This window comes from Ranitomeya imitator, chromosome 2 (genome assembly GCF_032444005.1).
Source record: "Ranitomeya imitator isolate aRanImi1 chromosome 2, aRanImi1.pri, whole genome shotgun sequence".
NCBI lineage: Eukaryota > Metazoa > Chordata > Amphibia > Anura > Dendrobatidae > Ranitomeya > Ranitomeya imitator.
In genome coordinates this window covers 714,427,159-714,499,247 of record NC_091283.1, presented here as the reverse complement: position 1 = coordinate 714,499,247, position 72,089 = coordinate 714,427,159, and positions in this window count along the sequence as shown.

Sequence of the window (72,089 nt, the reverse complement as noted above, 5' to 3'; positions counted from 1 at the left end):
CTGCAAATATTGACTTGCTGCATTAACTCATTCTAACTGTCAATATAACCTATTGGTACTCATAATATGATTGCAATTATATTTCTGTATGTGATATAAACATCAGACAAACACTAATAAAAACCAGAGGGCAACAGATCATGTGAAAATATAATTTTGGTGTCATTCTCAAAACTTTTGGCCATGACTGTACATTGCAACCCCAAATCCTTTAAATTATTTTGTAATCTACAGATTTCATGATGCTTTGCACACAGTTAAAGCACCCAATGCCAGAGTAAGCAAAGTAACTCTAAACCATCTTTGAAACTCCACCAAAAATCTATATCATGGTCTCATCTGCTCACAAGATGCTTTCCCAAAAGGATTTTGGCTTAACCATTTACATTTTAGACAACTGCAGTCTAGCTTTTTTATGTCTCTGTGTCAGCAGTGGGGTCCTCCTGCCATAGAGTTTCATTTTATTTTAATGTTGTTGGATAGTTCTTGATCACACTGATGTACCTTGAGCCTGCACGATAGTTTCGCCTCTAGGAATTTCTAGGGCTGCCTCTAGGAATTTTGGGACCCCATACTGGCAAATTTTTCGGTGCCCCTTTGTGACTCCGCCCAGGCTCCACCTCAGCCCCATCTCCACCCCTCGAACTGTCTAAAGTAAAAAGATTTAGTAAGCCGCCACCACGACAAGGTAGACTCTTTTGGCCGGGCCCTACTCTAATCTATCCTATTAATCATTTGTTAAAATATCCAATACAATTTAGGTATATTTGTATTTTTCAATTTTTAAAATGACCAATAATATCACATACAAGGAACAAATACCGCTACACCATGTCCAGACCACATATTACCACCACAGTAACCGAATAATATCACATACAAGGGACAAGAAACAAGAAAAAGAGAACATGCTATAAACTGGGACCACAAAAATACACAAAAAAATATAAATTTATTGAAAGCCACAAAACACCCAAAATTTAAAAACATTTAAAAACTGAAAAACAGTACATCCCCATAATATGGTCAAACCGCCAGACAGGAACCCAAGTGACACCAATACACAGCATAAACAATATAACTTCAACAATCATATAGCAGAGCTGGCCCATGCATGGAAGAAGAGAAGAAGATACTCCACTTCCCAACCATCAAAGAGACGCAACGCTCACAATATCTTCTTCCATGCATGGGTGTTGCAGTTCGGTTTTGTCTACATTGAGTTTTAAGAAGCGAGAGTTGAAGGAGGATATGGCTGATAGACACTCCGGGACAGCAGAGAGGTGACATCTGGGCCAGAGAGGTAGATCTGAGTGTTATTCGCATACAGGTGGTACTGGAAGCTATGGTACTTTACTCCAATGAATAGATGGAAAAAAGTAGGGCCCCAGAACAGAGCCTTGAGGGACTCCAACAGAGAGAGAGGCCGAGATGAGGAGGTAGTGTGGGAGTGGGAAACGCTAAATGTGTGGTCGGAAAGGTATGAGGCAATCCAGGACGGGACAAGGTCTTTGATGCCAAAGGAAGAAAGAATCTGTAGCAGTAGGCATTGGTCGACTGTGTCGAAATCAGAGGACACGTCGAGAAGGAGGAGGATGGAGAACTGTCTGTTAGCTTTGGCTGTGAGTAAGTCATTAGTAGTGTTGAGCATTCCGATACCGCAAGTATCGGGTATCGGCCGATACTTGCGGTATCGGAATTCCGAGTTCCGATACTTTTGTGGTATCGGGAATCGGTATCGGATCCATATTAATGTGTAAAATAAAGAATTAAAATAAAAAATATTGATATGCTCACCTCTCCGGAGGCCCCTGGACATCACCGCTGGTAACCGGCAGCCTTCTTTGCTTAAAATGAGCCGCTCATGTGACCGCCACGCGACCAATCACAAGCCGCGACGTCATTCTCAGGCCCTAAACTCCTCATTCTAGGAATTTAGGACCTGCGAATGACGTCACGGCTTGTGATTGGTCGCGTGGCGGTCACATGAGCGTCATGGAAGGCCCTAAACGCGCTCATTTTAAGCAAAGAAGGCTGCCGGTTACCAGCGGTGATGTCCAGGGGCCTCCGGAGAGGTAAGTATATCAATATTTTTTATTTTAATTCTTTATTTTACACATTAATATGGATCCCAGGGCCTGAAGGAGAGTTTCCTCTCCTTCAGACCCTGGGAACCATCAGGATACCTTCCGATACTTGGTGTCCCATTGACTTGTATTGGTATTGGGTATCGGTATCGGCGATATCCAATACTTTTCGGGTATCGGCCGATACTATCCGATACCGATACTTTCAAGTATCGGACGGTATCGCTCAACACTAGTCATTAGTAATTTTAGTCACAGCAGTTTCAGTGGAGTGGTGAGGGAGGAAGCCTGATTGGAAGTTGTCAAGGAGAGAGTTAGATGAGAGGTGGGAGGAAAGTTGAGCATGGACATGCTGTTCAAGGAGTTTGGAAGCAAACGAGAGCAGTGATATGGGGCTATAACTGGGCATAGCAGTTGGGTCAAGGTTAGCTTTTTTGAGGATGGGTGTGATGGTGGCATGCTTGAAGGCAGAGGGGAAGGTACCAGAAGATAGCGATAGGTTGAAGAGATGGGTTAGGGCTGGAATGAGCATGTTAGTGAGATTGGGGAGCAGGTGTGAAGGGATGAGGTCAAGTGCACAGGTGGTGAGGTGTGATTTGGAAAGGAGGCGAGTAAGTTCTCCTTCAGTGATCTTGGAGAGGGAAGTAATTAGGGAAAGGCAGAGGTCTGGTATATGGAGTGGTTGGGGTGGTGGAACAGTAAAGGTTTGCCTTGTTTGGTCGATCTTGTTTTGAAGTATGTGGCAAATTCCTCGGAGGAGATGAGGGGCGCTGGAGGTGGCAATGATGGGCAGAGGAGAGAGTTAAATGTGCTGAACAGTTGTTTTGGCTTCTAGGATAATGAAGATACAAGATTTGTCGCACTTTGCCATGTATAAGAGGGGTGACTGAGTCTATGGCTGATGTGAGGGTGGAGTTATAGAAAGTGGTGGCACTGTCCGTGTCGTGGAGTGAAGATATGGAAGACAGAGGTAGAAGAGAGTCTGAGAGTCTGTGAATGTCTAGGTGTGTGAGGTTTCTGCGAGGATGTGGTTGTGGCTGGAATTAGGGGGTGGGTGAGGAGGACAAGGATGAGAAGGTGAGTAGATGGTGTTTGGATAGGGGGTTGTGAGATTAGATAAGGAACAGAGGCGGGTGAAGATGAGGTCAAGTGTATGTCCATCTGCGTGGGTGGCTGTGGAGGACCACTGAGTAAGTCCAAAGGATGAAGTAAGGGCCAGGAGTTTGGAGGCTGCTGGCTGCCAGGTGTCAGTAGGGATATTAAAGTCACCCATTATGATGGTGGGGATGTCAGCAGAGTGAAAGTGTAGAAGCCAGGTGGAGAATTGGTCAATGAAGGCAGTGGATGAGCCCAGTGGTTGGTATATGACAGCCATTTGGAGATTAGAGGGAGAGTAGATACGGACAGAGTGAACCTCGAAAGAAGGGAGACTAAGGGTGGGGGTTGGATAGGGTTGAAATAGCAGTTTTTTAGAATGAAAGAAACCCACTCCTCCACCATGTGTGTTGCCGGAACGAGGAGTGTGGGGAAATTGGAGGCCACCGTAACTCAGTGCAGCAGGGGAGGCCGTGTCAGTGGGCGTCAGCCAGGTCTCAGTGAGGGCCAGGAAGGAAAGGTTGCGGGAAGCAAAGAGATCATGGATCACGTGGAGCTTGTTGCAGATGGAGCAGGTATTCCAAAGTGCCCTAGAGAGACGAAGCAGGGTGGAGGGGGTCAGTGGCACAGATTTTAAGTGTGAGGGGTTGCTGTAGTTTCTCTTAGTGTGAGAAGCATAGGGGTGAGGATTAGTGGGATGTATGAGGCGGGGGAAGCTAGAATTGGGGGATATGTTGCCAGCAATGAGAATGAGAAGAGAAAGGGAAAGCAGGTGGGTGAAGTAGAGCAATCGGCTTATATTATATTTTAGTAGGTGAGGTCTGAAGTTAAAGAGCAGGTCTGGAGAAGAAGCGAGGTGGGGGTAAGATAGAGGGGGAATAGTTATTTGGTTCGAGGGCACGGGAAAGGGGTTAGTGAAGGAGAGTGAGGATTAGTGGAGCTAAAACAGTAGGGCAAATGTGAGCATGGTTAAAGGGAATCTGTCACTCCAAAAATGGCCTATAAACTAAGGCCACCGGCATCAGGAGCTTATCTACAGCATTCTGTATTGCTGTAGGTAAGCCCCCGATGTATCCTGAAAGATAAGAAAAACAGGTTATATTATACTCACCCAGGGGCGGTCCTGCTGCGGTCCGGTCCAATGGGCATTGCGGTCCAGGTCTGGCGCCTCCCATCTTCATACGATCACGTCCTCTTCTTCTCTTCTTGCCGCAGCTCCTGTGCAGGCGTACTTTGTCTGCCCTGTTGAGCCCCGTGAGCACGGCTGATCGCGGCCAATCACGGCCGGGTGTCAGCTGATTATCACAGCTGACATACGGCGCTATGTGCCAGGAGTGGTCACCCCCGGATCATCTGTAAAAATATATTTTTTTAAAAATTCCTAAATAAAATAAATAAATTAATATTGTTCCAATAAATACATTTCTTTACAGTATGTAAATAAAAAAAACAATAAAAGTACACATATGGGGTATCACCGCATCTGTAGCAACCCGACCTATAAAACTGTCCCACTAGTTATCCTCTTCAGTGAACACTGTACAAAAAGGGAACAAAGCAAAAAACAATTCTTTATCATCATACTGCCAAATAAAAAGTAGAATAACGCACAAAAAATACAGATATAAATAAAATTGATACAACTGAAAACGTCATCTTGTTCCGCAAAAAATTAGCCACCATACAGCATCATCAGTGAAAAAATAAAGAAGTTATATCTCTCAGAATAAAGCAATGCAAAAACAATTATTTTTTATATAAAATAGTTTTTATTGTATAAAAGCGCCAAAACATAAAAATAATGATATAAATGAGGTATCGCTGTAACATATTGACCCGAACATTATAACTGCCTCAGTAATTTTACCACACACGGAACGGTATAAACGCCTCACCCAAAAGAAATTCATGAATTGCTGGTTTTTGTTCATTCTGCCTCACATAAATCGTAATAAAAAGCGATCAAAAAACGTCATGTGTCCGAAAATGGTACGAATAAAAACGTCAACTCATCCTGCAAAAAACAAGACCTTACATGACTCTGTGGGCCAAAATATGAAAAAATTATAGCTCTCAAAATGTGGTGATGCAAAAACTAGTTTTTGCAATAAAAAGTATCTTTTAGCATGTGACAGCTGCCAAACATAAACACCCGATATAAAAACCCACTACAAAATAGTAAATCAAACCCCCCTTTAACACTCCCTTAGTTAGGGAAAGATAATAAAATAAAATAAAAATATTTATTTCCATTTTCCCATTAGGATAAGGGTTATCGTTGTGGCTAAAGTTAGGGTTAGGGCTAAAGATAGGGTTAGGGTTGGGGCTAAAGTTAGGGTTAGGGTGGGGGCTAAACTTAGGGTTGGGGCAAGAGTTGAAGTTAGGGTGTGGATTACGTTTACAGCTGGGGTTAGGGTTGGGATTACGGTTGGGATTAGGGTTAGGGGTGTGTCAAGGTTAGGGGTGTGTCAAGGTTAGGGGTGTAGTTAGGGTTATGGTTGGGATTGGGGTTAGGGGTGTGTTGGGGTTAGGGGTGTGTTGAAGTCAAGGTTGTGGTTAGTGTTGAGATTAGGGTTAGGGGTGTGTTGGGGCTAGGGGTGTGGTTATGGTGAGGGCTGGGATTAGGATTGGGGGTGTGTTGGGGTTAGAGTTGGAGTTAGAAATAGGAGGTTTCCATTGTTTAGGCACATCAGGGGCTCTCCAAAGGTGACATGGTGTCTGATCTCAATTCCAGCCAATTCTGCGTTGAAAAAGTAAAATGGTGCTCCTTCCCTTCTTAGCTCTTCCATGTGCCCAAACAGTGGTTCCCCCCACGTATGGGGTATCAGCGTACTCAGCACAAATTGGGAAACAACTTTTGCTGTCTAATTTCTCCTGTTACCCTTGGGAAAATAAAAATTTGGGGGCTAAAAAATAATTTTTGTCGGAAAAAAAGATTTTTTGTTTTCACGGCTCTGCGTTATAAACTTTAGTGAAACACTTTGGGATTCAAAGTTCTCACATCACATCTAAATAAGTTCCTTAGGGGGTATAGTTTCCAAAATAATGTCAATTATGTTTTATTTACTGTTTAGGCACATCAGGAGCTCTGTAAATGGAACATGATACCCGCAGACCATTCCATCAAAGTCTACATTCCAAAACATCACTACTTCCCTTCCGAGACCCGATGTGTGCCCAAACAGTAGTTTTCTCCCACATATGGGGTATCAGCATACTCGGGATAAATTGGACAACAACTTTTGGAACCAATGTCACCTGTTACCCTTGGAAAAATACAAAATTGGGGGCTAAAAGATCATTTTTGTGGAAAAAAAGATTTTTTATTTTTACAGCTCTGCATTATAAACTTTAGTGTAACACTTGGGGGTTCAAAGTTCTCAAAACACATCTAGATAAGTTGTTTGAGGGGTCTACTTTAGAATATGGGGTCACTTGTGGGGGGTTTCTACTGATTAGGTACATCAGGGGCTCTGCAAATGCAACAGGACGCCCGCAGACCATTCCATCAAAGCCTGCATTCCAAAACTGCGCTCCTTCCCTTCCGGACTCTGCCATGCACCCAAATGGTGGTTCCCCATAGTGGGGGCTTTCCACTGTTTAGGCACATCAGAGGCTCTCCAAATGCAACATGGCGTTCGATCCCAATTCCAGCCAATTTTGCATTGAAAAGTCAAACTGCACTTCTTCCTTTCTGAGCTCTGCCATGCGCCCAAACAGTGGTTTACCCCCACATATGGGGTATTAGTGTACTCAGGACAAATTGCACAACAACTTTTGCTGTCCCATTTCTTCTGTTACCCTTGGGAAAAAAAACTGGGACGAAAGTATCATTTTTGTGAAAAAAATATGTTTTTTATTTTTACGGCTCTACATTATAAACTTCTGTGAAGCACTTTGGGGTTCAAAGTGCTCACCACACATTGAGATAAGTTCCTTAGGGGATCTACTTTTCAAAATGGTGTCACTTGTGGGGATTTCCACTGTTTAGGCACATCAGGGGCTCTCCAAAAGCAACATTGTGTCCCATCTCAATTCCTGTCAATTTTGCATTGAAAAGTCAAATGGCGCTCCTTCGCTTCCGAGCTCTGTCATGCACCCAAACAGTGGTGTATCCCCACATACGGGGTATCAGCATACTTAGCACAAATTGCAAAACAACTATTGGGGTCCAATTTCTCCTGTTACCCTTGGGAAAATAAAAAATTGGGGGCAAAAAAATCATTTTTGTGAAAAAAATATAATTTTTCCACTTTATGTCTCTACATTATAAACTTCTGTGAAGCACTTTTGGGCACAAAGTGCTCAACACACATCTAGATAAGTTCCTTATGGGGTCTACTTTCCAAAATGGTGTCACTTGTGGGGGGTTCCACTGTTTAGGCACATCAGGGGCACTCCAAACACGACATGGCGTCCGATCTCAATTCCATCCAATTTTGCATGGAAAAGTTAAACGGCACTCCTTCCGTTCAAGGCTCTACCATGCACCTAAACAGTGGTTTACCCTCACATATGGGGTATCTGTGTACTCAGGACACATTTTTTAACAACTTTTGTGGCTTAATTTCTCCTGTTACCCTTGGTAAAATAAATTAACTTGGATCTGAATTAAATTGTGAAAAAAAAGATAAATGTTCATTTTTTTTAAACATTCCAAAAATTCCTGTGAAGCTCCTGAAGGGTTAATAAACTTCTTGAATGTGGTTTTGAGCACCTTGAGGGGTGAAGTTTTTAGAATGGTTTCACTTTTGGGTATTTTCTATTATATAGACCCCTCAAAGTGACTTCAAATGTAATGTGGTCCTTAACCCCTTAAGCCCCGAGGGTGGTTTGCACGTTAATGACCGGGCCAATTTTTACAATTCTGACCACTGTCCCTTTATGAGGTTATAACTCTGGAACGCTTTAACAGATCCCGGTGATTCTGACATTGTTTTCTCGTGACATATTGTACTTCATAGTAGTGGTAAAATTTATTCGATATAATTTGCGTTTATTTGTGAAAAAAACGGAAATTTGGCGAAAATTTAGAAAATTTTCCAACTTTAAATTTTTATGCCCTTAAATCACAGAGATATGTCACGCAAAATACTTAATAAGTAACATTTCCCACATGTCTACTTTACATCAGCACAATTTTGGAACCAAAATTTTTTTTTTGTTAGGGAGTTATAAGGGTTAAAAGTTGACCAGCAATTTCTCATTTTTACAACACCATTTTTTTTTTTAGGGACCACATCTCATTTGAAGTCATTTTGAGGGGTCTATATGATAGAAAATAACCAAGTGTGACACCATTCTAAAAAACTGCACCCTTCAAGGTGCTCAAAACCACATTCAAGAAGTTTATTAACCCTTCAGAGGTTTCACAGGAATTTTTGGAATGTTTAAATAAAAATGAATATTTAACTTTTTTTCACACAAAATTTATTTCAGCTCCAATTTGTTTTATTTTACCAAGGGTAAAAGGATAAAATGGATGCCAAACGTTGTTGTACAATCTGTCCTGAGTACGCTGATACCCCATATATGAGGGTAAACCACTGTTTGGGCGCATGGCAGAGCTCGGAAGGAAAGGAGCGCCATTTGACTTTTCAATGCAAAATTGACAGGAATTGAGATGGGACGCCATGTTGCGTTTGGAGAGCCCCTCATGTGCCTAAACATTGAAACCCCCCACAAGTGACACCATTTTGGAAAGTAGACACCCTAAGGAACTTATCTAGATGTGTGGTGACCACTTTGACCCACCAATTGCTTCACAGAAGTTTATAATGCAGAGCCGTAAAAATAAAAAATCATATTTTTTCACAAAAATGATATTTTTGCCCCCAATTTTTTATTTTCCCAAGAGTAAGAGAAGAAATTGGACCTCAAAAATTGTTGTCCAATTTGCCTTGAGTACGCTGATACCCCATATATGGGTGTAAACCATTGTTTGGGCGTATGGCAGAGCTCGGAAGGGAAGGAGCGCCATTTTACTTTTCAATGCAAAATTGACTGGAATTGAGATGGGATGCCATGTTGCGTTTGGAGAGCCCCTGATGTGCCTAAACATTGAAATCCCCACAAGTGACAGCATTTTGGAAAGTAGACCCCTTAAGGAACGTATCTAGATGTGTGGTGAGCACTTTGACCCAACAAGTGCTTCACAGAAGTTTATAATGCAGAGCCGTAAAAATAAAAAATCATATTTTTTCACAAAAATTATCTTTTCGCCCCCAATTTTTATTTTCCCAAGGGTAAGAGAAGAAATTCGACCACAAAAGTTGTTGTGCAATTTGTCCTGAGTGGGACGATACCCCATATGTGGGGGTAAACCACTGTTTGGACGCATGGCAGAGCTCGGAAGGAAAGGAGCGCCATTTGACTTTTCAATGCAAAATTGACTGGAATTGAGATGGGACGCCATGTTGCGCTTGGAGAGCCCCTGATGTGCCTAAACATTGGAACCCCTCACAAGTGACACAATTTTGGAAAGTAGACCCGTTAAGGAACTTATCTAGATGTGTGGTGAGCACTTTGACAAAACAAGTGCTTCACAGAAGTTTATAATGCAGAGCCGTAAAAATAAAAAATCTTATTTTTTCACAAAAATGATCTTTTTGCCCCCAATTTTTTATTTTCCCAAGGGTAAGAGAAGAAATTAGACCACAAAAGTTGTTGTGCAATTTGTCCTGAGTGCGACGATACCCCATATGTGGGGGTAAACCACTTTTTGGGCGCATAGCAGAGCTCGGAAGGGAAGGAGCGCCATTTGACTTTTCAATGCAAAATTGACTGGAATTAAGATGGGACGCCATGTTGGTTTGGAGAGCCCCTGATGTGCCTAAACATTAAAAAACCCCACAAGTGACACCATTTTGGAAACTAGACCCCCTAAGGAACTTATCTAGATGTGTTTTGAGAGCTTTGAACTCCCAAGTGTTTCAGTACAGTTTATAACGCAGAGCCGTGAAAATAATTTTTTTTTTTTTTCGCAAAAATTATTTTTTAGCCCCCAGTTTTGTATTTTCACAAGAGTAACAGAATAAATTGGACCCCAAAAGTTGTTGTCCAATTTGTCCTGAGTACGCTGATACCCAATATGTGGGTGGGAACCACTGTTTGGGCGCATGGCAGAGCTCGGAAGGGAAGGAGCGCCATTTGGAATGCAGACTTAGATGGATTGGTCTGCAGGAGTCACGTTGCATTTGCAGAGCCCCTGATATACCCAAACAGTACAAACCCCCCACAAGTGACCTCATATTGGAAACTAGACCTCCCAAGGAACTTATCTAGATGAGTTGTGAAAACTTTCCACCTCCAAGTGTTTCACTACAGTTTACAACGCAGAGCCGTGAAAATAAAAAATCCTTTTTTTCCCACAAAAATGATTTTTAGCCCCCCAAATTTTTATTTTCTCAAGGATAACAAGAGAACTTGGACCCAAAAAGTTGTTGTCCAATTTGTTTCTAGTACGCTGATACCCCATATGTTGGGGTAAACCCCTGTTTGTGGGCACGGGAGAGCTCGGAAGTGAAGGAGCACTGTTTTACTTTTTCAATGCCATGTCGCGTTTGGAGAGCCCCTGATGTGCCTAAACAGTGGAAACCCCCCAATTATAACTGAAACCCTAATCCAAACGCACCCCTAACCCTAATCTCAACTGTAACCCTAACCACACACCTAACCCTGACACACCCCTAATTCTAATCCCAACCCTAATCCCAACTAGAAAATGTAATCCAAACCCTAACCCTAGCCCTAACCCTAGCCCTAACCCTAGCCCTAACCCTAGCCCTAACCCTAATGGGAAAATGGAAATAAATACATTTTTTTTAATTTTATTATTTTTCCCTAAGGCTAGGTTCACATTGCGTTAGGGAAATCCGTTTAGCGCTAGCGCTAGCGGATTGCGCTAACGCAATGTCTTTTTAGGTGTCGCGTTTAGTGGTCGCTTTAACGTCCCCGCTCTGGAAGATCGGGGATCGGACCTCGGGCGCGCTGCGGACGCTGCAAGCAGCGTCCGAGGCGCGCCACAAAAGTACGGCACCTTGCTAGCGCGAGCCAAAAATGGCACGCTCTAGCGATGCGCTACACCCGAAAATCACATTGCTGTCAATGGGTGTGCTAACGGACCCATTGCACGGCGTTAATTGTGACATTTTCGCCGTGCAACGCTGTCCGTTAGCGTTAACCCATTAACGCAATGTGAACCTAGCCTAACTAAGGGGGTGATGAAGGGGGGTTTGATTTACTTTTATAGCGTTTTTTATATCGGATTTTTATGATTGGCAGCCGTCACACACTAAAAGACGCTTTTTATAGCAAAAAAGTTTTTGCATCTCCACATTTTGAGACCTATAATTTTTCCATATTTTGGTCCACAGAGTCATGTCAGGTCTTGTTTTTTTGCGGGACGAGTTGACGTTTTTATTGGTAACATTTTTGGACACGTGACAGTTTTTGATCGCTTTTTATTCCGATTTTTTGTGAGGCAGAATGACCAAAAACCAGCTATTCATGAATTTCTTTTGGGGGAGGCGTTTATACCGTTCCGCGTTTGGTAAAATTGATGAAGCAGTTTTATTCTTTGGGTCAGTACGATTACAGCGATATCTCATTTATATCATTTTTTTTATGTTTTGGCGCTTTTATACGATTTATAAGCTATTTTATAGAAAAAATAATTATTTTGGCATCGCTTTATTCTGAGGACTATAACTTTTTTATTTTTTTGGTTATGATGCTATATTGCGGCTCGTTTTTTGCGGGACAATATGTTGTTTTCAGAGGTACCACGGTTATTTATATCCGTCTTTTTGATCGCGTGTTATTCCACTTTTTGTTCAGCGTTATGATAATAAAGCGTTGTTTTTTGGCCCGTTTTTTGTTTTTTTTCTTACGGTGTTCACTGAAGGGGTTAACTAGTGGGCCAGTTTTATAGGTTGGGTCGTTACGGACGCGGCGATACTAAATATGTGTACTTTTATTGTTTTTTTCTTGTTTTTTTTAGATAAAGAAATGCATTTATGGGAATAATATTTTTTTTTTCTTCTTTATTTAGGAATTTTTTTTTTTTTTTTTTTTTTTTACACGTGTGGAAATTTTTTTTTTTACTTTTTCACTTTGTCCCAGGGGGGGACATCACAGATCACCGATCTGACAGTGTGCACAGCACTCTGTCAGATCGGTGATCTGACATACAGCCGGGCAGGATTAGAGCTGCAGCTGCAGCCTGATCCTGACCCGGAAGTGCTCCCTGCAGGACCCGGATGCAGCCCTGCGGCCATTTTGGATCCGGGGCCTGCAGGGAGAAGACGCTCGGTACACGGTGAGTACATCACCGTGTACCGATCGTCTCAGGGAAGCCCGCAGGGAGCCCCCTCCCTGCGCGATGCTTCCCTGCACTGCCGGCACACCGCGATCATCTTTGATCGCGGTGTGCCGGGGGTTAATGTGCCGGGAGCGGTCCGTGACCGCTCCTGGCACATAGTGCCGGATGTCAGCTGCGATAGGCAGCTGACACCCGGCCGCGATCGGCCGTGCTCCCCCCGTGAGCGCGGCCGATCGCATATGACGTACTATCCCGTCACTGGGAATTAAGTCCCAGGTCACCTTGACGGGATTGTACGTCATATGGGATTAAGGGGTTAAAAAAAATGGTGTTGTAAAAATGAGAAATCGCTGTTCAACTTTTAACCCTTATAAATTCCTAACAAAAGCAAATTTTGGTTCCAAAATTGTGCTGATGTAAAGTAGACATGTGGGAGATGTTACTTTTTATGTAGTTTGTGTGACATATCTGTGTGATTTATGGGCATGAAAATTAAATTGAAATTTGGAAAATTGGGAAATTTTGGAAAATTTTTGCAAAATTTCCATTTTGTTCACAAATAAACGCAAGTCATATCAAAGAAATTTTACCACTGTCATGAAGTACATTATGTCCTGAGAAAACATTGTCAGAATCACCAGGATCCATTAAAGCGCTCCAGAGTTATAACCTCATAAATGGACAGTGGTCAGAATTGTAAACATTGGCCTGGTCATTAACGTGCAAACCACGCTTGGGGGTAAAGGGGTTAAATGCCGTGTGCCCTCCTGCGTCATATTATTGCTGGACTGGTTCATATCAGTGGTCGCGCCCCGCTATTCAGTTTGTTGAAAATTTCTATATTGTGCTGTGTACTTCGTTACAATTGCAGGAAGATCTCTGTTAGTTTTGTTCCACTTCTTACTTTGTTAAATACACTTGGTTGCCTCAGCTTTGTTCTCAGATTAATTTTATCCCATGCTAACAGATATGATAGCATCCATATAATTGTTACAACAGCACTGATTAGCCACACGGAGTGACTCGGGAGGGAAGGTGTGCTACTTGACTCTTTGAGAGCAAATTGTATTGGGCTGGGTGGTAGAACCACTGAGCCAAAGCCCAAGGAAGACCTGGAGGGGCGTGACTAGGAGCCTCACCCAATCTGAACACGGACATGGAGCAGCTAACGACAATGAGGTCTGTGGAGAGACAAGGGAGGTGATCCAGGTGCTACTTCAGGACTGACCTTGAGTAGATGGCAGCTGACCTCTAGGAACGGGTATCTGGACTGTTCCGGGGGAAAGTTCAACAGATGCAAGAAGGCAGAGATGACTGGAACTGCAGGTGCAGACAGGACACTATGATGGAGAGATGATCACTGGCGGGTGCTCATCTCTGGCACAGCTGCCTTTGAAGTGAGCACTATAAGAAAAAATGGTTTGCACTCATGTCTGAAGCATGAGGTGCTGATGGAGAGCTGCTCTTCAGCCATAACTCACAGCCTCTCTCAGGTCCCCTATTGTGCAGATGGCCACCAGCAATAGGAATTCATTGTATGCTCAAAGCACCTGGATAATAGACATCAGGGGTTTATTTACACCCCCCCCTCTGCCTCTCGTTACCTTTAGATCTGAAACCAAGTAACCCCATGGCTAAGAACCGGGAGGGTCGAAACGCTGGGTTTCAGTCACATTGTATAACTATGAACTCTATTGTTTGTGGCATTTTGGACATATATTTTTTTAATAAATTTGATATACACATTTGCAACTTATCAAAGAGAGTGTGCGGTGAATTATAAATTTTTGAGGTGAGCACTGGCAGACGCAGCTAGCTTGGTTGCCGTTGAAGTGAGCACTGGCAGGTGTAACTGGTGTAACTAGCTTGGCTGCTGTTGAGGTGAGCACTGGCAGGTGCAGCTGGCTCAGCTACAGTTGAGATGGGCACTGGCAGGTGCAGCTGGCTCAGCTACCATTGAAGGAAGAACTAGAGGGTGCAGCAGGCTGAGATGCAAGTAGTGGGACCTGAGAACTGAAGTGTGTTAGGAGCAAACTCACAACATTGCATAGGCACCACCATGTTGGAGCAGGCCCTTTAATTAGTAAGAGATCTCCAGTTATTGGCTGGGGACACTTTAGAGCATCACGTGCGGCCCCTTTTAAGAAAGAGGAAGTGTGTGTGCACGCACAGTGCCTGGAGACCTGCTAGGAGTGAACGCACGCAGGGCAGCAGCAGACCCAGAAGGAAGAGGAAGGGAGCCTGATGTCTCTGCAGGAAGAGAGGGACTGTAGGCAGAGGTGCAGGCACTATTTTTTGTAGAATAGTTTGAGGAGTCCATATACAGAGCCCTTAGGTGCCATAAGAACAGAAAACTCCCTCAATAGACCCCTTGAGTGTTGTCATGATTTTGACTCAATGGGTGTATTCCAGACTAAAGTAGCAATGGGCATTGTAAAATGATGCAAATATTCCATTGTAGCGCCCAGTACATTGCAGTGTCCGCATATTGTGCCCAGCTCCTGTTTCGTGAAACAGGCAACCTTTAAACTAAGTGACAGACACATCAATTGTCTAGAGCCTTTGTGCTACCAATAATGCGTACACCCCCTATATTACTGTTAACCCCTTTCTGTCATTGGACGTACTATTCCGTCCATGTGGGGTGAGCCTTAATTCCCACGGACGGAATAGTACGTCCAGCGGGATCGGCCGCGCTCACGGGGGGAGCATGGCCGATCGCGGCCGGGTGTCAGCTGCCTATCACAGCTGACATCTAGCACTATGTGCCAGGAGCGGTCACGGCCCGCCCCTGGCACATTAACCCCCGGCACACCGCGATCAAACATGATCATTGTGTGCCGGCGGTATAGGGAAGCATCACGCAGGGAGGGGGCTCCCTGCGTACTTCACTGAGACCCCCACAGCAACACGATGTGATCACGTTGCTGCGAGCGTCTCCTACCTCCCTTCCCTGCAGCAGGCTGGATCCAAAATGGCCACGGCATCCGGGTCCTGCAGGGAGGGAGGTGGCTTACCAAGTGCCTGCTCAGAGCAGGCGCTTGGTAACCCTCCACTGCTCTAAGTCAGATCACTGATCTGACAGAGTGCTGTGCAAACTGTCAGATCAGTGATCTGTGATGTCCCCCCGGGACAAAGTAAAGAAGTAAAAAAAAAAAAATTCCACATGTGTAAAAAAAATTCCCATAAATACATTTCTTTATCTAAATATAAAAAAACAAACAATAAAAGTACACATATTTAGTATCGCCGCGTCCGTAACGACCCAACCTATAAAACTGTCCCACTAGTTAACCCCTTCAGTAAACACCGTAAGGAAAAAAAAAAAAAAGAGGCAAAAAACAACGCTTTATTATCATACCGCCGAACAAAAAGTCTAATAACACGCAATCAAAAAGACAGATATAAGTAACCATAGTACCGCTGAAAACGTCATCTTGTCCCACAAAATATGAGCCACCACACAGCATCATCAGCAAAAAAATAGAAAAGTTATACTCCTCAGAATAAAGCGATGCAAAAATAATTATTTTTTTCTATAAAATAGTTTTTATCGTATAAAAGCGCCAAAACATAAAAAAATGATATAAATGCGGTATCGCTGTAAACGTACTGACTAGAGTTGAGCGACCTTGACCTTTTTAGAGTCGAGCCGGGTTTTGCGAAACCCGACTATGTCCAAAGTCGGGTCGAGTGAAATCGGCCGATTATGACGTAAAGTCGGGATCGACCGAAACACGAAACCCAATGCAAGTCAATGGGGCAGCATAGTCGGCAGTGAGTGGGGGCCAGGAAAACACCTAGAGTGGCCATTTTAATGTCAAAACCATCCATTCTTCTTAATGAAGCTTGTCAAGCGTAATTTACCTTATAATAATTGGAAGGCATTTGAAATTGGGGGTCATTTGGCTAAAGTTGTGGGGGGTAGGGCTGGTTCAAGTAATTAGTGGGCCCAGGAAATCTGGACCACGTCATGGCAGTGGAGCAGGGAGAGGTAAGTATTTCAACTTTGCAAGTGCTGTGAACCTGAGCAAGCAGGGGGGGCCCACTCGTTGGCATTGGCACTGGCACAGGGCCCCTCAAAGTACAGCGGTGTGTTTGCACGGCGGGGGCGCCTCCCACCGGCAGCAACACTTTTGCGTACTATGAGAGGCCCTGTGCCAGTGACGTCGCCAACTAGTATTCCTCCCCCCACCTGATGAAGGAACCTGCACTTTCATCTGCACCTTCCTCTTTGTCCCCGTGTAAGGTGGTATGGTATGCGGGAAGAGCAACCTGACTTTCAGCAGGGTCACAATGTTGTTGTGTAGCGTGCACGGGGAATGTTGCGTTATGGGTCAATGTACCAGCAGACTCATCTATCACTGGCTGGGCAATGGGCACGATGAAGTGGAAACACAGATATAGGCCCAAAGAAGAAAGTGGGCTAAATGCAGTTCAAAATTGGTAACACAGGAATAACCAGGGGGCATTGCAGTGGAGGACAACTGGAATGAGAGGCTGACACAGAGAGTAGGGCCAAATCAGTAAGTAGTCGAAATGCAGTTCAAAATTGGCAACCGTAGTAAACAGGCGGCACAGCTTTGTTCAGTGGAGGAGAACAGCAAGGAGTGGCAGACACCGATAGTAGGCCCCAAACCAACTAGTACGCCAAATGCAGTTGTTCCATTTAACCACAATTTAATGAGAGCCTGAAGATAGAAGCTCAGGAAAGGCAACCTGGGGAACACCTTGGAGTGTAACACACCATCTCTCTCCACCCCATACCCATTTTGTATGGCCTAATGCAGTGTACTTTTCTACAACTACTAAACGAGAGTCGGAAGACCGAAGCAATGGCAAGGAAACCTGGGGAACACCTTAGAGTGTAACACACCCTCTCTCTACACCCCATACCCAATTTGAAGGCCTAATGCAGTGTAGTTTCCAAGAACTACTAAACGAGAGCCGGAAGATCGAAGCTCAGGAAAGGCAACCTGGGGAACACCTTGGAGTGTAACACACCCTCTCGCTACACCCCATACCCAATTTGAAGGCCTAATGCAGCGTAGTTTCCAACAACTACTAAACGAGAGCCGGAAGATCGAAGCTCAGGAAAGGCAACCTGGGGAACACCTTGGAGTGGAACACACCATCTCTCTACACCCCATACCCAATTTGAAGGCCTAATGCAGAGTAGTTTCCAAGAACTACTAAACGAGAGCCGGAAGATCGAAGCTCAGGAAAGGCAACCTGGGGAACACCTTGGAGTGTAACACAACGTCTCTCTACACGACGGAAGGGCTGATTCTTAGGAAGGAAGGCTGTTGGAAATAAGCATTGCGCGTCCGAGGGTGATTATATTCTTATTAGGTATATACTCACCCTCGGACGCGCCCTGCTTCTTTATTTGGAATGAATGTTTATTTGCAATGTGGTGTTGACTTTCTCTATTATTTTGGTAATTAATGATTTTATTATTTTCATTATTTTGCATCTTCTCGGCAATAATATAAAGAAGACGCGACAGGACAACACTCGGTGGATGCCATATGTGTGTTTTCAATTTAAAAAAACTTTCAGTTAACTACTTGCAGGAGAAAGTAATTGTAGCTGGTGGCCATTTTTAGTACTGTACCAGATTAGAGTTGTGTGTTTGTTTTTAATGTTAAAATGTCTGCATTTGATATCTCACCAGTATTTTCTTTTTTATAAGCAAAATACTTATTTTTATATTTTCTGATGTTGGTTCCAGGGGTACACGGCCAGCAGTGCCCTGGTCAGTGTAGTAGTAGTTGAAAGAATGGACCGCAGACAGGCATCGAAGGCCTAAAATAATAACACATGGCTGTAGGCAATTTTAAATTGGTTCCAGGGGTACACGGACAGCAGTGGTGTGGTCAGTGGAGGCCTAGTGGAAGGAGTGACCGCAGACAGGCATCGAAGGCCTAACATAACAAACTTGGGCTGGCTGTAGGCACTTTTAAATTGGTTCCAGGGGTACACGGGCAGCAGTGGTCTGGTCAGTGGAAGTCTAGTGGAAGGAGTGACCGCAGACAGGCATCGAAGGCCTAAAATAATAACACATGGCTGTAGGCAATTTTAAATTGGTTCCAGGGGTACACGGACAGCAGTGGTGTGGTCAGTGGAGGCCTAGTGGAAGGAGTGACCGCAGACAGGCATCGAAGGCCTAAAATAATAACACATGGCTGTAGGCAATTTTAAATTGGTTCCAGGGGTACACGGACAGCAGTGGTGTGGTCAGTGGAGGCCTAGTGGAAGGAGTGACCGCAGACAGGCATCGAAGGCCTAAAATAATAACACATGGCTGTAGGCAATTTTAAATTGGTTCCAGGGGTACACGGGCAGCAGTGACCTGGTCAGTGTAGTAGTAGTTGAAAGAATGGACCGCAGACAGGCATCGAAGGCCTAAAATAAAAAAATTGGGCTGGCTGTAGGCAATTTTAAATTGGTTCCAGGGGTACACGGGCAGCAGTGACCTGGTCAGTGTAGTAGTAGTTGAAAGAATGGACCGCAGACAGGCATCGAAGGCCTAAAATAAAAAAATTGGGCTGGCTGTAGGCAATTTTAAATTGGTTCCAGGGGTACACGGGCAGCAGTGGTGTGGTCAGTGGAGGCCTAGTGGAAGGAGTGACCGCAGACAGGCATCGAAGGCCTAAAATAATAACACATGGCTGTAGGCAATTTTAAATTGGTTCCAGGGGTACACGGGCAGCAGTGACCTGGTCAGTGTAGTAGTAGTTGAAAGAATGGACCGCAGACAGGCATCGAAGGCCTAAAATAAAAAAATTGGGCTGGCTGTAGGCAATTTTAAATTGGTTCCAGGGGTACACGGGCAGCAGTGACCTGGTCAGTGTAGTAGTAGTTGAAAGAATGGACCGCAGACAGGCATCGAAGGCCTAAAATAAAAAAATTGGGCTGGCTGTAGGCAATTTTAAATTGGTTCCAGGGGTACACGGGCAGCAGTGACCTGGTCAGTGTAGTAGTAGTTGAAAGAATGGACCGCAGACAGGCATCGAAGGCCTAAAATAAAAAAATTGGGCTGGCTGTAGGCAATTTTAAATTGGTTCCAGGGGTACACGGGCAGCAGTGGTGTGGTCAGTGGAGGCCTAGTGGAAGGAGTGACCGCAGACAGGCATCGAAGGCCTAAAATAATAACACATGGCTGTAGGCAATTTTAAATTGGTTCCAGGGGTACACGGGCAGCAGTGACCTGGTCAGTGTAGTAGTAGTTGAAAGAATGGACCGCAGACAGGCATCGAAGGCCTAAAATAAAAAAATTGGGCTGGCTGTAGGCAATTTTAAATTGGTTCCAGGGGTACACGGGCAGCAGTGACCTGGTCAGTGTAGTAGTAGTTGAAAGAATGGACCGCAGACAGGCATCGAAGGCCTAAAATAAAAAAATTGGGCTGGCTGTAGGCAATTTTAAATTGGTTCCAGGGGTACACGGGCAGCAGTGACCTGGTCAGTGTAGTAGTAGTTGAAAGAATGGACCGCAGACAGGCATCGAAGGCCTAAAATAATAACACATGGCTGTAGGCAATTTTAAATTGGTTCCAGGGGTACACGGGCAGCAGTGACCTGGTCAGTGTAGTAGTAGTTGAAAGAATGGACCGCAGACAGGCATCGAAGGCCTAAAATAAAAAAATTGGGCTGGCTGTAGGCAATTTTAAATTGGTTCCAGGGGTACACGGGCAGCAGTGACCTGGTCAGTGTAGTAGTAGTTGAAAGAATGGACCGCAGACAGGCATCGAAGGCCTAAAATAAAAAAATTGGGCTGGCTGTAGGCAATTTTAAATTGGTTCCAGGGGTACACGGGCAGCAGTGACCTGGTCAGTGTAGTAGTAGTTGAAAGAATGGACCGCAGACAGGCATCGAAGGCCTAAAATAAAAAAATTGGGCTGGCTGTAGGCAATTTTAAATTGGTTCCAGGGGTACACGGGCAGCAGTGGTGTGGTCAGTGGAGGCCTAGTGGAAGGAGTGACCGCAGACAGGCATCGAAGGCCTAAAATAATAACACATGGCTGTAGGCAATTTTAAATTGGTTCCAGGGGTACACGGGCAGCAGTGACCTGGTCAGTGTAGTAGTAGTTGAAAGAATGGACCGCAGACAGGCATCGAAGGCCTAAAATAAAAAAATTGGGCTGGCTGTAGGCAATTTTAAATTGGTTCCAGGGGTACACGGGCAGCAGTGACCTGGTCAGTGTAGTAGTAGTTGAAAGAATGGACCGCAGACAGGCATCGAAGGCCTAAAATAAAAAAATTGGGCTGGCTGTAGGCAATTTTAAATTGGTTCCAGGGGTACACGGGCAGCAGTGACCTGGTCAGTGTAGTAGTAGTTGAAAGAATGGACCGCAGACAGGCATCGAAGGCCTAAAATAAAAAAATTGGGCTGGCTGTAGGCAATTTTAAATTGGTTCCAGGGGTACACGGGCAGCAGTGGTGTGGTCAGTGGAGGCCTAGTGGAAGGAGTGACCGCAGACAGGCATCGAAGGCCTAAAATAATAACACATGGCTGTAGGCACTTTTAAATTGGTTCCAGGGGTACACGGGCAGCAGTGGTCTGGTCAGTGGAAGTCTAGTGGAAGGAGTGACCGCAGACAGGCTTCGAAGGCCTAACATAACAAAATTGGGCTGGCTGTAGGCACTTTAAATTGGTTCCAGGGGTACATGGGCAGCAGTGTATGGTCAGTGGAAGTCTAGTGGAAGGAGTGACGGCAGACAGTCTTCGAAGGCCTAACATAACAAAATTGGGCTGACTGTAGGCACTTTTAAATTGGTTCCAGGGTAACACGGCCAGCAGTGGCCTGGTCAGTGTAGTAGTTGTAGAAAGAAGGGACCGCAGACAGGCTTCGAAGGCCTAACATAACAAAAATGTCAAAACAATGGTATTGTCAGTGCCAGGCATTGAAGGATGTCAGCGGCTAGACTACACATTGGTGAAGCTGTGAGAGATAATTTTGCTAGTGGTAGAGCACTGTTTGAGCTGGGGGGGGGAACTGTCTTGTGGCCGGCGGTACAGGCACAGGGCCCCTCATATTACAACGGTGTGTCTGACGTTGGGTGCGCACCACCACCGCCAGAGACACTTTATTGTACTATGAGGGACCCAGTGGCAGTGCCGTCGACCAAAAGCGGCCACACCCACCTCTTCAGACAAACAGCACTCTCAAGGGTCCAAGCGCAAAGTGGCGATAGCACGGCCCCGTGTGGGGAGTTTGGCCATTTCGTGAGGTGGAAACATGTCGTATGCTGGACAATCAGGTGAAGAAAATTACGAGATTGGAAAAGTCATTCAGAATAGTCCACAGGCAAGACCTTTTCATAGGAAAGCTAGGTGTCAGCCGGGCAGGGTGGGGCAAAAGATTTTGAAATCCAGTTGTGGTTCATTTTAATGAAGGTTAGATCATCTACATTTTGGGTAGCCAGACGAGTCCTTTTTTCTGTTAGTATTGAACCTGCAGCACTGAATACTCTTTCTGATAGGACACTAGCTGCCGGGCAAGCAAGCTCCTGCAATGCATATTCTGCCAATTCTGGCCAGGTGTCTAATTTGGATGCCCAGTAATCAAATGGGAATGACGGTTGAGGGAGAACGTCGATAAGGGATGAAAAATAGTTTGTAACCATACTGGACAAATGTTGTCTCCTGTCACTTTGAATTGATGCTGCAGTACCTGTCCTGTCTGCGGTCATAGAAAAATCACTCCACAACCTGGTCAGAAAACCCCTCTGTCCAACGCCACTTCTGATTTCTGCCCCTCTAACACCTCTGGTCTGCTGGCCCCTGGAGCTCGTGTGAGAACGATCACGGGCGCTGTGTGCAGGGAATGCCAGAAGCAAACGGTCAACAAGAGTTGATTGTTTTGTTGCTAATATTAGTTCCAAGTTCTCATGTGGCATAATATTTTGCAATTTGCCTTTATAGCGAGGATCAAGGAGGCAGGCCAACCAGTAATCGTCATCGTTCATCATTTTTGTAATGCGTGTGTCCCTTTTGAGGATACGCAAGGCATAATCCGCCATGTGGGCCAAAGTTCCCGTTGTCAAATCTGCGGTTGTGCTTGGTTGAGGGGCAGTTGCAGGCAAATCTACGTCACTTGTGTCCCTCAAAAAACCAGAACCCGGCCTTGCCACGCCACCAATTTCCCGTGCCCCCGGGAAAGCTTCCTCATTAAAAATATACTCATCCCCATCATCCTCCTCATCCTCCACCTCCTCTTCGCCCGGTACCTCGTCATGTACACTGCCCTGACCAGACAATCGCTGACTGTCATCAAGGCTTTCCTCTTCCTCTGGTGCAGACGCCTGATCCTTTATGTGCGTCAAACTTTGCATCAGCAGACGCATTAGGGGGATGCTCATGCTTATTATGGCGTTGTCTGCACTAACCAGCCGTGTGCATTCCTCAAAACACTGAAGGACTTGACACATGTCTTGAATCTTCGACCACTGCACACCTGACAACTCCATGTCTGCCATCCTACTGCCTGCCCGTGTATGTGTATCCTCCCACAAAAACATAACAGCCCGCCTCTGTTCGCACAGTCTCTGAAGCATGTGCAGTGTTGAGTTCCACCTTGTTGCAACGTCTATGATTAGGCGATGCTGGGGAAGGTTCAAAGAACGCTGATAGGTCTGCATACGGCTGGAGTGTACAGGCGAACGGCGGATATGTGCGCAAAGTCCACGCACTTTGAGGAGCAGGTCGGATAACCCCGGATAACTTTTCAGGAAGCACTGCACCACCAGGTTTAAGGTGTGAGCCAGGCAAGGAATGTGTTTCAGTTGGGAAAGGGAGATGGCAGCCATGAAATTCCTTCCGTTATCACTCACTACCTTGCCTGCCTCAAGATCTACAGTGCCCAGCCACGACTGCGTTTCTTGCTGCAAGAACTCGGACAGAACTTCCGCGGTGTGTCTATTGTCGCCCAAACACTTCATAGCCAATACAGCCTGCTGACGTATGCCAGTAGCTGCCCCATAATGGGAGACCTGGTGTGCAACAGTGGCAGGTGCGGATGGAGTGTTTGTGCGACTGCGGTCTGTGGACGAGCTCTTGCTTCTGCAGGAGGACGAGGAGGAGGAGGAGGAGGGGGTGCGAACGGCTACAGACAACTGTTTACTAGACCGTGGGCTAGGCAGAACTGTCCCAAACTTGCTGTCCCCTGTGGACCCTGAATCCACCACATTTACCCAGTGTGCCGTGATGGACACGTAACGTCCCTGGCCATGCCTACTGGTCCATGCATCTGTTGTCAGGTGCACCTTTGTGCTCACAGATTGCCTGAGTGCATGGACGATGCGCTCTTTAACATGCTGGTGGAGGGCTGGGATGGCTTTTCTGGAAAAAAAGTGTCGACTGGGTAGCTCGTAGCGTGGTACAGCGTAGTCCATCAGGTCTTTGAAAGCTTCGCTTTCAACTAACCGGTAGGGCATCATCTCTAACGAGATTAGTCTAGCTATGTGGGCGTTCAAACCCTGTGTACGCGGATGCGAGGCTAAGTATTTCCTTTTTCTAACCATAGTCTCATGTAGGGTGAGCTGGACTGGAGAGCTGGAGATCGTGGAACTAGCGGGGGTGCCGGTGGACATGGCAGACTGAGAGACGGTGGGAGATGGTATTGTTGCCGCCGGTGCCCTAGATGCAGTGTTTCCTACTACGAAACTGGTGATTCCCTGACCCTGACTGCTTTGGCCTGGCAAAGATACCTGCACAGATACAGCAGGTGGTGCGCTAAATGGTGGTCCTACACTGCCGGAAGGGATGTTGCGTTGATGACTAGCTTCATTGGCCGAGGGTGCAACAACCTTAAGGGACGTTTGGTAGTTAGTCCAAGCTTTCAAATGCATGGTGGTTAAATGTCTATGCATGCAACTAGTATTGAGACTTTTCAGATTCTGACCTCTGCTTAAGGAAGTAGAACATTTTTGACAGATGACTTTGCGCTGATCAATTGGATGTTGTTTAAAAAAATGCCAGACTGCACTCTTTCTAGCATCGGATACCTTTTCAGGCATTGCAGACTGAGCTTTAACCGGATGGCCACGCTGTCCTCCACCAGGTTTTGGCTTTGCCACGCGTTTTGGGCAAGATACGGGCCCGGCAGATGGAACCTGTGGCGATGTTGATGCCTGCTGCGGCCCCTCCTCCTCCTCTGCTTCAGAACTGCTGCCGCCTGCACCCTGTTCCCCCAATGGCTGCCAATCGGGGTCAAGAACTGGGTCATCTAATAACTCTTCTTGTACCTCCTGCGCAACTTCGTCTGTGTCACCGTGTCGTTCGGTGGTATAGCGTTCGTGATGGGGCAACATAGTCTCATCAGGGTCTGATTCTTGATCAGCACCCTGCGAGGGCAATGTTGTGGTCTGAGTCAAAGGACCAGCATAGTAGTCTGGCTGTGGCTGTGCGTCAGTGCACTCCATGTCAGATTCAATTTGTAATGGGCATGGACTGTTAACTGCTTCACTTTCTAAGCCAGGGACGGTATGTGTAAAGAGCTCCATGGAGTAACCCGTTGTGTCGCCTGCTGCATTCTTCTCTGTTGTTGTTTTTGCTGAAGAGGACAAGGAAGTGACTTGTCCCTGACCGTGAACATCCACTAACGACGCGCTGCTTTTACTTTTACCAGTTTCACGAGATGAGGCAAAAGAGCTAGAGGCTGAGTCAGCAAGATAAGCCAAAACTTGCTCTTGCTGCTCCGGCTTTAAAAGCGGTTTTCCTAATCCCAGAAAAGGGAGCGTTCGAGGCCTTGTGTAGCCGGACGACGAACCTGGCTCCACAGCTCCAGACTTAGGTGCAATATTTTTTCCCCCACGACCACCTGATGCTCCACCACTACCACTACCCTCATTACCAGCTGACAATGAACGCCCCCGGCCACGACCTCTTCCACTAGACTTCCTCATTGTTTTAAAAACGTAACCAAACTAACGTTATTTGTTGCAGTCACACAACTTACACGGTGAGCTATAACTTCAGTATGATTTAGCTACCCCTTTACAGGTTGGTGAGACCACAGCGAAAATCAGGCCCAATGTTACACACTCTTTTTTTGGTGGCTGCAAATTAGAGAGATGCCCCACACGCAGGACTGTCACTGAAGCACAAATGTTAATATTAATGTCACACTATTATTTTTTTTTTATTTTTATTTTTTTCAGGAACACTTTAGAAACCCCCCAAAAAAAAAAAAATAGATTTTTGCAGGGAGAATTTAGAAAACAAATGTAACAAACTATATGCTTTCTATGGGCCACTGAGTGAGAGATGACGCACACAGGAATCAGGAGTGGCACACAAGCCCAGAGGCCAATATTTTTCTACCAATGATTGATGGAGTTATTTTCTCTGGTAGATTTTGGAACCCAAATCAAGGAAAAAAAATGTAGGCTTTCTATGGACCACAATTGGAGAGAGAGAGAGAGAGAGATGGCACACCCAGGAGTCAAGACTGGCACACAAGCAGAAAGGCCAATATTAATCTCCCACTGTTTTTTTTGGTTGTTTTTTTTTTTTTTTTTTTCAGGGAGACTTTAGAAAAAAAAATAATAAAAAAAATATGATTTTATCAGGAAGAATTTAGAAACCAAATAAAATAAAATGATTTTTTCAGGGAGAATTTAGAAAACAAATAAAACCAAAAATAGGCGTTCTATGGCCCACTGACTGAGAGATGACGCACCCAGGAGTCAAGACTGGCACACAAGCAGAAAGGCCAATATTAATCTCCCACTGTTTTTTTTGGTTGTTTTTTTTTTTTTTTTTTTCAGGGAGACTTTAGAAAAAAAAATAATAAAAAAAATATGATTTTATCAGGAAGAATTTAGAAACCAAATAAAATAAAATGATTTTTTCAGGGAGAATTTAGAAAACAAATAAAACCAAAAATAGGCGTTCTATGGCCCACTGACTGAGAGATGACGCACCCAGGAGTCAAGACTGGCACACAAGCAGAAAGGCCAATATTAATCTCCCACTGTTTTTTTTGGTTGTTTTTTTTTTTTTTTTTTTCAGGGAGACTTTAGAAAAAAAAATAATAAAAAAAATATGATTTTATCAGGAAGAATTTAGAAACCAAATAAAATAAAATGATTTTTTCAGGGAGAATTTAGAAAACAAATAAAACCAAAAATAGGCGTTCTATGGCCCACTGACTGAGAGAGAGAGAGAGATGGAACGCTTAGTACTGGCACACAAGCCCAAAGGGCAATATTAATCTCCCTTTTTTTTTCCAGGGAGAATTTCTGAAACCCAAAAAAAAAATAAAATAGGCTTTCTATGGCCCACTATTTGTGAGAGAGATGGGACGCTCAGGACTGGCACAGATGGCACGCTCAGGACTGGCACAGAAGCCCAGAGGCCAATATTAATCTCCCTTTTTTTCTGGGAGAATTTATAAAACCAAAAAAATATTTAAATAGGCTTTCTATGGCCCACTATTTGTGAGAGAGATGGCACGCTCAGGACTGGCACAGATGGCACGCTCACAACTGGCACAGAAGCCCAGAGGCCAATATTAATCTCCCTTTTTTTCTGGGAGAATTTATAAAACCAAAAAAATATTTAAATAGGCTTTCTATGGCCCACTATTTGTGAGAGAGATGGCACGCTCAGGACTGGCACAGATGGCACGCTCACAACTGGCACACAAGCCCAGAGGCCAATATTAATCTCCCTTTTTTCAGGGAAAATTTATAAAACCAAAAAAAAAATTAAATAGGCTTTCTATGGCCCACTATTTGTGAGAGAGATGGCACGCTCAGGACTGGCACAGATGGCACGCTCACAACTGGCACACAAGCCCAGAGGCCAATATTAATCTCCCTTTTTTCAGGGAAAATTTATAAAACCAAAAAAAAAATTAAATAGGCTTTCTATGGCCCACTATTTGTGAGAGAGATGGGACGCTCAGGACTGGCACAGATGGCACGCTCAGGACTGGCACAGAAGCCCAGAGGCCAATATTAATCTCCCTTTTTTTCAGGGAGAATTTATAAAACCCAAAAAAAAATAAAATAGGCTTTCTATGGCCCACTATTTGTGAGAGAGATGGCACACTCAGGACTGGCACACAAGCCCAAAGGCCAATATTAATCTCCCACTGTATTTTTATCAGGGAGAATTTATACACCCCACAAAAAAAAATACAGAAAAATGAAAAGGCTTTCTATGGCCCACTATGTGAGAGAGATGGCACACACAGGGATGGCACTCTAGCAGAAATGCCAAATTGCCAATCTTAATCTCCCACCAAAAAAAAAAAAAAAAAAAAAACAGGGAATGTCCTACAATTACTATCTCCCTGCCTGCAGTAATCTCAGCCAGGTATGGCAGGCAGCTACTATCTCCCTGCCTGCAGTAATCTCAGCCAGGTATGGCAGGCAGCAATAAGGAGTGGACTGATGCACAAATGAAATAAAAAGTGTGGACAAACAAAAAAGATAGCTGTGCAGAAAGGAAGGAACAAGAGGATTTGTGCTTTGAAAAAAGCAGTTGGTTTGCACAGCGGCGTACACACAGCAATGCAGCTATCAGGGAGCCTTCTAGGGCAGCCCAATGAGCTACAGCGCTGAGGGGAAAAAAAAAAAAAAAAAAAATTCCACTGTCCCTGCACACCGAGGGTGGTGTTGGACAGTGCAAATCGCTGCAGCACAAGCGGTTTTGTGGTTAATGGACCCTGCCTAACGCTATCCCTGCTTCTGACAAAGCGGCAGCAACCTCTCCCTAAGCTCAGATCAGCAGCAGTAAGATGGCGGTCGGCGGGAACGCCTCTTTATAGCCCCTGTGACGTCGCAGACAGCAAGCCAATCACTGCAATGCCCTTCTCTAAGATGGTGGGGACCAGGACCTATGTCATCACGCTGCCCACACTCTGCGTTTACCTTCATTGGCTGAGAAATGGCGCTTTTCGCGTCATTGAAACGCGACTTTGGCGCGAAAGTCGCGTACCGCATGGCCGACCCCGCACAGGGGTCGGATCGGGTTTCATGAAACCCCGACTTAGCCAAAAGTCGGCGACTTTTGAAAATGTTCGACCCGTTTCGCTCAACCCTAGTACTGACCCCAAGAATAAAACTTCTTTATCAATTTTACCAAACGCGGAACGGTATAAACGCCTCCCCCAAAAGAAATTCATGAATAGCTGTTTTTTGGTCATTCTGCATCACAAAAATCGGAATAAAAAGCGATCGAAAAATGTCACGTGCCTGAAATTGTTAGCAATAAAAACAGCAACTCATCCCGCAAAAAACAAGACCTCACATGACTCTGTGGTCTCAAATATGGTAAAATTATAGCTCTCAAAATGTGGTAACGCAAAAAATATTTTTTGCAATAAAAAGCGTCTTTCAGTGTGTGACGGCTGCCAATCATAAAAATCCGCTAAAAAACCCCTATAAAAGTAGATCAAACCCCCCTTCATCACCCCCTTAGTTAGGGAAAAATTAAAAAATTATTTATTTCCATTTTCCCATTAGGGTTAGGGTTAGGGTTAGGGCTAGGGTTAGGGTTAGTGCTAGGGTTAGGGTTAGGGCTAGGGTTAGGGCTAGGGCTAGGGTTAGGGCTAGGGTTAGGGTTAGGGCTAGGGTTAGGGTTGGGGCTAGGGTTAAGGGTACAGTTAGGGTTGGGGCTAAAGTTAGGGTTGGGGCTAAAGTTAGGGTTAGGGTTTGGATTACATTTACGGTTGGGAATAGGGTTGGGATTAGGGTTAGGGGTGTGTCTGGGTTACTGGTGTGGTTAGGGTTACCGTTGGAATTAGGGTTAGGGGTGTGTTTGGATTAGGGTTTCAGCTATAATTGGGGGGTTTCCACTGTTTAGGCACATCAGGGGCTCTCCAAACGCAACATGGTGTCCGATCTCTATGCCAGCCAATTCTGCGTTGAAAAAGTAAAACAGTGCTCCTTCCCTTCCGAGCTCTCCCGTGTGCCCAAACAGTGGTTTACCCCAACTTATGGGGTATCAGCGTACTCAGGACAAATTGGACAACAACTTTTGGTGTGCAATTTCTTCTGTTACCCTTGGGAAAATACAAAACTGGGGGCTAAAATATAATTTTTGTGGGAAAAAAAGATTTTTTATTTTCACGGCTCTGCGCTATAAACTATACTGAAACACTTTGGGGCTCAAAGCTCTCACAACACATCTAGATAAGTTCCTTGGGGGGTCTAGTTTCCAATATGGGGTCACTTGTCGGGGGTTTCTACTGTTTAGGTACATTAGGGGCTCTGCAAACGCAATGTGACGCCTGCAGACCAATCCATCTAAGTCTGCATTCCAAATGGCGCTCCTTCCCTTCCGAGCCCTCCCATATGCCCAAATGGTGGTTCTCCCCCACATATGGGGTATCAGCGTACTGGTGTATAACAGTACAACAGACTTGAGCATTTCTTACAGATGACTTTGCACTGATCATTTGGAACTTGTTTAAAAAAGTGCCAGACTGCACTCTTTCTACTATCGGATACCTTTTCAGGCATTGCACACTGAGCTACTTTAACCGAATGGCCACGCTGTCCTACAACTGTTTTTGGTTTTGACACACGATTTGGCCAGATACGGGCCTGCCAGATGAAAGCTGTTGCGATATTGATGCCTGCTGCGGCTCCTCCTCCTCCGCTTCAGAGCTACTGCTGGCTGCACCCTGTTCCCCCAATGGCTGCTAATCGGGGTCAACAACTGGGTCATCTATGACCTCCTCTTCTATGTCCTGTGCACCTTCCTCTGTGTCACCGTGTAAGCCGGTGCTATAGCGTTCATGACGGGGCTCTATAGTCTCATCAGGGTCAGATTCTGGATCAGTACACTGCGAGGGCAATGTTGTGATCTGAGTCAAAGGAAGAGCATAATAATCTGGCTGGCTGTGGCTGTGCATCTGTGCACTCCATGTCCGATTCATCTTGTAATGGGCATGGCCTGTTAACAATTTCCCTTTCCAACCCAGGAACGGTATGTGTAAAGAGCTCCATGGAGTAACCCATTGTGTCGCCTGACGCATCCTTCTCTGTTGTTCTAGATGAAGAACAGAAGGAAGTGACTTCTGACCGTGAACATGCACTGACGAAGTGCTGCTTTTAAATTTTGCACTTTCCGAAGAGGAGGCGAAAGAGCTAGAGGCAGAGTCAGCAAGGAAAGCCAAAACTTGTTCCTGCTGCTCTGGCTTTAAAAGCGGTTTTCCTACTCCCAGAAAAGGGAGCGTTCGAGGCCTTGTGTAGCCAGACGATGACGCTGGCTCAACAACTCGAGACTTAGGTGCTATATTGCTTTTCCCACGACCACCTGATGCTCCGCCACCACTTTCATCATTACCAGCTGGCAAAGACTGCCCCACGGCCACGACCTCTTCCACCAGACTTCCTCATTCTCGTAAAAATGTAACCAAACTAACAAACATTATTTTGGTACTGTAAAACCAGTTAGAAGGTGTACGCAAACTTGTTGTGAATTTAAATCTCCCTTTATAGGTGTGTGAGACTGCAGGGAAAATCAGGCCCACTGTATTACAGTACACAGATTCAGTGGCAGACAGTGGCTGACAGATATGCCACTAACAGGACAGACGCAGATCCACTTATTGGCAATTGAAATTTCCCTTGATAGGTGTGTGAGACTGCAGGGAAAATCAGGCCCACTGTATTACAGTAAACAGCTTCAGTGGCAGACAGTGGCTGACAGATATGCCGCAAACAGGACTGACGCAGATGCACTCAGTGGCAATACAAATCTCCCTCTTTATGTGTGGGAGACAGCAGAAAAATCTGGCCCACTGTATTACACTACACAGTTTGATTGGCAGAAAGAGGCTGGCAGATATGCCACTAACAGGACTGACGCAGATGCACACTGTTGTGAATTCTGTGGCTGAGTTCACTTCTGTGGTCACAAGTGGTATTGCAGTCTCTGGGCTTCCTCCCTCAGGTGTTTTGGTGAGCTCGTTGGCTGCCTTGCTATTTAGCTCCACCTGAGTCTGTCTTCCTTGCTCCTTGTCAATGTTCCAGTGTTGGATCTGAGCTACTGCATCTTTCCTTGGGCCTGCTGCTCTGCTAGATAAGTGCTTCTAGTTTGTTTTCTGTTTTTTCTGTCCAGCTTGCTATTAACTTTTGCTGGAAGCTCTGAGAAGCAAAGGGGTGCACCGCCGTGCTGTTAGTTCGGCACGGTGGGTCTTTTTGCCCCTTTGCGTGGTTTTCGTTTTAGGGTTTTTTGTAGACTGCATAGTTCTCTTTGCTATCCTCGCTCTGTCTAGAATATCGGGCCTCACTTTGCTGAATCTATTTCATTCCTACGTTTGTCTTTTCATCTTGCTAACAGTCATTATATGTGGGGGGCTGCCTATTCCTTTGGGGTATTTCTCTGAGGTAAGTCAGGCTTGTATTTCTATCTTCAGGCTAGTCAGCTCCTCAGGCAGTGCCGAGTTGCATAGGTAGTTGATAGGCGCAATCCACTGCTGCTTATAGTTGTGTGAGGATAGATCAGGTACTGCAGTCTACAGAGATTCCACGTCTCAGAGCTCGTTCTATTGTTTTTGGTTATTGCCAGATCTCTGTATGTGCGCTGATTACTGCACGCTGTGTTGCCTGATTGCCAGCCATAACAGTACAAGGAGCCCTCCAATGATTTCCAATAGAGGGAAAAAAGAAATCCTGACATCATTTTTTTTTCTTAGCTCTGTCTTCAGTCTTTTTTTTCCCCTAGACATTAGAGTGCTTCAGGACACAGCTGTGGACATGGATATTCAGACTCTGTGCTCCTCAATGGATAATCTCGTTGTAAATGTACAAAAGATTCAAGATACTATTGATCAGAAATCGATGCTAGAACCAAGAATTCCGATTCCTGATTTGTTTTTTGGTGACAGAACTAAGTTCCTGAGCTTCAGAAATAATTGTAAGCTATTTTTGGCCTTGAAACCTCATTCTTCTGGTAATCCTATTCAACAGGTTTTGATTATTATTTCTTTTTTGCGCGGCGACCCACAGGACTGGGCGTTTTCTCTTGCACCAGGAGATTCTGCATTGAGTAATGTTGATGCATTTTTCCAGGCGCTGGGATTGCTTTACGATGAGCCTAATTCAGTGGATCAAGCTGAGAAAAATCTGCTGGCTTTATGCCAGGGTCAGGATGATGTAGAAGTATATTGTCAGAAATTTAGGAAATGGTCAGTACTCACTCTGTGGAATGAATCTGCACTAGCGGCTTTGTTCAGAAAGGGTCTCTCTGAAGCTCTTAAGGATGTAATGGTGGGATTTCCTATGCCTGCTGGTTTGAATGAGTCTATGTCCTTGGCCATTCAGATCGGTCGTCGCTTGCGCGAGCGTAAATCTGTGCACCATCTGGCGGTATTGTCTGAGAGTAAGCCTGAGCCTATGCAGTGCGACAGGACTATGACTAAAGTAGAACGGCACGAACACAGACGTCTGAACAGACTGTGTTTCTATTGTGGTGATTCTACTCATGCTATTTCTAATTGTCCTAAACGCACTAGGCGGTTCGATAGCTCTGCCGTTATTGGTACTGTACAGTCCAAATTCCTTTTGTCCATTACCTTAATGTGCTCTTTGTCATCATATTCTGTCATGGCGTTTGTGGATTCAGGCGCTGCCCTGAATCTGATGGATTTGGATTATGCTAAACGTTGTGGATTTTTCTTGGAGCCTTTGCGGTGTCCTATTCCGTTGAGAGGAATTGATGCTACACCTTTGGCCAAGAATAAGCCTCAGTACTGGGCCCAGCTGACCATGTGCATGGCTCCTGCACATCAGGAAGTTATTCGCTTTTTGGTACTGCATAATTTGCATGATGTGGTCGTGTTGGGGTTGCCATGGCTACAAACCCATAATCCAGTATTGGATTGGAACTCTATGTCGGTAACCAGCTGGGGTTGTCAGGGAGTACATGGTGATGTTCCATTTTTGTCTATTTCGTCATCCATTCCTTCTGACATCCCAGAGTTCTTGTCGGACTTTCAGGATGTATTTGAAGAGTCCAAGTCTGATGCCCTACCTCCGCATAGGAATTGTGATTGTGCTATCGATTTGATTCCTGGTAGTAAATTCCCTAAGGGTCGTTTATTTAATTTGTCCGTACCTGAACACACCGCTATGCGCAGTTATGTGAAGGAGTCCCTGGAGAAGGGACATATTCGCCCATCGTCGTCACCATTGGGAGCAGGGTTCTTTTTTGTAGCCAAGAAGGATGGTTCGCTAAGACCGTGTATTGATTACCGCCTTCTTAATAAGATCACTGTTAAGTTTCAGTATCCCTTGCCTTTGATTTCTGACTTGTTTGCTCGGATTAAGGGGGCTAGTTGGTTTACTAAGATTGATCTTCGTGGTGCGTATAATCTGGTGAGAATCAGGCAGGGAGATGAATGGAAAACGGCATTTAATACGCCCGAGGGTCATTTTGAGTATCTGGTGATGCCGTTCGGACTTGCCAATGCTCCATCTGTTTTTCAGTCTTTTATGCATGACATTTTCCGTGAGTATCTGGATAAATTCTTGATTGTTTACTTGGATGACATTTTGATCTTCTCAGATGATTGGGAGTCTCATGTGAAGCAAGTCAGAATGGTTTTCCAGGTACTGCGTGCTAATTCCTTGTTCGTGAAGGGATCAAAGTGTCTCTTCGGTGTGCAGAAAGTTTCATTTTTGGGGTTCATCTTTTCCCCTTCTACTATCGAGATGGATCCGGTTAAGGTTCAGGCCATCCAGGATTGGACTCAGCCGACATCTCTAAAAAGTCTGCAGAAATTCCTGGGCTTTGCTAATTTTTATCGTCGCTTCATCTGTAATTTTTCTAGCATTGCCAGACCATTGACCGATTTGACCAAGAAGGGTGCTGATTTGGTTAATTGGTCTTCTGCTGCCGTGGAAGCTTTTCAGGAGTTGAAGCGTCGTTTTTGCTGTGCCCCTGTGTTGTGTCAACCTGATGTTTCTCTTCCGTTCCAGGTCGAGGTTGATGCTTCTGAGATTGGTGCAGGGGCGGTTTTGTCACAGAGAGGTTCTGGTTGCTCAGTGTTCAAACCATGTGCTTTCTTTTCCAGGAAATTTTCTGCTGCTGAGCGTAATTATGATGTGGGCAACCGAGAGTTGCTGGCCATGAAGTGGGCATTCGAGGAGTGGCGTCATTGGCTTGAGGGTGCTAAGCATCGCGTGGTGGTTTTGACTGATCATAAGAACCTTACTTATCTTGAGTCTGCCAAGCGCTTGAATCCTAGACAGGCCCGTTGGTCGTTATTTTTTGCTCGTTTTGATTTTGTGATTTCATACCTTCCGGGCTCTAAAAATGTGAAGGCGGATGCTCTGTCTAGGAGTTTTGTGCCCGACTCTCCGGGGTTATCTGAGCCGGCGAGTATCCTCAAGGAAGGAGTCATTGTGTCTGCCATCTCCCCTGATTTGCGGAGAGTGTTGCAGAAATTTCAGGCTAATAAACCTGATCGTTGTCCGGCCGAGAAACTGTTCGTCCCTGATAGGTGGACTAGTAAAGTTATCTCTGAACTTCATTGTTCGGTGCTGGCCGGTCATCCAGGAATCTTTGGTACCAGGGAGTTGGTTGCTAGATCCTTCTGGTGGCCATCTCTGTCACGGGATGTGCGTGCTTTTGTGCAGTCCTGTGGAATTTGTGCTAGGGCTAAGCCCTGCTGTTCACGTGCCAGTGGGTTGCTTTTGCCCTTGCCGGTCCCGAAGAGGCCTTGGACACATATTTCGATGGATTTCATTTCTGACCTTCCCGTTTCTCAAAAAATGTCGGTCATTTGGGTGGTCTGTGATCGCTTTTCTAAAATGGTCCATCTGGTGCCCTTGGTTAAATTGCCTTCCTCCTCTGATTTGGTGCCTTTGTTCTTCCAGCATGTGGTTCGTTTACATGGCATTCCTGAGAATATTGTTTCTGACAGAGGTTCCCAGTTTGTCTCGAGGTTCTGGCGAGCCTTTTGTGGTAGGATGGGCATTGACCTATCTTTTTCCTCGGCCTTCCATCCTCAGACTAATGGCCAGACCGAACGAACCAATCAGACCTTGGAAACATATCTGAGATGTTTTGTTTCCGCTGACCAGGATGATTGGGTGTCATTTTTGCCGTTGGCTGAGTTCGCCCTTAATAATCGGGCCAGCTCGGCTACCTTGGTCTCTCCATTTTTCTGCAATTCTGGGTTCCATCCTCGTTTCTCTTCAGGACAGGTTGAGTCTTCGGACTGTCCTGGTGTGGATTATGTGGTGGACAGGTTGCAGCAGATCTGGACTCAGGTAGTGGACAATTTGACCTTGTCCCAGGAGAAGGCTCAGCTTTTCGCTAATCGCAGACGCCGTGTGGGACCCCGACTTCGTGTTGGGGATCTGGTTTGGTTATCTTCTCGTCATATACCTATGAAGGTTTCCTCTCCTAAATTTAAACCTCGTTTTATTGGTCCGTATAGGATTTCTGAGATTCTCAATCCGGTGTCTTTTCGTCTGACCCTCCCAGACTCCTTTTCCATACATAATGTATTCCATAGGTCGTTGTTGAGGAGATACGTGGCACCTATGGTTCCATCTGTGGAGCCTCCTGCCCCTGTTTTGGTGGAGGGGGAATTGGAGTATATTGTGGAGAAGATTTTGGATTCTCGTGTCTCTAGACGGAAACTCCAGTATCTGGTCAAATGGAAGGGTTATGCTCAGGAAGATAATTCCTGGGTTTTTGCCTCTGATGTCCATGCCCCAGATCTTGTTCGTGCCTTTCATGTGGCTCATCCTGGTCGGCCTGGGGGTTCTGGTGAGGGTTCGGTGACCCCTCCTCAAGGGGGGGGTACTGTTGTGAATTCTGTGGCTGAGTTCACTTCTGTGGTCACAAGTGGTATTGCAGTCTCTGGGCTTCCTCCCTCAGGTGTTTTGGTGAGCTCGTTGGCTGCCTTGCTATTTAGCTCCACCTGAGTCTGTCTTCCTTGCTCCTTGTCAATGTTCCAGTGTTGGATCTGAGCTACTGCATCTTTCCTTGGGCCTGCTGCTCTGCTAGATAAGTGCTTCTAGTTTGTTTTCTGTTTTTTTCTGTCCAGCTTGCTAATAACTTTTGCTGGAAGCTCTGAGAAGCAAAGGGGTGCACCGCCGTGCTGTTAGTTCGGCACGGTGGGTCTTTTTGCCCCTTTGCGTGGTTTTCGTTTTAGGGTTTTTTGTAGACTGCATAGTTCTCTTTGCTATCCTCGCTCTGTCTAGAATATCGGGCCTCACTTTGCTGAATCTATTTCATTCCTACGTTTGTCTTTTCATCTTGCTAACAGTCATTATATGTGGGGGGCTGCCTATTCCTTTGGGGTATTTCTCTGAGGTAAGTCAGGCTTGTATTTCTATCTTCAGGCTAGTCAGCTCCTCAGGCAGTGCCGAGTTGCATAGGTAGTTGATAGGCGCAATCCACTGCTGCTTATAGTTGTGTGAGGATAGATCAGGTACTGCAGTCTACAGAGATTCCACGTCTCAGAGCTCGTTCTATTGTTTTTGGTTATTGCCAGATCTCTGTATGTGCGCTGATTACTGCACGCTGTGTTGCCTGATTGCCAGCCATAACAGTACAAGGAGCCCTCCAATGATTTCCAATAGAGGGAAAAAAGAAATCCTGACATCATTTTTTTTTCTTAGCTCTGTCTTCAGTCTTTTTTTTCCCCTAGACATTAGAGTGCTTCAGGACACAGCTGTGGACATGGATATTCAGACTCTGTGCTCCTCAATGGATAATCTCGTTGTAAATGTACAAAAGATTCAAGATACTATTGATCAGAAATCGATGCTAGAACCAAGAATTCCGATTCCTGATTTGTTTTTTGGTGACAGAACTAAGTTCCTGAGCTTCAGAAATAATTGTAAGCTATTTTTGGCCTTGAAACCTCATTCTTCTGGTAATCCTATTCAACAGGTTTTGATTATTATTTATTTTTTGCGCGGCGACCCACAGGACTGGGCGTTTTCTCTTGCACCAGGAGATTCTGCATTGAGTAATGTTGATGCATTTTTCCAGGCGCTGGGATTGCTTTACGATGAGCCTAATTCAGTGGATCAAGCTGAGAAAAATCTGCTGGCTTTATGCCAGGGTCAGGATGATGTAGAAGTATATTGTCAGAAATTTAGGAAATGGTCAGTACTCACTCTGTGGAATGAATCTGCACTAGCGGCTTTGTTCAGAAAGGGTCTCTCTGAAGCTCTTAAGGATGTAATGGTGGGATTTCCTATGCCTGCTGGTTTGAATGAGTCTATGTCCTTGGCCATTCAGATCGGTCGTCGCTTGCGCGAGCGTAAATCTGTGCACCATCTGGCGGTATTGTCTGAGAGTAAGCCTGAGCCTATGCAGTGCGACAGGACTATGACTAAAGTAGAACGGCACGAACACAGACGTCTGAACAGACTGTGTTTCTATTGTGGTGATTCTACTCATGCTATTTCTAATTGTCCTAAACGCACTAGGCGGTTCGATAGCTCTGCCGTTATTGGTACTGTACAGTCCAAATTCCTTTTGTCCATTACCTTAATGTGCTCTTTGTCATCATATTCTGTCATGGCGTTTGTGGATTCAGGCGCTGCCCTGAATCTGATGGATTTGGATTATGCTAAACGTTGTGGATTTTTCTTGGAGCCTTTGCGGTGTCCTATTCCGTTGAGAGGAATTGATGCTACACCTTTGGCCAAGAATAAGCCTCAGTACTGGGCCCAGCTGACCATGTGCATGGCTCCTGCACATCAGGAAGTTATTCGCTTTTTGGTACTGCATAATTTGCATGATGTGGTCGTGTTGGGGTTGCCATGGCTACAAACCCATAATCCAGTATTGGATTGGAACTCTATGTCGGTAACCAGCTGGGGTTGTCAGGGAGTACATGGTGATGTTCCATTTTTGTCTATTTCGTCATCCATTCCTTCTGACATCCCAGAGTTCTTGTCGGACTTTCAGGATGTATTTGAAGAGTCCAAGTCTGATGCCCTACCTCCGCATAGGAATTGTGATTGTGCTATCGATTTGATTCCTGGTAGTAAATTCCCTAAGGGTCGTTTATTTAATTTGTCCGTACCTGAACACACCGCTATGCGCAGTTATGTGAAGGAGTCCCTGGAGAAGGGACATATTCGCCCATCGTCGTCACCATTGGGAGCAGGGTTCTTTTTTGTAGCCAAGAAGGATGGTTCGCTAAGACCGTGTATTGATTACCGCCTTCTTAATAAGATCACTGTTAAGTTTCAGTATCCCTTGCCTTTGATTTCTGACTTGTTTGCTCGGATTAAGGGGGCTAGTTGGTTTACTAAGATTGATCTTCGTGGTGCGTATAATCTGGTGAGAATCAGGCAGGGAGATGAATGGAAAACGGCATTTAATACGCCCGAGGGTCATTTTGAGTATCTGGTGATGCCGTTCGGACTTGCCAATGCTCCATCTGTTTTTCAGTCTTTTATGCATGACATTTTCCGTGAGTATCTGGATAAATTCTTGATTGTTTACTTGGATGACATTTTGATCTTCTCAGATGATTGGGAGTCTCATGTGAAGCAAGTCAGAATGGTTTTCCAGGTACTGCGTGCTAATTCCTTGTTCGTGAAGGGATCAAAGTGTCTCTTCGGTGTGCAGAAAGTTTCATTTTTGGGGTTCATCTTTTCCCCTTCTACTATCGAGATGGATCCGGTTAAGGTTCAGGCCATCCAGGATTGGACTCAGCCGACATCTCTAAAAAGTCTGCAGAAATTCCTGGGCTTTGCTAATTTTTATCGTCGCTTCATCTGTAATTTTTCTAGCATTGCCAGACCATTGACCGATTTGACCAAGAAGGGTGCTGATTTGGTTAATTGGTCTTCTGCTGCCGTGGAAGCTTTTCAGGAGTTGAAGCGTCGTTTTTGCTGTGCCCCTGTGTTGTGTCAACCTGATGTTTCTCTTCCGTTCCAGGTCGAGGTTGATGCTTCTGAGATTGGTGCAGGGGCGGTTTTGTCACAGAGAGGTTCTGGTTGCTCAGTGTTCAAACCATGTGCTTTCTTTTCCAGGAAATTTTCTGCTGCTGAGCGTAATTATGATGTGGGCAACCGAGAGTTGCTGGCCATGAAGTGGGCATTCGAGGAGTGGCGTCATTGGCTTGAGGGTGCTAAGCATCGCGTGGTGGTTTTGACTGATCATAAGAACCTTACTTATCTTGAGTCTGCCAAGCGCTTGAATCCTAGACAGGCCCGTTGGTCGTTATTTTTTGCTCGTTTTGATTTTGTGATTTCATACCTTCCGGGCTCTAAAAATGTGAAGGCGGATGCTCTGTCTAGGAGTTTTGTGCCCGACTCTCCGGGGTTATCTGAGCCGGCGAGTATCCTCAAGGAAGGAGTCATTGTGTCTGCCATCTCCCCTGATTTGCGGAGAGTGTTGCAGAAATTTCAGGCTAATAAACCTGATCGTTGTCCGGCCGAGAAACTGTTCGTCCCTGATAGGTGGACTAGTAAAGTTATCTCTGAACTTCATTGTTCGGTGCTGGCCGGTCATCCAGGAATCTTTGGTACCAGGGAGTTGGTTGCTAGATCCTTCTGGTGGCCATCTCTGTCACGGGATGTGCGTGCTTTTGTGCAGTCCTGTGGAATTTGTGCTAGGGCTAAGCCCTGCTGTTCACGTGCCAGTGGGTTGCTTTTGCCCTTGCCGGTCCCGAAGAGGCCTTGGACACATATTTCGATGGATTTCATTTCTGACCTTCCCGTTTCTCAAAAAATGTCGGTCATTTGGGTGGTCTGTGATCGCTTTTCTAAAATGGTCCATCTGGTGCCCTTGGTTAAATTGCCTTCCTCCTCTGATTTGGTGCCTTTGTTCTTCCAGCATGTGGTTCGTTTACATGGCATTCCTGAGAATATTGTTTCTGACAGAGGTTCCCAGTTTGTCTCGAGGTTCTGGCGAGCCTTTTGTGGTAGGATGGGCATTGACCTATCTTTTTCCTCGGCCTTCCATCCTCAGACTAATGGCCAGACCGAACGAACCAATCAGACCTTGGAAACATATCTGAGATGTTTTGTTTCCGCTGACCAGGATGATTGGGTGTCATTTTTGCCGTTGGCTGAGTTCGCCCTTAATAATCGGGCCAGCTCGGCTACCTTGGTCTCTCCATTTTTCTGCAATTCTGGGTTCCATCCTCGTTTCTCTTCAGGACAGGTTGAGTCTTCGGACTGTCCTGGTGTGGATTATGTGGTGGACAGGTTGCAGCAGATCTGGACTCAGGTAGTGGACAATTTGACCTTGTCCCAGGAGAAGGCTCAGCTTTTCGCTAATCGCAGACGCCGTGTGGGACCCCGACTTCGTGTTGGGGATCTGGTTTGGTTATCTTCTCGTCATATACCTATGAAGGTTTCCTCTCCTAAATTTAAACCTCGTTTTATTGGTCCGTATAGGATTTCTGAGATTCTCAATCCGGTGTCTTTTCGTCTGACCCTCCCAGACTCCTTTTCCATACATAATGTATTCCATAGGTCGTTGTTGAGGAGATACGTGGCACCTATGGTTCCATCTGTGGAGCCTCCTGCCCCTGTTTTGGTGGAGGGGGAATTGGAGTATATTGTGGAGAAGATTTTGGATTCTCGTGTCTCTAGACGGAAACTCCAGTATCTGGTCAAATGGAAGGGTTATGCTCAGGAAGATAATTCCTGGGTTTTTGCCTCTGATGTCCATGCCCCAGATCTTGTTCGTGCCTTTCATGTGGCTCATCCTGGTCGGCCTGGGGGTTCTGGTGAGGGTTCGGTGACCCCTCCTCAAGGGGGGGGTACTGTTGTGAATTCTGTGGCTGAGTTCACTTCTGTGGTCACAAGTGGTATTGCAGTCTCTGGGCTTCCTCCCTCAGGTGTTTTGGTGAGCTCGTTGGCTGCCTTGCTATTTAGCTCCACCTGAGTCTGTCTTCCTTGCTCCTTGTCAATGTTCCAGTGTTGGATCTGAGCTACTGCATCTTTCCTTGGGCCTGCTGCTCTGCTAGATAAGTGCTTCTAGTTTGTTTTCTGTTTTTTTCTGTCCAGCTTGCTAATAACTTTTGCTGGAAGCTCTGAGAAGCAAAGGGGTGCACCGCCGTGCTGTTAGTTCGGCACGGTGGGTCTTTTTGCCCCTTTGCGTGGTTTTCGTTTTAGGGTTTTTTGTAGACTGCATAGTTCTCTTTGCTATCCTCGCTCTGTCTAGAATATCGGGCCTCACTTTGCTGAATCTATTTCATTCCTACGTTTGTCTTTTCATCTTGCTAACAGTCATTATATGTGGGGGGCTGCCTATTCCTTTGGGGTATTTCTCTGAGGTAAGTCAGGCTTGTATTTCTATCTTCAGGCTAGTCAGCTCCTCAGGCAGTGCCGAGTTGCATAGGTAGTTGATAGGCGCAATCCACTGCTGCTTATAGTTGTGTGAGGATAGATCAGGTACTGCAGTCTACAGAGATTCCACGTCTCAGAGCTCGTTCTATTGTTTTTGGTTATTGCCAGATCTCTGTATGTGCGCTGATTACTGCACGCTGTGTTGCCTGATTGCCAGCCATAACAGCACACACTGGCAATATAAATCTCCCTTTTTTATATATGGGAGACTAGTGAATAAATCAGGCCCACTGTATTACAGTATAGTTTCTGTGGCAGAAAATGACTGACAGATACCACAGACAGGACTGGCACAGATGCACAGATTTGCCAATATTAATCTCCCCCCTTTTTTTTTTTTAGATGGGAGACTAGTTAATAAAACAGGCATACTTTATTACAGTATAGTTCCTGTGACAGAAAATGACTGACAGGTGCCACAGACAGGACTGGCACAGATGCACAGATTTGCCAATATTAATCTCCCCTTTTTTATATGGGAGACTAGTGAATAAATCAGGCCCACTGTATTACAGTATAGTTTCTGAGGCAGAAAATGACTGACAGATACCACAGATTGGACTGGCACAGATGCACAGATTAGGCAATATTAATCTCCCCTTTTTTATATGGGAGACTAGTGAATAAATCAGGCCCACTGTATTACAGTATAGTTTCTGTGACAGAAAATGACTGACAGATACCACAGACAGGACTGGCGCAGATGCACAGATTTGCCAATATTAATCTATCCTTTTTTTTATATGGGAGACTAGTGAATAAATCAGGCCCACTGTATTACAGTATAGTTTCTGTGGCAGAAAATGACTGACAGATACCACAGACACGACTGGCACAGATGCACAGATTTGCCAATATTAATCTCCTCTTTTTTATATGGGAGACTAGTGAATAAATCAGGCCCACTGTATTACAGTATAGTTTCTGAGGCAGAAAATGACTGACAGATACCACAGACTGGACTGGCAGAGATGCACAGATTAGGCAATATTAATCTCCCCTTTTTTATATGGGAGACTAGTGAGTAAATCAGGCCCACTGTATAACAGTATAGTTTCTGTGGCAGAAAATGACTGACAGATACCACAGACAGGACTGGCTCAGATGCACTGATTAGGCAATATTAATCTCCCCTTTTTTTATATATGGGAGACTAGTGAATAAATCAGGCCCACTGTATTACAGTATAGTTTCTGTGACAGAAAATGACTGACAGATACCACAGACAGGACTGGTGCAGATGCACAGATTTGCCAATATTAATCTCCCCTTTTTTTATATGGGAGACTAGGGAATAAATCAGGCCCACTGTATTACAGTATAGTTTCTGTGGCAGAAAATGACTGACAGATACCACAGACAGGACTAGCACAGATGCACAGATTAGGCAATATTAATCTCCCTTTTTTATATGGGAGACTAGTGAATAAATCAGGCCCACTGTATTACAGTATAGTTTCTGTGGCAGAAAATGACTGACAGATGCCACAGACACGACTGGCACAGATGCACAGATTTGCCAATATTAATCTCCTCTTTTTTATATGGGAGACTAGTGAATAAATCAGGCCCACTGTATTACAGTATAGTTTCTGAGGCAGAAAATGACTGACAGATACCACAGACTGGACTGGCAGAGATGCACAGATTAGGCAATATTAATCTCCCCTTTTTTATATGGGAGACTAGTGAGTAAATCAGGCCCACTGTATAACAGTATAGTTTCTGTGGCAGAAAATGACTGACAGATACCACAGACAGGACTGGCTCAGATGCACTGATTAGGCAATATTAATCTCCCCTTTTTTATATGGGAGACTAATGAATAAATGACTGACAGAGATACCACAGACAGGACTGGCACAGATGCACTGATTGGCAACATAAATCTCCCTTTTTAGGTGTGGGACAGTGCAGAAAAATACAGGCCCACTGTTTTACACTACACAGTTTCAGGGGCAGAAAGTGGCTTGAAGACATATATATATATATATATATATATATATATATATATATATATATATATATATAAAAGGGACTGTACTACAATTACTATCTCCCTACAATAATCTCAGAAAAGTATGGCAGGCAGCAATAAAAATGACTGCTGCACACAAAAGTGTGGATAAACAAACAAGATAGCTGTGCAGAAAGGAAGGAACAACAGGATTTGTGCTTTGAAAAAAGCAGTTGGTTTGCACAGCGGCATACACACAGCAATGCAGCTATCAGGGAGCCTTCTAGGGCAGCCCAATAAGCTACAGAGCTGATGAAGAAAAATGTAGCCTCCACTGTCCCTGCAAAGAAAAGATGGTGTTGGACAGTGGAAATCGCTACAGCACAAGCGGTTTGGGGGTTAATGTACCCTGCCTAATGCAATCCCTGCTTCTGACGAAGCGACAGCAACCTCTCCCTATGCTCAGATCAGCAGCAGAAGATGGAGGTCAGCGTGCATGCCCCTTTATAGCCCCTGTGACGCCGCAGAAAGCAAGCCAATCACTGCCATACCCTTCTCTAAGATGGTGGGGACCAGGAACTATGTCATCACGCTGCCCACACTCTGCATCCACCTTCATTGGCTGAGAAATGGTGCTGAACACGTCATATGAAACGCGAATTTGGCGCGAAGATCGCCGACCTCATGGCCGATCCCACACTGGGATCGGCTCAGGTTTTATGAAACCCGACTTTGCCAAAAGTCAGCGACTTAAGAAAATGACCGATCCGTTTCGCTCAACCCTAATGGATAGGTGTTTTATTGACATCTCTCCATTATTAACCAGGCTTAATGTCACCTTACAATAGCAAGGTGGCATTAACCCTTTATTACCCCATATCCCACCGCTACAGGGGAGTGGGAAGAGAGTGGCCAAGTGCCAGATTAGGCACATCTTACAGATGTGCCTTTTCTTGGGTGGCTGGGGGCAGATGTTTTTAGCCAGGGGGGCCAATAACCATGGTCCCTCTCTAGGCTATTAATATCTGCCCTCAGTCACTGGCTTTACCACTCTGGCGGAGAAAATTGCATGGGAGCCTACGCGTGGGTTATATGTGTGTGTGTTTTTAAAAATGTTTCCTTGTAAAACGATGTGTAAATGTCAGAGAACTGCTGTATGTAAAAGCTCATGTTAATATCGCAATGACAAATGTCATATGGATGATGCGTTTAAAAGTCACATTGTACTCGCATGACATTCGCGTGACACTCGCATAGCACTCATCTGTTTTTTTCGGGCCAGAAATCGGACCGTTTTTTTTCTCGCATATGGGTATGAGCCCTTAGAGTGTTTCACCATAGTTGTATTCAATGGTTAAGGTACCTTCACACTGAACGATATCGCTAGCGATCCGTGACGTTGCAGCATCCTGGCTAGCGATATCGTTGTGTTTGACACGCAGCAGCGATCTGGATCCTGCTGTGCCATCGTTGGTCGGCGCAGAAAGTCCAGAACTTTATTTCGTTGCTGGATCACCCGCTGACATCTCTGAATCGGCATGTGTCACGCCGATTCAGCGATGTCTTCACTGGTAACCAGGGTAAACATCGGGTTACTAAGTGCAGGGCCACGCTTAGCAACCCGATCTTTACTCTGGTTACCAGCGTAAACGTAAAAAAAAACAAACACTACACACTTACATTCCGGTGTCTGTCCCCCGGCGCTGTGCTTCTCTGCACTGTGTAAAAAGCGCCGGCCGGAAAGCACAGCGGTGACGTCACCGCTGTGCTCTGCTTTCCGGCCGGCGCTTACACAGTGCAGAGAAGCACAGCGCCGGGGGACAAACACTGGAATGTAAGTATGTAGTGTTTTTTTTTTTTTACGTTTACGCTGGTAACCAGGGTAAACATCGGGTTACTAAGCGCGGCCCTGTGCTTAGTAACCCAATGTTTACCCTGGTTACCAGGGGACTTCGCATAGTTGGTCGCTGGAGAGCTGTCTGTGTGACAGGTCTCCAGCGACCACACAGCGACGCTGCAGCGATCGGGATCGTTGTCTAGATCGCTGCAGCGTCGCTAAATGTGACGGTACCTTTAGGGGCCACTCAGATGTTTTGTTCCCGAGTGAGCTGAACCCCTAGTTACACTTCTGATTAGCTGACTTAGAAAGGTTAAGAAACACTGATGTAGAGCTACCCTGTGTGATGTTGCACGGACAAAAGAATATTTTCGATTCTCAAAGCTTACTTTTGCAAACTGTGGTGAATTTAATAGAGTCCTTTGGTCTTTGACATTCTCCTTTGTGCTCATGCCATATACAGTTTCTAACTTAGTCTTCCATTCTGTAGAAAGACAGAAGCAAGAACAAAAACAAGACATTTCAACCTGAGGATATGTGTTCATTTAATGCAGGTACCTGTTTTTTGCAACACATAAAGTTCATGTTAGATGCTTTTTGCAAAAAAAAAATCTAATGATTTTGGTAGTTGGAAATAAAAGTGAAAAATATGTAAGGCAACAGCTGCTGAACTAAATCAAAGCAGCATTTCATATACTGGAGGGAATAGAACAACATGCTACAAGATGCATCAAGCTAAAGAAAACTGTGCTTCACTACATTACACTCATTAATTTTATTGCAGCTTGTGGGTGCAGCTGCCGTTTCAATGCTATAATCATTATTCTGAAAAAAGAACAGCATGCATTCTTTAGCCCAGGGGTGGGGATCCGCAATGACCTTTTCTCAGGCCCATGGAAAAATTTCAAGGGACCACAGTGCTTGGGTCGGCCACTGCATTTCGACGGCTGCTGGCTCTTTAATTTCTTCTTCTCTGCGAGCATGCTCACTTAACATTCACTACTGAACTCAGTGGCACATGCAATGAAAGATTACATTGTGATACTAGTCAGTGCCAGTGTCAGGGCATTCTTTGTAGGCGGAGTTAGCGCGTGATGCACTTCTATCCCACAAAAAAAAGACTAAAGCATCACCATCTTCTATGATGTATATGCCTCAGCCCCATGTCTCCTGTGATGTAAATGCCACAGCCCCATATCTCCTGTGATGAAGATCCCAACGACCCATGCCTCCTATGATGAAAAGAGAACAGCATCCATTCTTTTGCCCAGGAATGGGGAACCTCAATGACCTTTTCTCTGGCCGCTGGACAGATTCCAGGGAACCGCAGTGCTCCGGGCCGGCAGCTGCATTTTGACAGCTGTTGGCATTTTAATTTCTTCTTCACTACTGAACTCTGTGGAGCGTGCAATGAAAGATTACATTGTGACACTAGTCAGTGCCAGTGTCAGGACATACTTTGTAGGCAGAGTTAGCACGTGATGCACTCCTTTCCCACGAAAGAAGACAGAAATATCAGATTCTTCTGATGTATATGCTGCAGCCACATATCTCTTGTGATGAATATACCACAGACCCATGTCTCCTGTGATGTATATACCATCTCGGTATCTCTTATGTCTACTGTGATGTTTAGCAGCCTCAATGTCTCCTATGTGATGTACATACAGCAGTCTCAGTGTCTCCTAGATATCACTGAATCAAATATTCCAGTTGCAAATCTTTATTCATTACACAGTGGAATGCATTGAGAACCAGAAAACATAAAAAGTATCAAAGTAAATCAAAATAAATATCCTATGAAGATTGGTATTTGGAATGATACTCAAATTCAAAGTGGAAAATCATATTCCAGGCTCATCCAACTTCAGTGGAAATGCCTCAAGACAAAAAAATGATGCTCAGTAGTGTGTGTGGCCTCCACGTGCCTGTATGCCCCATACAACTCTTAGGTATTCTCCTGATGAGGCGGGGTTGTTCTCCTGAGGAATCTCCTCCCAGTTGTGGGTTATAGCATCAATCAACTCCTGGACAGTCTGTGGTGCAATGTGACATTGAGGAAAAGAACGAGACATGATGTCCCAGATGTGCTTGATTGTGTTCAGTTCTGTCACATCTGTCACATCTGTCACATTTGCTCAGTGTAAACTCTCATTACTGAAGAGCACAGGGTGCCAGTGTCAATTCTGCCACTCTCTGTGTTCTCTGGCAAATGCCAATCGCCCTGCACGGTGTTGGGCTGTAAATGTGTACGTCAGGCCCTCATAGCACCCGCATGGAGTCTGTTTCTGACAGTTTGAGCAGACACATGAATATTAGTGGCCTGCTGGAGGTTATTTTGAAGGGTTATGGCACTGTTCCTACTCTTCCTCTTTGCACAAAGGAGGAGGTAGTGGTCCTGCTGCTGGTTTACTGATGGACAAAGCTACACTTCTTGCCACAGTTCACATTGCTATGTCTTCCTGGATGAGCTGCTCTATCTGGGCAACTTCTGTGGGTTGTAGACCCCACCTCATGCTATTGTACCCTTAAGGGTGGGTGAGAGCAATTTCAAAATGCAAAAGTGATCAAAACAACAGCCAAAATGGATAAGAACAGAGAAATGATCTGTGGTCACCACCTGCAAAACCACTATTTTATAGGGGTTCTCTTGTTAATTGCCAATAATTTCTACCTGTTGTCTGTTCATTTGCATGACAGCAGGAACAATTGATTGACAATCAGTGTTGCTTCACAACTGGACAGGTTGAATTCACAGAAGTATGATTAACTTTGAGTTACTTTGCGTTGTTTAACTGTTCCCTTTATTTTCTTAGCAGTGTCCATACAGAGATTCAACTCTTTAACTGAATCATGCATTATGGAAAAAAATAAAAAATATGTCTTAAGTTAACATTTCTAAAAAATAGGTAAAGAAAATACTTAAAGTTTATGTCTGTTTTTGCTATATAAATTTTCTGTTAAATGTCTAATTATAATGCAAGGGTGTCAACACTTTTTCAGCTTTCCAGATCTACCTTTCATCTCACAACAGGATATATGTCATTACTTTTCATAATCTGCTGAATTTCAGATATAGATCTGCCCTCCTGTCGTACTGCTGTAAAAATTAATTCTTAATGCCAAAGCAGTGTTCCACATATTGCAGTAATTATCAACCTTATATTATGCTATATATTTTAGTAATGACACCAAGAAATCACAAAACTGGTCTCCTACAGAGTTTAAAAAAGTTTGTCAGTGTAGGTCTAACATGTATCCGAAGTGCCTTTGCTGAGAAGTCGCTTCCTAAATCTTGTTGAGGCTTTCTGCTGTATTATAAGAAAAGAATTACTTATATATTCCCTTTTGTTAGTGGCTACACTGTTTTGTAGAATCAACGCGGCCACTAAGGCCCCTTTCACACATTAATTTTGTTGCTATCAGTAGCAATCCGTTGAATTTTGAAAACAACGCATCCGGCGATTGATGCCGCCAGATCTGTTTTTTTCTCATAGACTTGCATTAGCGACGGATTGCGACAGATGGCCTCACGTTTCATCCGTCTTTTGCCGGATCCGTCGAAAATTGTCCAGTGGCCGGAGACAAAGGACAAAGTAAAAATTTTTTTGTAAGTCCAAAAAATGGACAGTGATGGATCCGTCGTTTGCTAGAATAGAAGCATATGGCGCCGGACCTGTCAAATGATGGAATCCGGCGACGGATTCTGTTTTTTTTTTTTTAACTGAGCATGTTCTGATCCAATTAGCCAGATCCGCTAGTCAGATCCTTTAAAAAAACAGATCCATCACATCAGTTTTTCAAAATCTTCGATGGATCCATCAATCCGTCGAGCCAACGGATTGTGACTGAGGCCGGCGTCACACTGGCGGTTAAAACGGCCGAGTGCAATGCGAAAAAACATCGCATTGCACTCGGACCAATGTTAACATATGGGGCCGCTCCCAGCAGCCGACTTTTTGACGCCCGTTTTCCTCGGTCCGAGACAATCGCAGCATGCTGCGATTGTCACCGATTATCGGATCGGACTCGCCAATGCAAGTCTATGGATGCGATGAAAAATCGGATTACAAACGGACCACAAGTGTGACTTGCGATTAAATCGCCAGACTTCGCCAGGTGACAGGAAATTGCATCAGGCATTGCCAGGAAGCTTTGGCATGCTAATTACACTGGGAGAGTTAAAAAAACCAGGAACAACGCCTCCACGGATTCCTACAAGCATGTCGACGCTAATTAACGTCGAGATGCTCATAGTTCTGGTCCAAGAGAGACCAGAACTATGGGACCAGAGAGATGCCCACTATGCCGACCGGGCATGCAAGGAGGCAGCGTGGAGAAGAATATGTTGCCAAATGTTCCCAGATTATGCAGACAGATCTCGGGAGGACCAGAAGAGAATTAGTAAGTACACTAATGTATTTTTTGGGGGGTTTTGTCAACACAGTAAAACGTGCATTTTTGTAGTTTGAGGGGGGGGGGGAATTTAGCAAAAGTGTCCTCCTTGTCAGATAACCAGCTTTTTCAAAGTATTACGGCACATTGTTATGTGTGAATGTTTACCCTTTAAATTTTGGGCCGCAATGTATGTTGTCCCCATTACTTGGCTATGCATTAATCACCACATTTTTCAATCAAAAATTTTACCATTTCTTGTTGATGTTTTGCCCCTATCTTAGCCAGTATATAGGTGACTTAAAAAATCATCATTGTAGTTACTTTCCTTTTCAAGTATGTTCTGATGAAGGTCCTTTTCCACCCTTTTTTTTTTTGGTGGTTTAATCAATTAATTAATTGATTGTTCTTGTTTTCCAAGTCAATTTTTTTATGGTCTGAACATACCATATTTGTGTTTTCAAAACTTGTGTTTTGTGTTACATTTCAGTGAATGATGTGACAAGGCGTTGGCGTAGCTGTAGGGATTCATATAGGAGGGAGAGACAGCTGCGGAGCCGGAGTGGTGCGGATGGAACTACCAAGAGGAAATACCTCTACTTTGACAGGCTGAATTTCCTAGCTCCGGTGATGGATCTGAGACCGTAAGTGAATTTTATTATTATGTTTTTGTTTTATTTTGGTGTTTGAATTTATTTAATTTATATGATTTAATTTCTAAATATAGCACTGAATCAAACCTGACAGAGAGGGAGACGGGTACCGAATCAGAGGTGCAAATTGATCCAGTGGGTGATGATGATGAACAGGCTGGTCCTTCCTCATCACTTTCCAGAAGCACCCAATCAGCACCACCACCACCACTACCACCACCGGAATCAGAAAGCCAGGCTGCACATCCCGATGAACAGGCCATCAGTAGCAGCCCCACCATGCCTCTGGCTGCCTCTCCCCAGGCTTCTGGCATCCCACGGCGAGCCCGGCGAAGAAGAGAAGGAGCAGGGTCTGTCACAAGGACTCAGGTGGACAGAGGTGTTTTGGATTACTTGTCATCAGTGACTCGTGATGATGGGGAGGAGGCATATAGACGCAGTCTGGCACAGTATCTCAGGGCTATTCCCCGTGAGTTCCGGTTGCGTACAAGAGGGGCTATACAAATAGTCCTAGATGCCAGTACCCCACCCAATAATCCCAGGCCTGTTTTTGCTTTTTTAGAAAGGTGGCAGCTTACAAATGATAATCCAATAGAGTCACATGTAAGCCATCAAGTGCAAGGTGAATCAGCCTCTCATCCTCCACAAGCTCCTCCTCCTACTCAAGCACGGATGCCTACACCTCCGCCACAGCTAGCACCACTCACAAATGTGCCTCATCAAGGCCAATATATGGGCCATAGTGCACATGCCCAATATGGCCACTTGAACATACCCAATGTTGTTGGCTGGCCACAACATGGGTATGGGCGACATGGCCATATTGGGGGATATAGTCAGTTTGGTCAGCCCTACACTCAGGACAACCCTCAACATTTACAAAATTTACAATACCATAACCCACAACTGGATCCTGGAAGGTTCCAACAGAATCCAGGTCTGTCTGCCACCACACATGCTGACACTGATGTTGGCCAGCAACCTAGGCAAGCAACCCAATCTGGACCACCGCCTTCTCCACCCCCGACCTACCATCATTTGTAGTTTTGATTTTGTGACACATTGAGTGCCTTCTATTTTTTTATTCAAAAATTTTATGTTTGGTTTTATATTTGGACATTGATATGTGAGGATAACATTACACCATATGTTTGAAATATGGTTTTCTAATTTTCATACAAAACTAAAAATAAAAAGTTCCATGTTTAAGCACAATGACTCCTTGTTAATGTTAGGACATGTTACGTAATTTGTTAGCTAAATATAACAGGAAAACAATAGAACAAATAGAATAGAACAAAAGAACATACCCAAAATCGGGAAATGAAGAGAGTTTATGCTAGGAAAATCTAACAACACTACATAGATAATGCATCCTCTTGACAGGGAGTAGCACCCTGAGGTGACACTAAATAAGTTGTTAACTCATCACGTACTTTAAGTCATCAAGGGGACGATGGGGAGGGTGGGTCCTAGGGCAGGGAAGTAACTATGCTGATTCTAGGAACAGCAACATATCATTGTTTAGACATACAATAACGTAATGATAAGCCGCTCCTCTCAAGAAATAGGTTTGTGCATTCTGGTGTCCGGAAACGTGACCTCAGGGTGCCCAATATCACCAAAAAATAAAAAAAAAACAAGGCCCATCCAAGAATATGGCAAATAATTGTCAGGATGGCTACGCAGACATGATTCTAGATGGGGGAAATGTCCTTTTAGTTAGCCTTTGCCTCAAAAGTGGATGGACCAACATTCTTGCTCCTCCTTCGCGGATCCACAATCACAGGGTATGCCTCTCAAAAACATCTGAAGAAAACACAATTGAAAAGCACACGCTCAGTGGTGGTTCAATGCCAGTCTATCTGTCATGTTTGTCACAAAGCACAACTAACACAAAACAAGCAACAAATGTTGGGTAAAGTTGGTAGCCTCACAATAAATAGGTGTCTGGCTGCTGTTTTTAATTTATTACAGGCCTAAAAACCGTTATTTGTCCATTTTGCAAGCCGCCGACAAAATATCGCCAGACGGATGTCAAACGGATTTTGAACGGACGCTCACATGCGAGGAAATCGCATCCTCGCATTACAATCGGATTACAGACGGATCAGTGTTTAGGAAACATTTGTGCGATTCTCGTCCGTATAAAACGGACCGATTTTTTAGACGTTGTGTGTGCCGCCGGCCTGATTGCAAAAAACTGATGTGTGAAGGGGCCTAATTGTGAGCAAAAGATTCACAATTCTTGTCTAAGGCCATGTTCACATTTTGTGCTTTGTTTGCCCGTTTTTAACGATGATTAAGGGTGCGCAGATATCTGAAACGCATTGATGATTGCTTTGTAAGCTGTACTGTTGACTCTATATTTCCCTGAAGCATTTTTGTGAATAACATATTCACTGTTCCCTGTTCATGGAGCTGGATTTCTCTTCATTTTATATTATTTTTGTATGTTTAAATCTCTATGATGTTTCTCAACCAGGATAAGGGGATTTAGGTGCCAATGTTTAAGTATTAATTCGAGCAGTTAAATCCTACGATGCAGAAATAACATATGGCATATGGAATATTTTAGCGATATGTCAAAAATGGTGGTAAAATCCATGTTAGAATTACTGCATATTAATATCAATGTTATTTCTGTAATTATCATGACCAATTTGATAATTCTTACTATTAACCAGTATGTAAGCAGAAATAAATCAATCCACAAAACTGAACATCAATGTAGCAAGGTGGATGTACTAAAACTTAACCTTTATAAGGAATAATGTTAAAAATGACCAACGTATGACATGCAAAAACATCAAACAAAATAACAAAAATGGAAGGAAGGGGAACACAGTGAAAAAAGTGCCCTGTTACTAACGAACAAAGGAAGGTAATGGTAAAAGGTACTGACAGCGTCTCAGGTCCTATAAATCAATCTGACCTGATAGACCGGTTAACTACAGTTGCCTATGGGATTTATTATCCATTTACCCAGATAAATCTAAATTGCCTATAAATGGATCTTAATAATGTCCTCTTTATAAGAGCTACTTATTTATACCATTTGCATGAGATCACATATAATACATATCACCAATTATCAGATACCATAGAATAAAGTGCTCCAAGTGCTATTGCAAAACATGTAGTCAAATATGGTGGAAAAAGCTTGGTCCAAATCTAATATATATGTGACCCTACATCACAGCAATGCCCATAAAACCACAGTATAAGTACAAACCGACAAACAGTGCACTGAAAAGCCCTGTCAGTGGGATGTGAGCAGCAACATTTCTGAAGCATTTCACCCAATGCCCACCAAATTACAACCAAATGGGTTATAGGATCATACTCCCTCATATAAAAAATGAGCGTCCCTTACAACTATCGGTATTATAAGGTATCATTTGTGATTTATGCCATAAAAGACATAAATCATAGATACTGGCATGTTGTGAACAGTATCCCCACTAAAAAGAAGCCAACAAGGTTTAATCTCACCCAATCAGTCAGAGTAGGCATTTGTTCCATGCTTTCTCTGTCTTAGAGTGAAATAGTAACAAAGCCTCAGTCATCGTTAGCGTCGCCCGACACATTTCATCCACAGAGGAATCTTCAGGAGAGTGTGAAAAGACTATTTTCTTTCTGTGATCTGCAGACTTACCCGTCTGTCCAATTTAAAAAGACGCAAGAGACTCGACATCAAGTCTCCGCCTCTGGCGTGTGACGCGCTTCCGGTCCTTGGACCGAATTTCCATTGATTGGAGCGCATGTCTGGGCACTGGAGCACAAGGCTGCCGGAGGTGACATGCAAGCATATACCCCAAAAACCGCGCTTCACAGATCCGGATCATTAGTGTAATAACCCCATCCCGGATACATGAAGGGAGTAAGAATTACTACCCTCAGTAAGTATAGGACCAATAGGTTCGGAATTTATTGTGTCATTTACATAATTCCGATATTCTAGTATTGGTATGTACCGACAATAACCCCTTGGCACATCTGGAAAATGTGAAACTGGAGGCCCTGGAACAACGCTGGGTGGCCAGAATGGCAAAGTATCGGTATAAAATTGACTACCGCCGAGTAGCCGAAAATACTCATGCGGACGCATTGACTCACGAGAGGCACAGTCCCAATCGGGATGAAGAACTTGAAGATGGGGAAATCCCTGGCTTCCAGAGTACTGTCAGGTCTATGACAGCAGCATAGGATCCAGTGCAAACGGGCACTTCGGGAAGCATTCTGAGGCAATCTCATGATGAATGGGTACGGATTCAGCAGGAAGATGGGGAGCTTGCACAGATCCGGCATTGGGTGACCCAAAAACAGCTGTCCAGCAAAAGTGAGAGGAGGCCCTGACCACTGGGGCCTTGCTGATACTTTGGCAATGGGAAAGACTACACCTGAAAGATGGACTCCTGTATCGGAAGATCCACCCACAGAGAGGTTTATTTGTCACCTGGCAAGTGGTGATTCCTGAAGTACTTTTACACAAAGTGGCCAAGGAAGCCCATGAGAAAGGAGCACACTTTGGCCTGGGAAAGACCCTAAAATGGTTACAGAGGACAGTCTATCACCCCCTACTGAAAACAGCAGTCGAAGAAGTGTGCCTTCAATGCAGGAGCTGCAAATTATCCAAACCCCCTACACAGACTATTGTGACCTCGACTCTGCTGGAAGTTTTGATTGACTATCTGATGGTTGGACCAGCCTACAAGGGATATGAACATTGCCTGGTATGGTGGATCATTTTACCAACTTTGGGGTAGTGACCCCAACTTAAGACCAAACTGCAGAGTCCGCAGCTCACGCCACCTGTAAAAATTATATTCAAGTGATGGAAGAATTTCATCTGTTATACAAGATCGAGAAGTCTTGGATGACTCCCTATCACCCTCAGGGCAATGGGGCCTGCAAACGTTTCAACAAAACCCTCATCCAAATACTGAGAAGCCTGGATGAAGATCGCAAGGGCCGCTGGCCAGATTTTGTACCGGAACTGGTGTGGGTATACAATAAAAGAGTCCATAGCACCACAATTTACACACCTTGCACCCTACACTTTGGCAGACCTGGCAAGGAAATTACTGAGCTGGAACTGGATCCAGAGGAGGACTACCCGCAGACGGGGGTGTCCACCTGAGTGTGTGAACATCGTCATTGGTTGCAGACTCTATGCAGTCTGGTGCAGACTCAGTTTCAAGAACTGGAACAAACTGAAGTGGCCACACTGCGAGGGACAGCTCTGCAGGCTGGAGATCAGGTACTGGTGCGAGACAAGCATCCGCAAGACAAACTCGGCTATCAGTTGTAGGAAACGCTGCATCGGATACAGCGTCAAGTGAACCCTGGAGGACCAATCTATGAAGTTCGACCTGAAGAAAGAGAAGATGGTACACAGGGGCAGGCTACATCCTTGTATATCCCATGACCCAACCTTAGTTGTAAGATGAGTTTCACTCAACTAAGAGCCCTCCTGTAATTCAAATTGAGGAAGAGGATTGTACCGAACCATTGCCTGTAGAAAAGGTAAAGAGACGACTCCTGAGACTCCTGGAGCTCCTGTAATTCCCGAAGGGCTTGCCAGGGTCTGCTGGATTTATTCTGTTTGGAGTGTCTAGGGTTAAATCCTGATAGCCACCTTTTGGTTTCTTTGAGGCTTTTTATAGCCTCTTTCTGGGACCTGCTTTGTCGGTTATACTTTTTGACCTCGGCTTTGAGTGACTTCCCCTATGTGCCTGTGCCTTGTGCCTGTGTTCTAGCTTGATTGTATGATTTTGACTCAGTTCTGTCCATCATTGTGGTTTTGTCTTTGTGCTTCTGTACTGTGCATCTGCTTCTCCGGTATTCTGACTCCTGCTACGTCCCTAACTATTCTCTTTTAGCCTGCCCCTTGAGTACTGCATTTGCCTCTGTTTTACTGACCTTGGCTTGTCTTGGATTACGTCTCCCTTCTGAGTTCCGTTCCTTCCCTGGTGTCTAGTAAATTCATCTTTCCTCTTCCCTCTCCTCAGCCCCGGCGTCTCGGTAGTACCCCGCACTCTCTCCTGGAGCAGTGTGCGAGGCCCCGCCTCCTTCCCCTCTGACCTGCGGTTACGTGCCACAGGTCCTGACAGTGAACTTACCATTCGGCGCTCTGCTCACCGCAGCCCCACTGTATCGCTGTCCCAGCTCATGGACACCGTTAGTACAGCTGTCTCAGGCTGTCAGAGGCTTCGGACTCTCCCTATCAGGACTACTGAAACCGCTGATAAGTGCCCATCTGGCTGTTTCACCTGACAGGGTTGTTTCATCTGAACCGGGCGTGTCCCCGGCCCTGTTGGTCCAACCTGATTTGACTATCTCCCTGGACTATGCAGAGACTTTAAACTGATGTGTATTTGGTCCTGCCAATAAAGCTTCTTTGAATCTTGAATCTTGAATCTTGACTCCAAGTTTACAAATTTCTGAACGCTCAACTGCAGGAAAACTTCCCAACCGTTTTGATCAAGAGCTCTTCGTCTGGCGACAGATTGGGAGAGGAGTAGGAGAATGCCAACGCTTGCTCCAAGAACTCTCGCCCATGGAATGGCGAGCACAAAGGAAAGGGGAATGTAAGGACGAGAGCCAGACTCGGCGTGCTTTATCTGAGACAGATCTGGTACCACTGGTGCTGTTACCTGAGTTGCAGGGGAAAAAGTTTAATTCCCCGGACCAACCCTTGAACCCAGAATGAGGGGGAGTGGGTAGAATAAAAGGGAGGCAGTGCGCAGGAACGCAGGCAGTTACGGCGGGAAGTTGCGGAGCGCAGAAGCTAAGTGTTAGGCTCCCTGCACTGCAGTGTCAGGAGAAAGCAGGCCCAAGCCATAGGGGCCTGCAGGTGGCTGCCAGAGACTACCAACGGGGACGCATCCAGATACCACTGTCCCTGCCTACTTCTGTGCCACTGCTTAGAGTGAGCGACTTTCCTCCACAACCAGGCCCTGATTGCGCATTCCCAGATGGGGAAACCAGGCCACATGCAGAGTGTGGCTGTCTCATCTACCTGCTTCCATATACTTGCGGGCATTGCCGGCCCTGAACAAGAAGGACTGCTCCACTCCCGGGTTTAAAATTGATTGATTAAAATCAAATGATAATATAAAAAAAAAAAATTAAAACATTAATACTTTAATTTTCTTAAATTGTTGATTTTTTTTCCTGGCACCTTCTCTTTAAAGGGTTATTCCTAGATACAATCTTTGGGAGTACACCCTTCCTCTCCCTCACCAAATCAATGTAGTACTGAGCTGTTTATTTACCTGGAATGAAGACTACATGGGTCTGGATACTGTACATTATGCCAACCTACTGATGTTCCCTAGTGAAATCCTCTTTATGGTGTTGATCACGTGGTCTCCAGACCAATCTCTGACCATCATTTATTCCAAAACAAAAGAAGTACATTTTCCTCAAGTGGATAGCCCTCCATTCCAGGCTTCATTGCTATATTGCTCTGTGCCATGATAGCCTTTAAATGCCATGAGACCAATGGAGTAACTGTAGCCCAATCACAGTCATACACTTTCTGATGGTTTGTGTCAACACTATTTGATGCCTTAGACTTTTTATTGTCACATCCAATGTCACTTGCAGTACAGAATGGACCAATCCTGGAACCATTGGTGCGTTGATTTCGCCAAACTTTCCAAGGAGCCTTTTTTCAACACAAAAACTTCAGACTGCATATTTCTCATGCTTCCTGTGAGCAGCCCTTATTGTCTACATATAGCCTGTAATATTTCCAGACTTGTCCCCCCATCAAGCACATGTAGGATGTTTTCGTCTTGAAATTACAAAGGATGCTGAAAGCGGTGGATTTTGGTAATTTTGCTCAAAAGCATTCAGCATGGCAGAACATTCCCCTAAAAACCATTAATAACATAATTGATAACAGCCAAGTCATGTAATTGTGTGTATTTTTGTGTGACATTCATACCCAATACTAAAGAAATCTAGAAGTTTTGTTTCCATTTTTCATTATTTGCATGTCTTTAACATGTCTATCCATCTTAATTCCATGACCTTTTCTTCTTGATCTTGTAATTTCAATGTTGAGGGTTATTTCCATAACCACTGAATAGTGCAAAATTACTTTACAAAATATTACTTATAACTTTGTGTGTCAAAGGAAGGGTTGATTATACTGCATCCAGTGCCATGATAGCCTTTAAATGACATGAGATCAATGGAGTATCTGTAGCCCAATCACAGTCATACACTTTCTGATGGTTTATGTCAACACTATTTGATGCCTTAGACTATTGTCACATCCAATGTCACTTGCAGTGCAGAATGGACCAATCCTGGAACTATTGGTGTGTTGATTTCGCCAAACTTTCCAAGGAGCCGTTTTTCAACACAAAAACTTCAGACTGCATATTTCTCATGCTTCCTGTGAGCATCCCTTATTGTCTACATGTGCTACCATAGCCTGTAATATCTCCAGACTTGTCCCCCATCAAGCACATGTAGGATGTTTTCGTCTTGAAATTACAAAGGATGCTGAAAGCGGTGGATTTTGGTGATTTTGCTCAAATGCATTCAGCATGGCAGAACATTCCCCTAAAAACCATTAATAACATAATTGATAACAGCCAAGGCATGTAATTGTGTGTATTTTTGTGTGACGTTCTTACCCAATACTAAAGAAATCTAGAAGTTTTGAACATTTTGTTTCCATTTTTCATTATTTGCATGTCTTTAACACGTCTATCCATTCTTAATTCCATGACGTTTTCTTCTTGATCTTGTAATTTCAATGTCGAGGGTTATTTCCATAACCACTGAATAGTGCAAAATTACTTTACAAAATATTACTTATAACTTTGTGTGTGCCAGGTGATTATAATTGACTTTCTGCAGTAAATTATTTCTCAAAGGAAGGGTTGATTATACTGCATCCAGTGCTCCAATACTACTACAGGGAATAACATTTTAAGAGATATACCTGACAAAATTGTAAGAAGCATAGTACATGTAAATATGCAAGACAGGAGCTCGGTTGCCATTGTGATGTTGATGAAGCTTATTCTACAAGAATTCAGTGTGATGTTTCTCAAAAGAGAATAGGTGCTTAAGCCACGAAGGGTAATGGTCACACAAGCGAGAACAACTCATTTTAAAGATGTTTCTCCATAATCACATCTGCACAGTGCTGCCCTATGCTACAGCAAATTATTCAGAAAGTTATTTATGTAGATTACGTTATATATTTTCAAAGTACAAGCCACGCAAGTATTCAGAAATTGAAATGACCTTGGCAGGTGCAGCCAGCCTTTAATCCTCACTTCTCCATAAGAGATAAAAATGTAACACAGCAGAAATATGTGTCCGAAATGTGGAATGCACAGGCCACATAGAACAGACTCTTAGCTGTTGCCATACTTGGTGGCTATTTATTATTGCCCATGCTGCCTTGTTGTTATCAGCTACTCGCATTATTAGCAGCTCTCATCTCTCAGAAAGGTTATCAGACACACATTCCTCAGGCTTCAAACAGAATAAAAGCAGCCAAAACCTTTGGACACAATTGTTCGGAAATGAACAATTTTCTTTCAGAGGAAAAGTGGAGCTGTTAGAAGCAGAGAAGACAAGCCTCGGACATCACCAAGGAGACGAAGAGTGGGTTCTCATCTTTGTGGCAAAGAGTTGCATTAAAAAATCTCGCATTGTGTAGATGAGTGTAATGTGTTGGGAAGAGTCGGTGCTGTAGTGTATTCATATTGATTAGATTTTTTTTCTGGGAAGGTAGATGTCGGTATCATAAATTCTGCTCAACAAGATAGAAAAGACTATTCAACCCTGAAGAACATTAACAAAATATAATGTTCTTGACTACGGACATAACCAACGGGATCCCAGGATCTGAGGGCCTCTGTCTTGACGCACTTTGGCCAAAGATAAATGATGAACTGGCTTTCTTGCAATACAGATAGACCAACTTCTCAAAATACAAGAAATCACTTCATGCTTCGTTTCTTTGATGCAGTTTTTGAATCACAAAAATGTGGACTATTTAATGCTAATCGCACAATTTGATCTTACTGGCTGTGTGAATAGCAGCCAGACGTTAGCTGAAATGTTACTCATCATTCTGTGGTTCTGCAAGACTATTATTTATTGTTTCATCAGATGTTTTACCATGTATAGTATGCATTGTAAAATATACAGTACGGTAGATATCTTACGATATTTTAACTTGTGTTTGGAAATAGCCTGAAATGTTGCAGCTGGTGTATTGCTGCATTTTGTCATTGAAAAAAAGAAATATTAACTTCAGCAACAAAGAATTTGAGTGCTGCTTATTATTTGAGGCATCTGTTAATACTACTTTCTTTTGATCTCACTTCCAGAGACGTTCAATCTCTGTACATGAAGGTACCTTTCGTAGATATTAAAAATAATCCAAAGTTTATTTATCATCTCATTTAAAAGAAGCATATAATATCACCATTAACAGCCAAGAGATGTACAGAGTCTGGTGAGTGTCACATTAGTGGTTTCAACAAATATGATAGGACAATGATTTATTATTTTACAGTTCCGTGGTTTAGTCATTTAATAAAGTGCAACAGTGCTGGCTCGCATGAATTATCTTCTGGTCTGTAACCCCTCCATTGCACCAAATATTGCAATCTTCCTCTAAATCTTTTAGAGTCCAGAATTTTATCCACAATGTACTCTTCTTCACCATGGACATTTTCTGTTGGGAAGGTAGCTGAGTTCTTCCTAGAAATGGGTTCTCACTGAATGGTTTGAACAAGGATACATGAAATACAGGGTGTATTATCAGGTTGTTAGGACGTTTTAAACAGAAAGCAACTGGGTTAATTTGTACAGAAATTTTAAAAGGTCCTATGAATTTTTGACCCAATTTAGATTGCAGGTTCATTTTAGATTTTTTGTAGATAGCCAAACCTTGTCACCAACCTGAAGGGTAGGAGGGGCTCTGCGATGTCTATCCGCTGTTTCTTTGCAATCTTCTTGGGCCTTTTGTAAGATCTCCATTACTTCTTTCTGAGCTTTCCACAACTTTGCAAGTCTGTCAGTAACAGCAGGAACCAAAGTAATTCAATAGACATTGGGAATACTTACCGGATGCAGACCATAGTTAACAAAAAATGGGCTTTGGGATGTAGAACTGTGCTTGTAGTTATTATAGGCAAATTCTGCTGTTGATAAGTAGTCCACCCAGTCATCCTGCAGGTAAGAAATAAAACAGTGTTGGTATCATTCGAGTGTCTGGTTAGTTCTTTCCATCTGGCCATTGGATTGTGGGTGGAGGGCAGTAGACAAATTGACAGCAACTCCTACAATTGTGTAGAAGCCTTTCCAAAATTTTGATGGAAACTGAACACATCTATCATTAATTACATTGTCAGGAATTCCATGCAGCCTAAATATCTCTTTGACCACTAATTCTGCAGTTGGTTCAGTGGTAGGTATCCCTTTAGTTGGAATAAAATGGGCCATCTTTGTGAGTCGATCCACCACAAGGATAACGGTCATTTCTTTAGAGGGAGGTAGGTCAACTATAAAATCAATTGAGATTGATCACCATGGCCTGGATAGAACTGGAAGAGGTTGAAGGAGTCTGAAGACTGTGGCATTTTGTACAGTGCACATGTTAAACTGGAGGAAACATATTTTCTCACATTATTCCTACAAGTAGGCCATCAAAATGAATGAAGTGGTAATTCTTGCATTTTCATGACTCCAGGATGTTCTACAAGTTTAGAATCATAGACAAGTTTGAGGACTTCAATTCAAGCAGATTCGGGGACATATATTTGGTGGTTCTGCATCTAAAACCCTTCCTTAAAAGAAAGATCACCATCTTTTGCAGGATGGTTAAGAAAAAAGTTAGTTTGGTATCCATCTTTAATCTTTGTTAAAAATGATTTCCCAAAAATATTTTGGGGCGTAGAATGGTACAGTCAGTGATAGACCTCTTCTGAGGTTCGATAAATATCCTGGACAAAGCATCAGCCTTTCCGTTTTTTGAATCAGGCCGATGAGAAATTATAAAATTAAAACTGCACAAAAATAAGGCCCAACGTGCTTGTCTTGGAAACAACCCTTCAGCTGTGTGGATGAATTCTAAGTTTTCGTGGTCAGTAAGGACAGTCACCGGCTGATTGGCCCCTTCCAAAAATGTCTCCATTCAGAGAATGTATCCTTAAAGTTCGTTATTTCCAATGCCATAATTTTTTTTCTGCAGATGTCATTGTATGAGAAAGGGATGCACATGGATGAAGCTGCGTCTTATCTCCAACTCTCTGTGATAAAATGGCTCCCACCACCGAGTCTGAGGTGTCTACTTTGACAACAAATGGCATTTCAGTATTTGGATGCAGGGCCAGCGTCAACACCCGGCATACCTGGGCAAGTGCCAGGGCCCTGGCGAGACAGGGGGGCCGATTCAGGGCCTGCGTTAGGGGCAGACAGCTGCTTAGGGCACCCGCTCCCCCAGGGGCCCTCAGCTAGCAGCACATTAGCAGCTCTTATGGGGCCTCTGTGAGGCAGGGGGGCTCGCCTGTCACCAGTGCCAACTCCCCCACTGCCGCATTGAACTATACCGGCGGTCTCTGCCCGTAAATTTCAAAGCAAATGATGGAGTAGAGAGCGTCACCTGACGCTCCATCTCCCATCATTTCCCACTCTGCCTCTGACACTGCCGCTGCGGGTGCGCAATGACATCATCGCGCACTTGCTGTGTGTCAGGCAGTGCAGCAGCAGCCGCCAAGGCCAGAGCATGGAGCAGCGCTCAGCGCGGGCACATTGAGAGGTGAGGAGTGTTTTTTTTTTGTAACTGTAACAGTGAGTACTGGACTATGGGGTCATTCTTGGGGGAAGGGGGGCTGTGCTGTATACTACATGTCTGTGCTATATACTACATGGCTGTGTTATATACTACATGGGCTGTGCTACATATTAAATGGGCTGTTATATACTACGTGGGCTGTGCTATATACTATATGGGCTGTTATATGCTACGTGGGCAGTGCTATATACTACATGGCTGTTCTATATACTATGTGGGCCACGTTATATACTATGTGGGCTGTGTTATATAATATGTAGCTGTGCTATATACTATATGGGCTGTTATATGCTATGTGGGCTGTGCTATATACTACGTGGCTGTGTTATATACTATGTGAGCTGTGTTATACACTACATGGCTGTGCTATATGTGATCATGAATCGTGGTATGTGTTAAAAGCGGGGCCCACTGAGACACTTTTTCGCCCAGGCCCCTCAAAAACCTGGAGCCGGCTCTGTTTGGATTGACTAGTTAGTATGAAAAAGTAAATTGTCTTCAGTTTGTCAAAAGCCACTTGTGCCTTTGGAGACCAGGAAAACACTTTGGTTCCCTTTGTGAGTGAAGTAATTGATAAAATGATTTTTGAAAGTTTTTTCAATTAATCTTCTGTAGAAATTTGAAAATTCTATAAAGCGCTGGACGTCTGTTAGATTTATTAGTTTAGGCCCGTCAAGTACCGCACAGATTTTACTGGGCCTAATGCTCAGATGATAGCAGATGATATAGTCCAGAAACTGAGTCCTAATTTGTTCAAATTCACATTTTTCAAGTCAGATATAGAGCTTCTTCTCAAGTAGACATTTCAGGACTAACTGGACATGCCTGCGATGCTCTTCCAAGGTATCTGAAAATATAGGAATTGAGTTATATTTATCTCATTGAGATAAACAACAAATCGATCCAAGGAATCTTGAAAAATTAATAAATGAAGTACTGAAAGGTGGCAGGAGTGTTGCTAAGCTGAAAGGCATAACCAGGTATTGGTACTTTTGGCAGTGTGGACAGGTGCCAAGTCCTGCTGGAGAATGAAATTTCCATCTCCAAAAAGCAGATGGAAGCATGGAGTGTTCTAAAATTTCCTGGTAGATGGCTGCGCTGATTTTGGTCTTCATAAAACACAGAGGACCTACACCCGCAGATGACATGGCTCCCCAAACCATAACTGATTGTGGAAACTTCACACTACACCTCAAGCATCTTGGATTGTGTGTCTCTCCACTCTTCCTCCAGACCCTGGGACCATAATTTCCAAATAAAATGCAAAATTTACTTTCATCTGAAAACAACACCTTGGACTACTGAACAACAGTCCAGTTCTTCACCCAGGCAAGATGCTTCTGGCATTATTTATTGGTCATGAGTTACTTGATACAAGGAATGCGACACTTGTAGCCCATGTCCTGAATATATCTGTGTGTGGTGGCTTATGAAGCAATGACTCCATCAGTAGTTCACTCCTTGTGAATCTACCCCAAATTTTTTGAATAGCATTTTCTTGACAATCCTTTCAAGGCTGTGGTTATCCCAGTTGCTTGTGCACCTTTTTCCACCACACTTTTTCCTTCCACTAAACTTTCCATTAATATGCCAATGGCTGCCTTCTGGACATCTGTCTAGTCAGCAGTCTTCCCAATGGTTGTGAAGCCTACTGAACCAGACTGAGGGACTTTTTCAAATGCTCAGGAATCAGATGACTTTGCAAGTGTTTTTTGCTAATTATTCTAATTTACTGAGATAATGACTTTTGGATTTTCATGGGCTGTAAGCCATAGTTATCAACATAAACAGAGATAAACACTTGAAATAGATCACTCTGTTTGTAATGACTCTAGATAATATATGAGTTTCACTTTTTGTATTGAAGAACTAAAATAAATTACCTTTTTGATGATTCTAATTTTGCTCGGTCGCATCTACCTTGCTGAGCATGTGACCCAGTGCTCTGCTCATGTGACTCATGTGGTCGACGCTTCTGGGTCATGTGCTCACTGCCTCACTGTGATGCTTCTGGGGATGTAACCAGTGGGTAGGACCATCTATCGCATGCACCAATGAACACTGGCATTAGTTATTAACATCCACACAGGTCTGTAATAGAGATAAGCAAATTTGTTTGGGTCCCTGCTTATTCGGAGGGAACCCGGATACATGGAGCGCTTCGGCTGATCATTTGTTCGGCACCGCTCCTGCATGTGTTGCGGCTGTGTGACAGTCACAGCACTTGCATGGAGAGCCCAACACAAAGGCTCTCCATGCATGTGCTGTGACTGTCACACAGCTATCACACATGCAGCTGCGGAACCGAACATCTGGTTATCGGGAGCGATTTCAGTTATCCCGGTTAGCTCTGAAGCTTATTCGGTAAGCGTTATAGCTTGCCGAATAAGCAGGGACCCAAACAAATTCACTCATCTTTAGTCTGTAACTATTGGTCATCTGTATATACAAAATACCCTAACCTATCATACTATAATCAAGTAACATAGTAACATAGTTATTAAGGTTGAAGGAAGACTTTAAGTCCATCTAGTTCAACCCCTCAGAAGAAGTCAAGCACCGAAATGCATATAGGGGACCCGGCACAATCTCTCAGCTTGGGTAATTACACTTTTTATTTAAGATTGCCTCCATTTGCATTTGCACTGTACTTGTTATTGTGCTACTTGCTAGTTTTTCTTTGTAATTAGATCTCTCTCTCTCTTTGTATATTACCTCTCTAATTTTTATGCACAATATTTATGTCCATATTTACATTGTAAAACTTATTAACCTTTTGCTATCACATTATTTTTGTTTTTTCTGAATTTGGCCATATGCCTATTCATTGTGGTACATGCACATATATGTAATGTACTTATCTGTATACCATATGCTGTGACTAGTGACCTTTTATCTTGTGCTTCGGCTGTTTTCACATGTGAATATTATATTTGCAATTTGTGTAATAAAGATTTCTACTTTTGAAATAATTATTTTTGTGGCCTAGTCAAAGCCCAGACCTTAATCTAATTGAGAATATGTGGTCAGACTTGAAGATTGCTGTTCACCAGAGGAAATCTAACTTGAAGGTGCTGTAGCAGTTTTGACTGGAGAAATGGGCAAAAATCTCAGTGCCAAGATGTGGAAAGCTCATAGTCATAGAGACTTATCCAAAGCAACTTGCACCTGGAATTGTTGCAAAAGGAGGCTCTACAATGTGCTAACTTTATGGGAGTGATTAGTTATGCTCACTGAAGTTTACAGGTATTTTGTCCTATTTATTTATTGTTTGCTACACAAAAAAAACTGAAATGTTTACAGTTCCAGCCATGTTCTTTACATGAACTGACGCAAATCCTCCAAATAAACAGTGACATTCCAGGCTGTGAGGTAGCAAAACACAAAAAATGCCAAGGTGGTGAATATTTTCTCAAGCCACTGTGTGTATATAAATTATATATATATTCAGTTGTGCTCAAAAGTTTAAATACCCAGGCAGAATTTTGGCTTTCTCGGTCATTTTTCAGAGAATATGAATGATAACACCAAAACTTTTTCTCCACTCATGGTTAGTGTTTGGGTGAAGTCATTTATTGTCAAACTACTGTGTTTTCTCTTTTAAAATCATAATGACACCTCAAAACATCCAATTGACCTTGATCAAAAGTTTACATACCTTGGTGATTTTGTTCTGATAACATGCACATAAGTTGGCACAAATGTGTTTCAATGGCTACTAAAAGTAACATCATCACCCGTGACCTGTTTGCTTGTAATCAGTGTGTGCGCATAAAAGCTGAGTGAGTTTCTGAGATCCAGACAGACTCTTGCATCTTTCATCCAGCCACTGATGTTTCTTGATTGTGAGTCATGGGGAAATTGAAAGAATTGTCAACAGATTTAGGGGAAAAGGTGTTGAACTGTATAAAACGGGAAAGGGATACAAAAAGATATCCAAGCAATTGATAATGCCAGTCAGCAGCATTCAAACTGTGATTAACAAATGGAAAATCAGGGGCTCTGTAAAAACAAAACAAAAATTCCATCCACAGATGCCAGGACAATTGTTTGGGATGCAAAGAAAAACCCACAAATAACATCAGCTGAAATACTGTACTTTCTGAAAACTAGCGATGTGGCTGGTTCAAGATGCACAATACAGAGGCCCTTGAAAGAAAATGGGCTGCATGATTGAGTCATTAGAAGAAAGCCATTACTGTGCAAATGCCACAAAGTATCTCACCATGTTTTGGGGATATGTGAGCTACAAAGACACAGGGAACTTGATCAAAGTTGAAGAAAAGATGAATGCAGCACATCAGCAAATACTGGAGGCAAATTTGCTGTGCATGAGACGTACTTGGACATTCCAACATGACAACGATCCAAAACACAAGGCTAAGTCAACCTGTCATTGGCTACAGCAGATCAAACTGAACGTTCTGGAGTGTCCATCTCAGTCTCCTGACCTCAATATGATTGAGCAACTCTGGGGAGATCTCAAGTGTGCAGTTCATGCTACACAGCCCAGTAATTTACAGGAACTGGAGGCTTTTTGCCAAGAAGAGTGGGCAGCTTTACCATCATCTACAACTACCACAAAAGACTTCAAGCTGTCATTGATGGTAGAGGAGGCAAAACACGGTATTAACAAATAGAGTATGTAATCTTTTCATCAGGGTCATTTGGATATTTTATGTTGTCATTATGATTTAAAAAGAGAAAACACAGTAGTTTGACAATACATAGCTTTACCCAACCACTAACCATGAGTGAAGAAAAAGTTTTGGTGTTAACATTCATATTCTCTGAAAAAAAGGCCAAGGAAGCAGAAAATTCTGCCGGGGTATGTAAACTTTTGAGCACAACTGTAGATATACAGTATGTATATGTTCCTTCTGCGTCCCAGAGCTTCCAGCAAGCTAAACAAAAATCAAAATAGCAAGCTGGACAGAAAAATAGCAAACTAAAGAAAAACAAACAGGAACTTAGCTTCTGCTGGGAAGACAGGTCACAAGAATGATCCAGGAAAGAACTAGACCAATACTGGAACATTGACAGGTGGCATGGAGCAATGATCTAAGTGGAGTTAAATAGAGCAGCCAGCTAACAAATTAACCTCGTCACCTGTGGAAGGACACTCAGAAGCCGCAGCCCCATGGACAGAACCAGCCGAAGTACCATTCATGACCACAGGAGGGAGCTTGACAACAGAATTCACAACAGTACCCCCCCTTGAGGAGGGGTCACCGAACCCTCACCAGAGCCCCCAGGCCGACCAGGACGAGCCAAATGAATGGCACGAACCAGATCGGCAGCATGAACATCGGAGGCAAAGACCCAGGAATTATCTTCCTGACCATAACCCTTCCACTTGACCAGGTACTGGAGTTTCCATCTCGAAATATGAGAATCCAAAATCTTCTCCACCACATACTCCAACTCCCCCTCAACCAACACCGGGGCAGGAGGATCAACGGATGGAACCACAGGCGCCACTGTTATGACCTGGTGGTCAGGACAATAATGGACCTGGTGGTTAAGAGCGCACGGAATGACCTGATAGTTACTGATAATAAGGACGAGCTCTGGGACGTGGGAACTCTGCTGACCGCAATCTGTAAACCTATCAAACACACTAGAAATAGCCGTGGATTGCGCCTAACGCTCCCTATGCAACCCGGCACAGCCTAAGAAACTAGCTAGCCCTGAAGATAGAAAAATAAAGCCTACCTTGCCTCAGAGAAATTCCCCAAAGGAAAAGGCAGCCCCCCACATATAATGACGGTGAGTAAAGATGAAAATACAAACACAGAGATGAAATAGATTTAGCAAAGTGAGGCCCGACTTACTGAACAGACCGAGGATAGGAAAGGTTACTTTGCGGTCAGCACAAAAACCTACAAAAAGACCATGCAGAGGGCGCAAAAAGACCCTCCGCACCGACTCACGGTGCGGAGGCGCTCCCTCTGCGTCCCAGAGCTTCCAGCAAGCAAGACAACAAATTAAATAGCAAGCTGGACAGAAAAATAGCAAACCCAAGAAATACAAGCTGGAACTTAGCTTCTGATGGGAAGACAGGTCACAAGAACGATCCAGGAGTGAACTAGACCAATACTGGAACATTGACAGGTGGCATGGAGCAAAGATCTAAGTGGAGTTAAATAGAGCAGCCAGCTAACGAATTAACCTCGTCACCTGTGGAAGGAAACTCAGAAGCCGCAGCCCCATGGACAGAACCAGCCGAAGTACCATTCATGACCACAGGAGGGAGCTTGACAACAGAATTCACAACAGTACCCCCCCTTGAGGAGGGGTCACCGAACCCTCACCAGAGCCCCCAGGCCGACCAGGACGAGCAAAATGAAAGGCACGAACCAGATCGGCAGCATGAACATCGGAGGCAAAGACCCAGGAATTATCTTCCTGACCATAACCCTTCCACTTGACCAGGTACTGGAGTTTCCATCTCGAAATATGAGAATCCAAAATCTTCTCCACCACATACTCCAACTCCCCCTCAACCAACACCGGGGCAGGAGGATCAACGGATGGAACCACAGGCGCCACTGTTATGACCTGGTGGTCAGGACAATAATGGACCTGGTGGTTAAGAGCGCACGGAATGACCTGATAGTTACTGATAATAAGGACGAGCTCTGGGACGTGGGAACTCTGCTGACCGCAATCCCTAAACCTATCAAACACACTAGAAATAGCCGTGGATTGCGCCTAACGCTCCCTATGCAACCCGGCACAGCCTAAGAAACTAGCTAGCCCTGAAGATAGAAAAATAAAGCCTACCTTGCCTCAGAGAAATTCCCCAAAAGAAAAGGCAGCCCCCCACATATAATGATGGTGAGTAAAGATGAAAATACAAACACAGAGATTAAATAGATGTAGCAAAGTGAGGCCCGACTTACTGAACAGACCAAGGATAGGAAAGGTTACTTTGAGGTCAGCACAAAAACCTACAAAAAGACCACGCAGCTGGAACTTAGCTTCTGATGGGAAGACAGGTCACAAGAACGATCCAGGAGTGAACTAGACCAATACTGGAACATTGACAGGTGGCATGGAGCAAAGATCTAAGTGGAGTTAAATAGAGCGGCAGCTAACGAATTAACCTCGTCACCTGTGAAACTCAGAAACACCCACCAGAGGAAGTCCATGGACAGAACCAGCTGAAGTACCATTCATGACCACAGGAGGGAGCCCGACAACAGAATTCACAACAGTATCCCTCCTTGAGGAGGGGTCACCGAATCCTCACCAGAGCCCCCAGGCCGACCAGGATGAGCCAAATGAAAGGCACAAACCAGATCGGCAGCATGAACATCAGAGGCAAAACCCAGGAATTATCTTCCTGACCATAACCCTTCCACTTGACCAGGTACTGGAGTTTCCGTCTCGAAACACGAGAATCCAAAATCTTCTCCACCACATACTCCAACTCCCCCTCAACTAACACCGGGGCAGGAGGATCAACGGATGGAACCACAGGCGCCACGTATCTCCGCAATAACGACCTATGGAACACATTATGGATGGCAAAAGAAGCAGGAAGGGCCAAACGAAATGACACAGGATTGATAACCTCAGAAATCTTATACGGACCAATGAAACAAGGCTTAAACTTAGGAGAGGAAACCTTCATAGGAACATAACGAGATGACAACCAAACCAAATCCCCAACACGAAGTCGGGGACCCACACAGCACCGGCGGTTAGCGAAACGTTGAGCCTTCTCCTGGGACAATATCAAATTGTCCACCACATGAGTCCAAATCTGCTGCAACCTATCCACCACAGTATCTACACCAGGACAGTCTGAAGACTCAACCTGCCCTGAAGAGAAACGAGGATGGAAACCAGAATTGCAGAAAAACGGCGAAACCAAAGTAGCCGAGCTGGCCCGATTATTAAGGGCGAACTCAGCCAACGGCAAAAAGGACACCCAATCATCCTGATCAGCAGAAACAAAGCATCTCAGATATGTTTCCAAAGTTTGATTAGTTCGTTCGGTTTGGCCATTTGTCTGAGGATGGAAAGCCGAGGAAAAAGACAAATCAATGCCCATCCTAGCACAAAAGGATCGCCAAAACCTTGAAACAAACTGGGAACCTCTGTCAGAAACGATGTTCTCCGGGATACCATGTAAACGAACCACATGCTGGAAAAATAATGGCACCAAATCAGAGGAGGAAGGCAATTTAGACAAAGGTACCAAATGGACCATCTTAGAAAAGCGATCACAAACCACCCAAATGACCGACATCTTTTGAGAGACGGGGAGATCCGAAATAAAATCCATAGAAATATGCGTCCAGGGCCTCTTCGGGACCGGCAAGGGCAAAAGCAACCCACTGGCAAGAGAACAGAAGGGCTTAGCCCGAGCACAAGTCCCATAGGACTGCACAAAAGAACGCACATCCCGCGACAAAGACGGCCACCTGAAGGATGTAGCCACCAAATCTCTGGTACCAAAGATTCCAGGATGCCCAGCCAACACTGAACAATGAATCTCAGAGATAACTCTACTAGTCCATTTATCAGGGACAAACAGTCTCCCCGCTGGGCAACGGTCAGGTCTATCAGCCTGAAATT